The 72,089-nt window shown below is 42.1% G+C and overlaps 1 long non-coding RNA gene and 1 pseudogene across 1 annotated transcript; one reads left to right on the top strand and one right to left on the bottom strand.

Annotated features, from left to right (window-relative positions):
- Positions 1–29,627: 29,627 nt before the first annotated feature.
- Positions 29,628–60,055, top strand: LOC140710889 (uncharacterized). Its single transcript, XR_012092034.1, has 4 exons — positions 29,628–29,822; positions 45,940–46,750; positions 46,972–47,067; positions 59,176–60,055. It is a non-coding gene; the product is annotated as an uncharacterized lncRNA (long non-coding RNA).
- Positions 40,433–41,768, bottom strand: LOC103231902 (spermine synthase pseudogene; annotated as a pseudogene).
- Positions 60,056–72,089: the final 12,034 nt, after the last annotated feature.

Below are 72,089 nucleotides of genomic sequence, written 5' to 3'. Positions count from 1 at the left end.
AAGGAGGAGACTTGGCTGGTAGTGGGGAGACGAATTTGGTTGTTGAGATATTAAGTTAGACATTGCCTGCATGGCATCTAAGTGGAAAATGTCTGTGTGCTGTTTTCCATGAATCGGGATGTAGAGGTATAGCTGTAAATATAAATCCGAGGCTACTGGGTATGTAAATCGTACTTAAAGTCACAAGACTGGATACTGTCACCTAGGGAGTGCATAGAGGGAGCAAAGAGAAGAGGCCTGAGAACTCACCTCTGTGACACTCCCTCTTTTCCAGGTGGCAGAGATGAGGAGCAACCAGCAAATGGGATTGTGAGAGTGGCGTGTGAGGTAGGAGAAAGAAGAGAATCGAATCTAGGAAGGTAAGTGATTAGTATGTTTTAAGAAGAGAGGGATCAATTCTATCAATTGCTGACAGGTCGGAATTACCATTGGATTTCACACCATGAAGGTCATTGGTGACTGTCAAAAACCGATTGAATAGTGAAAGGGACAGAATCTTCATTGGAGTGGGGCAGAGAGAAAGTAGAAGGATAATAATTGGAGACAGCAAGGATAGTCAGCATTTCTTTTTACCCTTACAGCCTATTTTATCTAATATTAATATAACTATATCAGCCTTTTTTGGGTCAGTATTTATTTGGTATATCTGTTTACTTTTCTTTCTTTCTTTCTTTGTTTCTTTCTCTCTTTCTCTCTTTCTTTTTGACAGGTTCTTGCTCTGTTGCCCAGGCTGGAGTGCAGTGGCATGATCTCAGCTCACTGCAACCTCTGTCTCCTGGGTTCAAGCGATTCTCCCACCTCAGCCTCCTCAGTAGTTGGGACTACAGGCATGCACCACCAGGCCTGGCTAATTTTTTGTATTTTTGGTAGAGACAGGTTTCGCCATGTTGGTCAGACTGGTTTTGAACTCCCGGCCTCAAGCGATCCTCTCACCTTGGCCTACCAAAGTGCTGGGATTACAGGCGTGGGCCACTGTGCCTGGCCTGGTATGTCTTTTTCAATTTTTTTTTTATTGTGGTAAAATATACATAACATAAAATTTACAATTTTAACCATGTTTACTTTTCCATTCTTTTATTTTTAACCTCCTGGAACCTTCAGTTTTTGTTGTGCCTTTTGTAAACAGGTGAAAAGTCAGGACAGGATTTAAAATGCTGTAGTCCTTTGTACTATGGGTAAAAATATTCACAAATATTTATGTAGTTTTGGATGCTTAAAAGCTCAAATAGGCTTTACAAGAATAGATATAGAACAAACAAATTAGAGCAGGGAGAAAATGGAATGAGAGAACATTAAAAACAAAAAATTTTGGCAGAGAAAAAGGCTAGAAAGGAAGAAAAAAACAAATAAAAATAGAAAAAGTAGGACAAATAGAAAACATTCAATAAGATGGGAGAAATAAATTCAAATATGTTAATAATCATAATAAATGCAATGGATTAATCTCATCACCTAAAAGATAAATCTTTTCACTGAATTAAAAAACGCAAGTTACAGTTTGTTTTCAGGAGGCATCTAAAGGATAAGGTCAGAAAGGTTGAAAGTCAAAGGATGGTGTAGTTATACTAATAGCAGACAAAATAGATCTTAAGGCCAAAAATACTAAAAATAAGGAGAATAACTACATAATGATAAATTCATTTCACTAAGAAGTTTTAATGCAGAAATCATATGCACTTAATATATAGTGATCTCAAAACATACAAGACAAAAGTTGATAGAACTTCTAGAATTAAAAATGAGAAATCTATCATGATACCACAGAGCACTTATACTTTCTGGGATGTAGGAGGACAACTCAGATTTTATGTTGCTAGTGAGTACCTTCAGGTATCACTACACCACTTACAGATATCATTTTCCAATCAAGGACAAAATAGTTGGGGCCAAAAAATCTGGGTTATAAACTTGGTATAAACTCTACCACAGACTTTATACAAATTCAGGCATTGTAACCTAAACTCTCTAAGCCGTAGTTTTCTAATCAGTAAAATGGCAATACAAATCCCTACCCCTTTGAGATGTGGTGGGGAATAAATCATACAGTACATGTGGTAGAAAGATCCCCTCCCCCATTGTTTCCGTAGCTGACTCTGTCTGGACCAGATGACAAGGTTCAGGGTGATTTCCCTTTGAAAGTGTCATTCCCTTCTAGGTGCCCAGAAGGTCACTGTTCTTCTATGGGGGATTTATGAGTGTTTTGGGCCATTGAAAATAGGGTTTTCACATGAAGTTTTTACAATATGTGCAGCAGAATGACATATTTGTTTTAGCAGAATTTTAATACTGTGTTCACTTGTGGCCAACTATGTAGGATGAGATGCTCCAAATGTCTCCTCATTGTCACCTCCATGACCTATGCCCCATAAACCCTGGGAAAAACGATATAAACATGCCCTCATTGGGACCTCAGCCCTCACACCTAGGTTCTCAGCCCCTTTGCCATTTCTTCTTCCTCCTTTCCTTTTCTTCTTTTTTCTCCCTTTCCTTCCTTTTCCTTCCTTCCTTCCTTCCTTCCTTCCTTCCTTCCTTCCTTCCTTCCTTCCTTCCTTCCTTTCTTTCTTTTTCTTTCTTTCTTTTCTTTCTTTCTCTCTTTCTTTTCTTTTCTTCTTTCTTTTTTCTTCTCCTTCTTCCTTCTTCTTCCTTCCTCCTCCTTCTCTTCTTCTTTATTTTCCTCCTCTTCATCCTCCTCCTCCTTCCTCCTTCTTTCTTTCCTTTTCTTTCTTCTTTTTCTCTTCTTCGTTTATTCTCCTTTTACCTTCTTCTTCCTTCTCCCACCCACCTTCTCCCTCCTCCTCCTTCTTTCCTCTTCTTCCTCTTCCTTTTTTTTTTTTTTTTTTTTTTTTTTTGTAGAGACTAGGTCTTGCTATTGCTGCTCAGGCTGGTCACGAAGCCATTTCTAAACATTTTCTATCCTCATCAACTGAACAAGAATCTGGGCCTAACATTTCTCCCTGCCCAACCCAACCATAATGTATCACCTACCTAAAAGCCATTCTTTTTCTTTTTCTTTTTTTTTTCTTTTTTTCTAATTTGGTCTTGAGGTCTCTCTCCTGAGAGTGGCCATAAACTCTAACCCCATCCTGCTGGGGCTCCAGGGAATGTGGTTGTGGGTGTTTACAATGTGCCTTCCAGAGAATTCTTTATTCTGGTGGGCGGCTTAGTGCCTGTGTCTGACCCATGACCAGATGTCCCTCTCCCAGAAAACCTGTTTATTCTGGCAGACGCCCCTGTGGCTCTTGTCTGACCTGGGTACAGCTTATTCCTACCAAGATAGTCACTCTCTAGGAGAGCCCTGACCAGGAGAGAAGTTAGGTTTGGGTGTGTGGGGCAAGTGAGACGCAGAGAAGGCAACTCAACAGAACACAGGAAGTCATGGAGGCAGCGCATTCCTTATAGACGGAAGAGGGCAGCACGCCTTGCAGGGCCAACGGGACGCAGAGAGCTGTCCACAACACAGATGCTCAGCCAGCGAGTGGGGACAGAGAGGGTTACTGGGGGGGACGGACCTGTGGGATGAAGCCTTTTTGGGGGTCTAGGGTATTACCCAAGCAGCTTTCTCATGGAGAGTTCTAATTGGTGGGTTTAGAGCAAGCTGTTGCAAGTTCCATGGAGTCACTCTGTGACTGGGAGGTGGTCACTGTGGCATATCTGCTCAGTCCACGCGGGGTGTAGGAATCAGAGGGGCGAGTCAAGTGGGTTGTGTCTAGCTGTCCTTTGGGGAGGTGGTCACCAGCAGGTGATTGTATAAGCAGATATCTGGGTCAACCACATTGAGGAACAGGTGGAGAACTGAAGACTGTGTCAAGGGTGACTAAGCACTACTTCTTTCTTGTATGAGAAAGTCCAACTTATATTTAGACTGGATGTCATGAAATTCTAGGAATTCACTACAGACTTGCTCTGTGGGGTGTAGAAATCCCTTCACTTTGGCACTTGGTTTGGGGAAGCCTGTTCTGGAAAGTCCCCAGCCCGCCCTCCTGAGGCTGGTAAAATAAACTGTTAAACAATGTGGTTGGTTGGTTTGTGTGTTTTGCTAGCTCTGCTGTGTTAGCCACGAGGACCACAGCCAGCTTCACAACCATACCCCTTTCCAAGTTGCATTTTTCTTTCTCTTTCATTGACTTTGGGGCTTCTCATTTTCCCTTGACCATCTGTAATAAAAGAAAGAAGTTGGGAATGGGGTCGTAATGTGTCTGGTAAATCTTATAATTAATTCATAATTGGGAAAATCAGGAAACAATCCAAATATCTCTCAACTTGTGAATGGATCAGCACATTGTGATTCATCCATACAATGGACTTATTTATTACACAGCCATAACAAGAAACGAAATTACTGACTAATATAATGTGGATGGACTTCAAAAGCATTATGCTGAGTGAAAGAAGCCACACACAAAATACTCCATTTTGTGTGGTTATGTGACTCCATATGCATAGCTCTGTACTGTGTGATTATCCAAAACCCTAGAACAGCAAATCTAGTGTCTAGGGACAGAAAGAAGGTCATTGGTTATCTGTGGTGGGAGACAGTAGATAGACTGAGAAGGGGCATGAGGGAGCCTTCTGGAAGAGTATTCTATATGCGGATTTGAATGGGTTGTCAAAAACCAGGCAGTACACTTACAATGTTTGAGCACACTGTATGCTTTACTGTGTATTTTATCCCCCAATAAGAGAAAAGTTAAAATAAAAAATGTACATATATACCATGGAATACTACGCAGCCATATAAAGGAACGAGATCATGTCTTTTGCAGGGACATGGATGGAGCTGGAAACCATTATCCTCAGCAAACTAATGCAGGAACAGAAAACCAAACACTGCATGTTCTCACTTGTAAGTGGGGGCTGGACGGTACACATGGACATGGGGGGGGGGGGAACAACACACACTGGGGCCTGCTGGGGGTGGGGGTTGGGGGAGGGAGAGCATCAGGATAAATAGCTAATGCATGTGGGGCTTACTACCTAGGTGATGGGTTGATAGGTGCAGCAAACCACCATGGTACACGTTTACCTATGTAAAAAACCTGCATATGCTGCACATGTACCCCAGAACTTAAAATAAAATTACATTAAAAAAAGAAAATATTGGACTCCACTTAAGACAGGCTGAATCAGAAACTATAGGGGTTGAACTCAGCAATCTGTGTTTTACTAAACCCATCAGGTTATTCTGATACACACTAAAGTCTGAGAATCGTGGCACTATAAAACAAAAACCAAGAAACGTAGAACACAGGATTTACCTCAGAAAAATACCAGCCCATGCTTTTGCAAAGAAACATAGCTGTGGTTTTCCTAAACTTACCAATGTTTTCACAGATTCTTTCTACTTTTCTAACCTTAGCACCTGCAGGGATCCTCCCTTGTGGCCCTCTCCCTGCTTGAAGCCCCACCCAAAAGGCTTGGGGACATAGCAGCAGCTGCCTTGGTACAGAGGATAGATAAATTTTGTTTAATGCCCTCTCTCCATACTACAATGCCTGGACCGAGGTTAGTGCCATAAATATGTGCCAAATGTATGAAGGTAGGTCTCCCTCAGCTTCCAAGAAGTCATTTCATCTCCTGGACTTTTTTTGAGGTGTGTGGCTCTTTATGACTTATTTGGTTTATGTGCAAGAAAAATCCTTTCTCAGGGAGGGAGGGCTGCAATAGGGTGGAGCAGTAGGGGCTGTTTGTTGCTCTCCTCCCTTGATTTCCATCTTTATCTGGTTCCCAGTGGACCTTTGCAAGAGTCAGTGTCCTTGTGCATTTCACATAGACAAGCATAGAAGTAACTATCTTGCTGGTACAAACTGATCTGAAATGCACATTCCCACAGTATTTCTGATTGTTTTCTTTATTGGAGTATAATTTATATGCAGCGAAATGCTTCCATCTTGGGTATATAGCACGTTGAGTTTTTACAAATGTATAGACCCATGTAAATAACCTTCATCTCTACCAAGATACTTCTGTTACCTCAGAAAGTTCCATCTTCCCAGTCAGTCCTCTTCACCAGTCCTAAAACTTCACGTAATGGAATCCATACAATATGTGCCATTTTCTTTCTGGTTTCTTTTATTCAATACACACACACACATCACACACATACACACACACATATAAATATGTGTGTGTGTGTATATGTGTATATATATGTATAAGTGTGTGTATATATATAATATATATATAAAATAAATTATATATATTAGAGGGACAGGGTCTCACTCTGTTATCCAGGCTGGAGTGCAGTGGTGCCATCATAGCTCACTGCAGCCTCAACCTCCTGGGCTGAAGTGATCCTCCCACCTCAGTCTCCCAAGTAGCTAGGACTACAGGTGCACCACCAAGCCCTGGTAATTTTTGTATTTTTATTTTTGTAGAGACAGGGTCTCGCTGTGTTGCTTAGGCTGGTCTCAAACTCCTGGGCTCAAGTGATCCTCCTGCCTCAGCCTTCCAAAGTGCTGGGATTACAGGTGTAGGCTACCACACCCGGCCTTATTGGGCATGTTGTTTTTGAGATTCCTCCATGCTGTTGCATGTATCAATTTTTTGTTCCTTTTTATTTTGAATACTATTCCATTGTATGGATGTTCCCCAGGTTCTTTATCCAGTCACCTGCCAATGGTTAGTTTGGGGTTATTATGAATAAAGTTGCTATGAACATTCTTGAGGGCCACTGAGTTGATTCCTGGAATGGAAGCCATAACTTGCTTCAGGAGTGGTCAGTGTTTCACCTCTCCATGGGTCAGTTTCAGACACTATATGGATTAGCAATTGGCAGTCTGAAAGATCAGTGGTTGAAGACCTGCTGGGAGCATGGCATTGGGGAACCTGCATTGGACATTATTCGGGGTTCTCATGGAAGGTTGCTAATGGCCCACTCTGGGACATAGCAATTGGTTGTTACTGTGGATAAATGTTAGGAGGAACCTGGGCCATGCCAGTGATTGGGGGACTTTAAAATGTCCACTACAGTCCCTGTAGTTCAGCCATGGGTGGCTTCTGCTGGTCAGTGATTGGCAGCCAGAGGAATCAGGGTCATGGTTCCAGGGATTTGGGACCTGAGGTTACCAAATATCAACAGTCCTAAGTTGGTCAGCTATTGGTGGACCTGATGCTCACCTGATGTTTGGTGTCCATCACCAAAAGAAGGGGATGGGGAAGGTAAGTTTGAGTTTTTCGTCTTTGTCAGAGAGAGCTGTGTAGGTTGCCCTGAATGTGCACTGAAACATGCAAAAGATCAGTTTGTGTGCACGAGATATCATCCCTCAGCTGGAACGCTTGCTTAGAAGACAGTGGAAAATAGAAATACCATTTATTGGGAGCCGACTCTGTATGGGGTTCCATATGGCGTTTCAGCTGCTACTATTATAAAATGGGCCAAATGATAATCATTGTTATCCAGCTGATAGAGTTGCTGTGATTAAATTAAATGAGGTACCTGGCGTCTGTCCCCAGAGCCTCAGGGCAGGAGCAGGTGAGTCAGAGGAAGCAGCAGATTCCAGACCTGCTGCCTTGGAGACAGATTAGGATCCTCCCACTGAGAGTGAGTGCCACATGGCTGATGCTGCCACGTCCAGAGCCCTGCGTGCTTCAGTGGACTGTGTGACTCAGCTGGTGGAGAAGAGAGAATGTGGAGGGTCTAGCCCCACGGCCTAGGGAAGAAGGAAAAGGCAGCTCCCTGCAGGGTGTCTGAGGGGGAGGTCCGGGTGGAAACAGCCACTGGCCACAACCCAAGAAGATGCTAAACCCCACCCCAACAGGGACCCTTCCTTTTCCATTGGTTCATTGGTTCATTACAGATATCAGATGATCCCCCCCAGAGCCCTCTTCCTGCTCCCCCACACAGTACTGTTAAATAAACTATATACTTAATTCAAATTTTACCAGTTTTTCCACTAATCTTTTTTCTGTTTCAGGAATTCCTCTCATGTTTTGTTTCTCAGTCCTTCCTTGTCTTTCGTGACCTTGACACTTTTGAAGAATACAATTGAGGTATTTTGTAGAATGTCGTCTCAATTTAGGTTTGTCTGATGTTTCCCATGATTACACTGAGGTTACACATTTTAGCAAGAATGCTGCAGAAGTGTTCTTAGGGCATCTTACTGGGAGGTACGTGATGTTGATGTTAACCTTGATCATTTGGTTAAAGTAATGTCTGCCAGTTTCTCCAGCGTAAAGTTCCTATTTTTCCTGTTGTATTTAATAAATATCTTGCAAGAGATATTTTGAGATTATGCAAATATCCTGTTTCTATTCAAACTTTTGCCTGCAAATTTTAGCATCCATTAGTAGATCATGCTTGCAACAATTATTACTGTGATACTTGCCCAGTAACAATTTTATGTTGTCTCGTTCTTTCTATATTTATTAATTGGAATTCCTCTATAAGAGAAAGCTATCCTGGCTGGGTGCCATGGCTCACGCCTATAATCTGACCACTTTGGGAGGCTGAGGCAGGTGGATCCCTTGAGCCCAGGAGTTCAAGAGCAACCTGGGCAACATGGCGAAACCCCATCTCTACAAAAAAAAAAAAAAAAAAAAAACATTAGCCAGCATGGTCATGCACACCTGTGGTTCCAGCTACTCAAGAGGCTGAGGGGGAGGATCTCTTGAGCCCAGGAGGTCAAGACTGCAGTGAGCTAACATCGTGCCACTGCATTCCAGCCTGGGTGCCAGGACAAGACCCTGTCTCAAAAAAAAAAAAAAAAAAAAAAAAGCTTCTCTTTCTCTCTGATTTATTTATTCAACTTTTAAATTTACATCAGTATAAATGTGTGGCTATTTTATTGTATAGATTATTCTTCATTATCTATTGTGTTACTCAAATTATTCCATCGGTGGTCATTGGGAGTTCTTAAGGTTGACTCCTGTGTCCTTTTAAAATATTTAAATAAACTTTTAATTTATAAGAGTTTTAGATTTATAGACAAGTTCCAAAGATAGTACAGAGAGTTTTCATATACCCCTCACCCAGTTTTCCCTATTGTTAACCTTGCATATTGCTATGGTACATTTATCACAAGTAAGGAACCATCATTGATACATTACTGTGAACTAAACTACACACATTTTTTGGATTCCACTAGTTTAAAAATAATGTCCTTTTTCTGTTCCAGGATCTCATCCAGGATGCCACATTACATTTAGTTGTCACATCTCTTTGGTCTCCACAGTCTCCTTTAGATTGTGACAATTGCATATACTTTTCTTGTTTTTGATGACCTTGAAAGTTTTGAGGAGTACTGGTCAGGTGTTTGATGGAATATTCTTCAGTTTAGATTTGTCTGCTATTTCCCTCATTACTGGACTGGGGCTTTGGATTTTGGGAAGAATACCACATAAGTGAAGTATCCTTCTCATCACTTCACATCAGGGGTACATGCCATCAACATGACTTAGCACTGACAATATTAACCTTGATCACCTGGCAGGCATTTGCCAGATTTCTCCACTGAAAGTTCCTTGTTCTCCCTTTTTTATACTTTGCTCTTTGGAAGCAAGTCACTAAGCACACACATATCTGGGGGAGGAGTGGGAGGTTACCACCTCCTGCAAGGGGGGTTATTTATTTACACAAGTTATTTGGAATTTTCCAAAGGATTTGTCTCCTCTCTCCTGTTTATTAATTTATTCAATCTTGTGTTTACAGCAGCATGGACTCACGGACATTTATTTTACTCTGTGGCTTATAAGCCAGTACTACCATTGTTTATTTTGTTCCTCAGATTCCAGCTTTGGCCATGGGGAACTCCTTCAGCATCCTTCGGACATGCCCTGTCCTTCTGTGAGCACGGTCTTAACTTTCTGGCCCCACAAGATATTTCAGGCTCATCTTGTAATTTCCCTGCTCCAGTCCTGGACTCAGCCACTTCTCCAAGAAGCTCTGATTCTTTTTCTTAGAGAATGGTATTGAGAAACCAAGATCTGGGGACTAAGTGTTCAACTTGTGTTCCACTGTTACTTTAATGTATCCCTGGAATCCAATCAAGAGATAGAAACCACATAGTAGTTTAAATACAGAATGTTTAATATAACTATTAACTATAACAGGAGATTGGAGAAATGGGGGATTGACTAATAAGAGGTAAGAAGAACCCTCACCCCTCTCAAAACGAAGGAGGAATAGCAGATTTAGGGAGTAGCCATTGTCCCCAGCGCCTAAGAAAGAAGCCACTCTCCATCTCTCCACCCCCTCTCAGAACCAGATCTCACTGGAAAGGGCACCACTGTGACCTACTGGATGGCAGAGAAGATTGCTGGGGTGCTTTGTTAGTGTGGCTCGATGGAAATCTGCCCTCCGTGATGCAGAAGGAAGCTGTCCATGGGCAGGAGTCGTGATTTGGAACTCACAGCAAAGCCACTCAAGGGCTGCTGGGAGAAGCTGTTCATAGGGATGTGATACATGCTGCTGGCCACCTAGAGATGCATTGCGTAAGCTGCAGATGCTGCAGGAGCCTGATGAGGGGAGCTCGTGAGAACCAGGAAGAGAAATCTCTTCCTCTTCCAAAGTCTTTCTAGTGCTCTCTGCTGATAATTGAAACATTTAGGTGAATTCCTCTGTTTCCCATGTTCTTCAGCGTCACTATGCTATTCGTTTTTAATACATGTTTGTTCATTTGTTAGTTTGTATGCCATTTAGAGTTTCCCCCACATCACAGTCTATTTCGAATTTGATTTTTTTTAGGGTATGTGAAACAGTATGGTTCCAAGAGACAAAGCTGCACAAAAGGTCTCTTCAAAGAAGTGCCACTTATCTCATCTCTACTATCCTGTCCCTTTCGCACCATCCACTTATAAGTAAGTAATCTCTTTAGTTTCTATTATAGTTTATCCACCTGTATTTCTTTTTCTCAAATGAGCAGGTACATGTATATCTTCTTATATTCCTTCTTTCTATGAAGGATAGCATATGGTAGATATTCTTTAGAGCTTTGCTTTTTCACTTAAAGATATGTCCTAGAAATTATTCTGTATTAATTCATGATGTTCCTCTTTTTAACAGTTACCTAGTACTCCATCGTATCTAACTTAGTTTGTTCAACTACTCTCCTATGTATAGACTTTTATATTTTGTAATTACAATACTGTAATGAATAACTTTGTGCATTGTATTTTGCTGTTGTTGGAGATGTATCTTCAGGGTATTGTTAAGTATTCTCCAATTCCCCTCCAGAAGGGCTGTACCAGTTTGCATTCCCAACAGAAATATACAAGAGTGACTGTTCCCCTACAGCTTCACCAACATAATATCTTGTCATACTTTTAATATTTACCAGTCCAAAAGATAAGAAATGAAATCTCAATGTTGTTTTAATGTGCATTTCTCTAATTATAAACGAGTTTGAACTTTAAAAATACGTTTGGTTGAATAATATTCCATTGTGTGTGTGTGTGTGTGTGTGTGTGTGTGTGTGTATATATATATCACATTTTTTGATCCATTTGTCCATTAATGGACAGGTAGGTTGTTTCCATATCATGGCTATCGTGAAAAATGCTATAATGAACATGGGAGTGCAGATATTTTCACTAGGTGGCGAAATATTATTCAGCCATATAAAAGGAGGAGGTCCTGTCATTTGTCACAACATAGATGGACATGCAGAACATTATGCTAAGTGAAATAAGTTACATACAGAAAGAAAAATATTGCATGATTTCACTTATGTGTGGAATCTAATGAACAAAACTTAAAATATCCAGATATAAAGAATAAAACAGTGGTTACCAGGTGTATTAGTCTGTTCTCACACTGCTGTGAAGAAATGCCTGACTCTGGATGATTTATAAAGGAAAGAGGTTTAATAGACTCACAGTTCCACATTGTTGGGGAGGCCTCAGGAAACTTACAATTGTGGCAGAAGGCAAAGAGATGCAGGCACATTCTTCAAGGGAGGCAGGACGGAGTGAGTGCAAGCAGGGGAAATGCCAGATGCTTATAAGACCATCAGGTCTCATGAGAACTCACTCACTATCATGAGAATAGCATGGGGGAAACCACCCCTATGATCCACTTACCTCCACCTGGTCCCACCCTTGACACATGGGGATTATGGGGATTACAACTGGAGATGAGATTTGGGTGGGGACATGAAGCCTAACCATACCACCAGGGATGGGGTTGAGTGGGGAGGAAATGGGGAGATGTAGCTCAAAGGACACAAAGTAGCAGATATGTGGGATGAACAAGTCTAGAGATCTAATGTACAACATGAGGACTACAGGCAATAAAATTGTGCTGTAATAGGGATTTTTGTTAAATAAGTAGATTTTAGTTGCTATTGTCACAAAAAAGTAACTGTGTGAGATGTTAGATATGTTAATTTGCTTCACTACAGTAACCATTTTACTATTTATATGTATCTCATAGCATCATGTTGTAAACCTCAAATATACACAATAAAATTTATTTTAACAATAAAAAGTATGTTTGGTGACCATCATATATCTTTTTTTGTGAATTGCCTGTTCATGTCTTCTTCCCACTTGTCTGTAAGGTTTTTAGGCCCTCGTCTCTCAATTTTTAACAGTCCTTTATATCAGGGTTTAGCAAATGAGGGACCATAGGCTAAATCTGGCCCATCACCAGTTTTTATTTATTTATTTATTTATTTTTTAAAAAATTTTTGAGACAAAGTTTCACTCTTGTCGCCCAGGCTGGAGTCCAGTGGCGTGATCTCGGCTCACTGCAACCTCTGCCTCCCGGGTTCAAGCAATTCTCCTGCCTTAGTCTCCCAAGTAGCTGGGACTCCAGGCGCATGCCACCACACCCAGCTAATTTTTTGTGTTTTTAGTAGAGATGGGGTTTCACTGTGTTAACCAGGATGGTCTCGATCTCCTGACCTCATGATCCGCCCGCCTCAGCCTCCCAAAGTGCTGGGATTACAGGCGTGAGCCACCACGCCTGGTCCACCCACCAGTTTTTATAAATAAAATTTTATTGTTGCACACACACACTCATTTGTTTGCATATTGTCTATACTGTTTTTACATTATAATGGCAGAGTTGATTGGGTATGACAGAGATAATATGATTCACAAAACCAGAAAAATTTACTATCAGGCCCTGTCTTAGTCTGTTTGGGCTGCTATAACAGAATACTCCAGACTGGGTAATGTATAAACAACAGAAATTTATTTTTCACAGTTCTAGAGGCCGGAAGTCTAAGATCAAGGTGAAGGCCCAGTCTCTGCTTCCAAGATGGTGACTTGTTGCTGCATCCCCCAGATGCAGTGGGGAAGGTAGAAGGGCAGAAAAGGGCCTAAGCTACTTCCCTCCAGCCCTTTTATAAGTCATGAATCCATTACTTTAATCACTTACCAAAAGACCCCACCTCTTAATACCACCACAATGGAGATTAAGTTTCAACACATACATTTTGGGGAACATTTAGACCATTACAGAAGGCCCTTTACAGGAAAAGTTTGTTGACCCCTGCTTTATATATTAGAGATTAGCCCTTGTCTATAGTATATATTTCAAGTATTTTCTCCCAGTCTGTCAGTTGTTTTTTGACTTTGTTTATATTTTTCCGTGCACATTAAACAATTTTTAATGTAGTCAAATGTATTCATCTTTGATTGCCTGTGGATTTTGAGTCATAGTTAGATACTTCCTCATGATGACTTGAAAGCCATGGTTTCATTCACTTGAAAGCCATGGTTTCATTCTGTTTGGGATATTGATTTAGAATTTCCTTCTGCTTAACGATTGTTGGGAGAACTTTCTGTAGTTATGTGTGAAATTTCATTTCCTGGTTGTCTGCAACAGCTCTCTGCAGACTGGATTTTTCTCTTGCCTTTTTTTTTTTTTGAGACAGAGTCTCGCTCTGTTGCCCAGGCTGGAGTGCAGTGGCGCAATCTCAGCTCACTGCAACTTCTGCCTCCCAGGTTCACACCATTCTTCTGCCTCAGCCTCCCAAGTAGCTAGGACTACAGGCGCCCACCACCACGCCTGGCTAATTTTATATATATATAAAATTATATATTATATATATAAACCCGGCCTTTTCTTGCCTCCTTTTATGGCATTGGGTATTTTACAATAGGCCTAATTTAATGGTATGAAAAAAGTAGGTATAAAGGACAATTTGGGACAATTGCAAAATTTCATTATGGAGTATGGATTTGGTAATAGTGTTGTATCAATGTTAAATTTCCTGCTTTTGATAATTTTACTGCGTTTGTCTTAAGAGAATATTCTTGTTATTAGGAGATACACACTCAAATATTTATGAATAAAAGGGAACAATGTTCCCTTTTTCATGGTTCAGAAAAATTATACGTATATAAGCAAATGGGGCAAAATGTAAATTATTGATAAGTTTGGTAAATAATATATTGTAAGTTTTGTATACTATAATTGTTGCTTTTCCATAAACTTGAAATTAATGTACAAATTATATCTCCCTAGACAGGTAGTGAGGTTGGAATTTAGTTTTTAGAGCAATGGACACTTCTGTGCTCCATGAAGCACATATAAATGTTGTATTAACACATAATAGGAAAAATGCAAGCTTCATGGGGAAAGAGGATGTGTACTTAATACAGATGTTTCTCCATTTATGATGGGGGTTAGATCCCTATAAACCCATCATAAGTTGAAAATATCACTAGTTGAAAATGCATTTAACCTACTGAACATTGTAGCTTAGCTTAACCTCCCTTACATGTGCTCAGAACACTTACATCAACCTGCAGTTGGGCAAAATCATCTAACATAAAGCCTATTTTATAATAAAGTGTTGAATAGCTCATGTAATTCATTGAATGCTGTACTAAAAGTGAAAAACAGAATGGTTGTATAGGTATTCAAAGTATGGTTTCTATTGAATGCATATCACTTTTGCACTATTGTAAAGTAAAAAAAAAAAAAAATCATAAATTGAACCATTGTAAGCTGGGGACCATCTGTACCGAATTTGGTAATGAACTAGATTTTTTTTTTTTTTTGAGACAGAATCTGGCTCTGTCACCCAGGTTGGAGTGCAGTGGCATGATCTCGGCTCACTGCAACCTCTGCCTCCTGGATTCAAGCAATTCTTCTGCCTCAGTCTCCCGAGTAGCTGGGACTACAGGCATGTGCCACCACGCCTGGCTAATTTTTGTATTTTTAGTAGAGATGGGGTTTTACCATGTTGGCCAGGCTGGTCTTGAACTTCTGACCTCAAGTGATCCCCCCGCCTCAACCTCCCAAAGTGTTGGGATTACAGGCGTGAGCCATTGCACCTGGTCAAAACAAGATTTTTAAAGATAATTTTTTCAGTAACTTGTGGCTTCAAGCTCGTATACACAATTGTTTTTACAGGTTGATGACTCTTCATTTCTACATTTATGTGTTGCTTATTGAATCTGAGACAGGAGACGTTAGATACATTTTTTTTTAACTGAGGAGTGTAATTTTTGCACAAAACGTTGTTACTATTTTTGCTTTAAACAATTATATTAAAAGGATTTAAGCATGATAAAGATGTCTTTTATGTTTACCCACTGCTATGGAATGAACTGTGTCCCCCTAAAAATCATGTTGAAGCCCTAACCTCAAGTATGTTGGTACTTGGAGATGGGGCCTTTGGGAGGTTATTAGGTCAAGAGGGTAGAGCTCTCATGTTGAAATTAACACCCTTATAAGAAGAGAGGTCCTCTTCCTCTCCTCCTCTCGTCCTTCTCCACCACAAATACAGCAAGAAGGCAGCCATCAGAGTCCTCACCAGACACTGAATCTGCTGGTGCCTTCATCTTGGACTTCCCAGCCTCCAGAAATTGGGAATTAAATGTTTGCTTTTTAATCCACCCAGTCTATGGTATTTTGTTATAGCAGCCCAAGTGAAGACACCTGCCTATTTAACATATCCATTTAACATTTTCCTTCTGCCTTCTGATTTCACTTAATATTTCTTGTAATGCTGGTCATCTTAATTTATGACAGATATTTTTATGGGGCATAGAATTCTAGGCTAAGAGTTTTAATACTTTCAAGATGTCCTTTGGCTTGCTTTATTTCTGATAAATAGCCTATTGTTTTTCTTATCTATGTTTCTCTGTAGATAGTGTATCTTTTTGCTTTGATTTCCTTAAATATTTCCTATTTTCAATCACTTGTTTCTACCCTTTAATTATGGTGGGCCTTGGTGTAGTTTTCTTTAGGGGCCTATCATCCTCTTGGAATGAATAGATCTCTACCTCTGTATCTTTTAAAGATATAATTGGCATATAATAAACTTCGCATATGTAAAGTACGTTTGATATATTTTTTCATATGTATATATCTGTGGAACCATGATAACAGTAAAAATAAGAGCATATCCATCAACCCAAAAAGTTTTCTCATATGCCTTTGAGATTCTTCCTATCTCCCCATATTTAGGCAACCACTGCCCTGCTTTCTGTCACCATGGATTAGTTTGCATTTTCTAGATGTGTGTATAAAGGGAGTTATGCAATATGTAGTCTTTTGAGTCTGACTTCTTTCACTTAACATAATTATTTTAAAATTCATCAAACTTGTGTACATCAAGAAGTCATTCCTTTATTGCTGGGTAGTATTCCATCTTATGGATATACCAGAATTTGTTTATCCATTTACCTGTTGACGGGCATTTGGGTTGTTTCCAGTTTTTGCGGTTCTAAATAAAACTATGAACATTTGCATACATGCTTTTGTATGCATACGTATTTCCTTTCCTCTTGGGTAAATACTTAGGAGTGGAATGGCTCAGGTGATGTGGTAGGAATATGTTAAACCTTTAAAGAAATTGCCAAACTGTTTTCCAAAGTTGTACTATTTTACATTCCCACCAGCAGTGTAGGAGATTTCCACCTCCTCTGCATCCTTGCCAAAACTCAGTGTGGTTGGTCTTTGTAATTTTAGCCATTCAAACAGGTATAGTGTTATCTCATTGTGGTTTTAATTTGCATTTTCCTAGTGACTAATGATAGTGAGCACCTTTTCATGTACTTATTTGCCATGTATATATTTTCTTTGGTGAAACGTGTGTTCAAATATTTTCTCTATATTTTAATTTGGCCTCATTTCCTATGAATTGGTGGCTCTATTCCCAGCTTATTTTACCATATATAGGTATAGCTACCTTACTCCCTCCACCAAAGTTAGGAGAACATTGTGACTTTAACCAAATAACTTTTCATGCCTCACTCTGACCTCCTTGAGACTACTCTACAGGACTCAGACTTAGAATTTTTTTGTAGATGGGTCATATCTAAGACTGAACGAGGATAATTTCAAGCTGGATATGCTGTAACCACTCCCTAAGATCCTATTAAATTCAATCCCCTTCCTGAAGTCAAGTCAGCAAAAGGAAGTGAACTTACAGGCTGGACTTCAGCCTGGAAGTGAGCAAGGTATAAAAGAGCTAACGCATACACAGATTGCAGGTATACGTGTGGTGTGGTTTATGATTGCCACATGATATGGCAACAACAGGATTTCCTAACTGCTGCTGGTACTCTCATTAAGCATAGTGAACAAATTTGAGCATTTCTAGATGTCTTTCTCCTCCCCATGGAATTCATTTCACCTGAATTCAGTTAGTTCACCAAATTAAAGATTACTTGGTAACTCCAGATTACTTCTACGAAATCTTCAGCAAATTGCAGTCACAAATAAGTAACAGATTCAGAAAAAAAGATTGGGAAAAAAGATTGGGAGAGAACTGGATGTGCTCTTTATGGAGACAGCAAGACAGTTGCTTGATTTCTCCAGAAATTATCCATTCTCTGGGATGGGCGTTGGTAAAAATTTGCACACTGTGGCCCATCATAGTCAAGAAAATGTAAAACTATTCTGGGACAACATTGGTGGGGACATTTTAATCGGGTAGTAGACGAGGTCTCCAATGAACATTCCACCTGCCAGACTTACAACCCTGGAAAAACTATAAAAATGGGACATAGGAACTACAGTCTTGAGGACTTTTTGAGCATTGACAAATGGACTTTATATAACTTCTACTGATAGAGGCAGGCAAGGTAAGGTCCCTGCCAAAAACCTCACCTTTGAGCTGAAAAGCCTGAAACCCATGGCCTAAAGTGAAAACTTCTATCCCTGTTACACTCTCTCCCAGTTGGTTCTTTTTGAATAATGCCTTTTTACCAATCAAATGTTACTTTTTCCAAGATTACCCGTGGCCCGCCCCACTCCCCCAGTCCTGTGCCTATAAAGACCCCAGACTCAGTTGGTAGAAGAGAGAGAGGCAACTTGACTTCAGAGAGAGGCAACCTGATGTCAGAGGAATGGCTGGACTTCAGAGAAGAACTGGCCAGAGACAGCCAGACTATGTCTGTCTCGTCCCCTTTTCAGCTCCCACTGAGAGCCACTTTCATCACTCAATACAATTCTCTGATTCACTGTCCTTCAATTTGTCCATGTGACCTCATTCTTCTTGGGCACTGGACAAGATCTTGGGACTCACTGAGTGCAGGTACCCAAAAAAGGCTGTCACAATGGTCCTTTGCTCTTGCTGGCAGAGGGCAGCCACCCCACATGATGAGGCAAAGGTACTACTGAGCTAATAACACACTGCTGTCCACGGATGATGGGGCTAAGACAGCATTATAATATGCCCTCTGGGGCTTCAAGGGTTGCAGGCACCCCCACCTGGGTGCTGCCACGGGGCCCACATGGAGCTTGCTCCTGCTGGTGCCCAAAGCATCTGGCCAGATCCCACACTCACTCACTAGCATTCTCCCTCTCATAAGGGGTTGAGTATGGTGGGCTGAGTAAATGGGGCACCCCCATCACAAGTTCAGTGAAGGGGTTGAGAGAATTCCTGCATCACTACATCATGTGGATCTGAATATACATTTACTGTTTTTTGCCTTTTCTTTGGTTGGCCAAAAGCTTCCCCTGGTTGAAAAGCAGTGGCTCTGTGGCTAAAAACAGTAGGTTTTGTCTTTCCTACTTGGGAATTCCCTACTTACTTCTCTTACTGGCCGAGGTACTAAATTTATGGATACCATAATTAAGGAACTTTGTAAGGTGTTGCCTATTAGCCAAAAATTACACTTTCCCTACCATCCTTAATCCTCAGAAAAAACTGAAAGAGGTACTTTAAAATTAAAATTTGGTAAACTCTCTGAAGACTTATAATTACCTTGGCCTAAGTTTCTCCAGTTGGCCCAATTGGCCATCTGGTGTTCTTCTGGCAAATGTAGATTGTTGTCTTATGAACTTGTTACAGGAGGACCAATTAAATTGGACGTTACATCCCTTATTTTAGACTCTACTTTGTTGCAAGCAGATATAGCTCAATACTATAAAGGACTAATGGGATATACTCAGATTTATCATCAACAGGTTCAAATTGCCTTTTCAAAGGAGCCACCTTCTGAGCCTCTGCATGACTTACAACTAGAAGACTTATTCTAATGGAAGAGACACGAATGAAAAACTGCTCTGGAGCTCCACTGGAAGGGACTCTACCAGGTCCTCCTTACCACAGCTAAGTTATAAGGAATAGATAATTGGGTCCATGTTTCCTAGATAAAGAGACATTGACTTTTGATGGACTGGACTTCCACTTCAACTGGAAACTGAGAGATCCCTGAAACACGTCTGAGGCAGAAAATGGCATGAAGGACTCATTTTTCCCCAAGAATATAGGAACAAGCAGATGACCTTGAATAGTGCACAGCTTCTGCTCAAGATGATGGAACAAAATATCTTTTTGATCTTTATTATTTTCCTTTTCTTCCTAGCCTTGTTTCTTATCCTTTACCTTTTAATTTCTGAATTTGTGCATCCCTGTAGAATTACAGTAGTTCTCCCTAACCCATGAGAGATGCATTTCAAGATCCCAAGTGGATGCCTGAAACCACAGATAGTACCAAACCCTGTATATACTATGTTCTTCCCTATACATACATATCTATGACAAAGTTTAATTTATACATTAGGCACAATAAGAGATTAATAGCAACAGTAATAAAGTAGAACAATTATAACAATATACTATAATAAAAGCTATGTGAATGTGGTCTCTCTCTGTCTCTCCCTAAATATCTTATTGTACTGTACTCATCTGTTTTCAGACCACAGTTGATTACGGGTAACTAAAACCATGAAAAATACAATTGCAGATAAAGGGAGACTATTGTATCTCTAAGTGCTGGGCATAAAAATGCCCTTTCCTTTTTTTTTTTTTTTTTTTTAAGAGAGATAGGGTCTTACTCTGTCACCCAGACTGGAGTGCAGTGGCACAATTATAGCTCACTGCAGCCTCGATTTCTCAGGCTCAAGCAATCCTTCTGCCTCAGCCTCCCAAGTAGCTGGGGCTATAGGCACAACATCATGCCCTGCTAATTTTTAACTCTTTTTGTAGAGATGGGTTCTCACTATGTTGCCCAGGCTGGTCTCGAACTCCTGGCCTCAAGCAATCCTCCTGCCTGGGCATCCCAAAGGGCTAGGGTTACAGACACGAGTCACTGCACCTTATTTCTCTGCCACATTTCATTTCTCTTCTCTCCTTAATGCCCAAAGTTCTTGGATTTTTTTTTTAAGATGTATGATTATGAAGCTAATGTCACCTGTGATTTTTGCTTTTGCTCACTTTTTTTTCTGTCAGTTCCATTGTACCTTCACAAATACTACTCGTTCCTGACTTGTTCTTGACCCTGAGAGAAATCTCCCCACCATTATTGCTGTTGTTTGGGGCATGCTCCTCAAACTGGGTCTCTGACAAATCTCCAAGATTAACAAATTATATCCTGAAGAGGTAGAACTTGTTTTTCTGGAAAGGCTGAAGCAGGTGGATGTTGTTGGTCTGGCCTCAACACTATCTTCACCCAGGCAAATCACAATGATAAAAGTATGAGTGTTTTTTAGACGCTGTAGAGACCCCAAGTGATTCATATTTTGTTTTGAGGTCTAAGGATTACTGATTTTTGCCAGCAAATTGGACAGGGTCATGCTGTCTTTCCCATCTCTTTCCTCTTTCTGACTGCACAATTGGACTGAGTTTGAACAGTTTATCACATTTTTAGTTCAGAAGTTAAATCCTAGTTCCCAAACCACAAGAACAATCCACCCTCTGAAAAAATGCCCATTCTTAGTAGGTAATGAAAGGGACTGTGTGAAGAAGCTGAAAGACTTGGAATCAATCGAAGTGAGATCTCCACACTCAGGGAAATGCTTTATGTTGCATCCATCCCTTAAGAGATTAGTCCTGTGGACTACTGAAGTTCTACACAATGCCTAGTTTTCCATGCTTTCATTTGTGAAGCTACCCAAGCCACTAACTATGTTACCAAAAATACTGACACACTCAAGAATTTCAGGAACTCCGGAAGGCTGGTGTTCATCATCCACTGGCATTATAGATCATCCTGGCACCTACGGGAGGTATACGTACCACTGTTGAGGATGATTGACATACACAGATTCCAAAAATCTTTCTGATGTCTTTTTGGTGAATCAACACATCTGTGAAGCCAACCAAGACATTTATCAGTTAAGCGACAGAGTTCTGATTCCTGGGACCTATGGGTTGTCATCAGGTAGCTAGGGATGGGACATGTTTCCCTGGATATTCTGAACAGGGGCATCATTCTGAGGATATACTTTTCTCCAAAGGCTCGGGAGCTTTTACTATTTTTCCTGATAGGAGTATCTCTAATCAAATGCATTCTATCATGTTTAATTAAGACCACCAGTACTGTCCCATCCAAGCAGATGATCCAAACTACAATTAAGGAACAAAAGATCAAAGAACAAACTGCTCCTCCACTGCTCATTGTGGGAGCCTTCTTTACTTAATTCTTGAATCTTATACATTCCTGTACTTTTGTTTTATCTCTCTATAGATTTGGCCAATGAAGAAAGGAGTTTATTTTGACCAAGAGGAAGAGTTATAAAAGAATGAAAACAAACCTCAGTTTTTCTTGTTTCAACCTTTGCCTCCTTTCCCTTATTTTCTTACTCTCCACTCCACGCCACTTTTTAAAAACTATCTCCTTCCCCCTTGAACCTTAAAAAACTGTGAGGATTTAAAAAACAACTCTCAAAGAACTGGTTCTGAAAGTTGCAGGCATGGGATTGCACCAATAATCCTGAGCAAAAGGCATGAAAAACCGGATCAATTTCTCAGTGGTTCCAACCAGAAGTTTTCAGCAGGTACAGATAAAAAAAATTGTAACTGGGACCAGACTGCAGTCATATACCTCTCTGTTCTTCTTGCCTAACATAAACTAATTCTGCTTCAGTACAGGAGGCTTCTTGTTCTTAAGTTTTTCACTGATGCACATCAGTTGAATAAAGTATTTAGACACTGTTTGAGTGACATTATATTTTTCCTCTTGATAGATAGGGGCATGTTGTGGTAATTAAGGGGTTAATTAATCAAAAGGATATAACAATCGTGAATGTTTAGGGACCTAATAACAAACAGAGCTTCAAAATATGTCAAAACCTGATAGAATTGCAAGGAGAAATACATAAATTTATGATGGCAGTCAAATATTTCAACACTCCTATCTTAGTAATCAATAGAATAAGTAGACAGAAAATAAGTACATACAGTCTGAGCTACTCAGAAGGCTGAGGTGGGAGGATCACTTGAGCCCAGGAGATGGAGTCTGCAGTGAGCCGAGATTGCGCCACTGAACTCCAGCCTGGGCGACAGAGACCCTGTCTCAAAATAAATAAATAAATAAATAAATAAATAACTTTAATTCTTTAAAAGCCTGATTTTTTTCTTTAGTTGACAGTATTTTTCAGTTCTAAAATTTTCATTTGGAAATTTTATGATTGCAGAGGCCTCATGAACTAATCACCTTCTAAAGGTCACACCTCTTGATACTGCTACTTTAGGGATTAAGTTCCAACCTACGAATATTGGGAGACACATTCAGACCATAGCAGGCCCTCTCCATTTTCTCCTGAACATGCATGCAGATTTGTTCATGTGCAGTCTTCCAGCCCACTTGGGATAAGTAGGATCTTATTAAGGCCTTTTTTGTCTGTCTCATTCCCTGGATCTCCCTGTTAAATTTATTACTGAACTGTTGATTTATTACTTACCCCAGTCAGTATCAAGACCTCAGAATGTCTCTGATATTGACCTTTCCTGGTTATTAGCCACTGAGATCACTGTTGTTTTATTGTTTGTTTGTTTTTGTTTTGAGACAGAGTCTTGCTCTGTCGCCCAGGCTGGAGTGCAATGGTGCGATCTCAGCTCACTGCAACCTCAGTCTCCTGGGTTCAAGCAATTCTCGTGCCTCAGCCTCCCGAGTAGCTGGGATTACAGGCATGCTCCTCCACACCTGGCTAGTTTTTGTATTTTTAGTAGAGACAGGGTTTTACCATGTTGGCCAGGCTGCTCTTGAACTCCAGACCTCAAGTGATCCATTCCACTGGCCTTCCAAAGCACTGGGATTACAGCCCAGCCTTTCTTCTTTCTTAATATAGGCATTTATTGCTATAGACTTCCCTGTTAGCATTGATTTTGCTGCATCCCATAGGCTTTGGTATGTTGTATGTACATTTTCATTTGTCTCAAGATACTTTTCAATTTCACTTTTGATTTCTTTTTTCTTTTTTTTTTTTTTTTTGAGTTGGAGTCTCACTCCGTTGCCCAGGCTGGAGTGCAATGACACGATATCAGCTCACTGCAACCTCCACCTCCCAGGTTCAAGTGATTCTCCTGCCTCAGCCTCCAAAGTAGCTGGAATTACAGGCATGCGACACCATGCCCGGCTAATTTTTGTATTTTTAGTAAAGACAGGGTTTTACCATGTTGACCAGGATGGTCTGTAACTCCTGACCTCAGGTGATCCACCCGCCTTGGCCTCCCAAAGTGCTGGGATTACAGGTGTGAGCCACCATGCCCGGCCCGCTTTTGATTTCTTTTTTGACCAATTGGTTATTCAGTAGGATGTAATTTAATACCTCATAGGTATGTTACCTAAGAAAAAGTCCAACATCATCCCTGCTTTCGATGCAGAGGGGAAATTCCTTTCTAGTGACTTTAAGAAGAACAACGGACGGTCCTTGAGTTCTTATAAGGAACGCGCTGTTTTCAGTTGACTCATCAAAAGGAGAACTAGCATGACATTGTTTTCTCTTTGCATACATCCATTCTCTGAGCTTTATTAACCAGACATTTGCATTGACAAGAACTAAAATAAGTTCAGGTTCTTTTGAATAATCTAGTTGTTGACATAACCAACAGTCAGATTGATTATAGTAGCCAGAATTTGGAAGACTGGTACAAAGGAATGCCAGATCTGTGCTCGATCTGTTGGAAAAGCAGTAAGGGTTAATAAGAGTCAGACACAGTTTGAAGAAAAGGTCCATAGTGGAGGATCAGATAGAGAACAGGATAGATTGAGACTGTCTCCAGTCAGCTTTTTAATAGTCAGGCCAGGTGTGGTGGTTCATGCCTGTAATCCCAGCTTTCGGGAGGTCGAGGTGGGAAGATCACTTGAGCTCAGGAGTTTGAGACCATCCTGGGCAACATAGTGAGATGTCATCTATACTAAAAATTATTATTTTTATAATAATAATTATACTAAAAATTAAAAACAAACAAACAAGCAAAAAACACTTAGCTGAGCGTGGTTGTGTGCACCTGTTGTCCCAGCTACTTGGGAGGCTGAGGCAGGAGGATTGCTTGCGCCTGGAAGGTTGAGGCTGCAGTGAGCTATGATTGTACCACTGCACTCTAGCCTGGGCAATGGAGCCAGACTCTATCTCAAAAAAAAAAAAAAAAAAAAAGGGCTGTCAACAGTAGAGGAAAGGCTTTTGTCAACAATGCTAGAAGAGGTTGTGGGATATAAATTTTTTCGTTTGTTTCCTAAAGAAGAGTAGCAGGGACACCTAAAAGGGGGAGAAAATAGGTGGAAGTAGAACTTCTTGATCCACGGTCTTTGGAAAAGCTGTCTACTTCAAAGAAGTACCGTCTGCTTCTGGGGCCTGGGAACTGGCCCTGGAAATCCTTACTTTAAGGTTGCCTGTAGAGGTAATTTTCCAATTGTCTTGGGAGTGCTGATCAGGATCTAGCTTTACATTAGAGATAAACCACTAGATTGGCATGACTTGTATGGACCTAGAGGGATTTTTCTTTATTTTGATGGCAGTCTAGGTAGCCAGTAGTACTTCATGTCAGCCTTCCTAGCCTTCCTAGCGAGGTGACAGTGTGCGCTTTCTTATAAAAACCTTGATGTACACATGATCTCCTGGTTGAAAAACATGGCAAGGCTTGTCAGTGGCAGAAGCCATGCCCTTTTTACCTGTTGATGATATGCTCCAAGTAGATTAGCTAATGCCTATATATAGCTAGACATAGTATCAAACTGTTCACTTAAATCTGCATAGTGTCCATTTAACCCAGGAATGGAAAGTTTAGAGGTGCCAACAGTCAACGAGTGGCTGAATATTATTTCAAAAGGGGTCAATCCAATCCAAGTCTTCTATTTAGAGTGTTCAGAATTTTTTTTTTTTTTGAGACAGTGTTTTGCTCTGTTGCCCAGGCTGGAGTGTAGTGGTGCGATCTCGGCTCACTGCATCCACCGCCTCCCAGGTTTAAGCAATTCTCTGCCTCAGCCTCCTGAGTAGCTGGGATTACAGGTGCCCACTGCCACGCCCGGCTAATTTTTATTTTTATTTTTATTTTTAGTAGAGACAGGGTTTCACCATCTTGGCCAGGCTGATCTTGAACTCCTGACCTCGTGATCTGCCCGCCTTGGCCTCCCAAAGTGCTAGGATTACAGGTGTGAGCCACTGTACCTGGCCGTATTCAGAATTTTTATAAGGGCCACGAGTAATACTTCTGTTTCTTGACAGATTTTTCCCAAGTCGATTTAGTGTCTAGATTTTTATGTTCCACTTGCCCTGAGGATTGGGGATGGTATGGGGCATGAAATTTTAATGAGTACTCCAGAGATTTTGCAAGCAAGAGGTTTATCTCTGATGTAAAATGAGTTTCTTTGTCTGACTCGATCCATAAAGGGATGCCAAAGTGAGGTATAATCTCAGTTATCAATTTCTTCACCAGTGTTGTGCCATTAGAATCTCTAATCCATCCATGAAACCTGCAGACTATAGCCAAAGAGCAGGAAAAGCCAAAGCTGGAAGTAAATCTATGAAATGTATCTGGAGTGCTGCAAGGAGAAGCGTGGGCCTTGGAAGACTGCCTGAGGGGTATTGGTTTCCCCCAAAAATGTGATGAGATTTACAAGTAATGCATTGGGAAATAATTTGAACAGAAATGTTGTAGATCCCAGGACAAAACCAATTATTCTTTAGTTCCTCAGCTATCCCCCATGTGCACATATGTCCCATCTAATAAGACATAAGTACAAGCCAAAAGGTTAAAAGAAAAGGGGCCACAGGAAGTCCATTTGGCCCAATATACCCAATCCATCTGATAATTGCTTGGCGCCCTTTTGTATCCATTTATCTTTTTCATATTTTGGGACATTTACCTGAAAATCAATAATATCAGTCAGGGATAAAGGCAAATTCATAAACTGGGTGGAAAAATGAAAAGGGGGTCAGTTTTTGGCTGTGTACTTAGAAGTCTTTTCTGCCCTATCATTCCCTAGAGATACAGTATCAGTCTCCTTAGTGTGGGCTGGACAATGAACAATAGCAATTTTAGTATGAAGGTGAACAGTCTGTGATAAGGCAGCAATTATATGTCCATTAGCAATAGGAGTACCAGCAGAGGTTCAGAATCCACGGGATTTCCAGATTGTGCCAACAGCATGGCAGACTCCAAAAGCATATCGGAGTCAGTGTAAATAGTGGCAGTTTTTCCTTTTGCCAATGTGCAAGCTCTAATAAGAGCTATAAGTTCAGCAGCCTGGGCTGACTTTATCGTCAGCAAAGAGTATGCCTCAAGCGTTTCATGTGGGGAAACTATGGCATAGCCAGTTGTTATGTTTCCCTTAAAATTAAATTTGCAAGAACCATTACAAAATAGCAGCAAGGCTAGGTTGTCTAAAGGAGAGTCTGAGCGATCCCCTCATGGCTTTGAACCCATTTCTATAGCTGCTAGGCATCAGGTGGAATGGAATGAGGCTCTTCATCATCAGGGAAGGGTCGGAGTATAGCAGGATTTAGTGTCACAAAGGTGTAAGATGATGGAGGGATTGGTTCACAGGGCTTGCTCCTAGGTGGTCTGTCCATGTGTAGAGAGGTGCTGCATCTTAAGAACTTGAAAGACAGCGGACACAGCATGGGAAACATTGAGGCAGATGGGGGAGCCTCATGTATGGGTGCTGACTTTAGTAATTAGGGCGGCATCTGCTGCTACTGCATGCAGGCATGGGGGCGTGCCTGCTGCCACAGTATTCCACTGGCATGAGAAATATGCTACAGGTTGTATCTGAGAGGCAAAGGGTTGCCCTAGAATACCTGCAGCAATCCCACTATTTTCATGACAATAGAGATGAAAAGGTTTATCAGAATTACATAAGCCAAGAGCAGGGGATAGGACAATGCTAATTTTGAGGCTTCAAAAGAAGTTAATGCCTCTGAAGGCCAGAGAATGGCCTCTGGAAGGAGGGCATATAGTGGGTTGGCAATAGCCTCAAAATTAGGACTCCATGGTGGTCAATAGTCAGCTGCCCCTAGAAATTTACATAGCTGCTTTTTCATTTTAGGGAGAGGAATGGATAAAACTGACTTGAGGCATTTCGGGGTGAACTTCTGAGTGCCCTGAGCTATTTCATGTCCTAAGTAAGTAACAGTTGTTTGCACTAACTGAAGTTTAGATCTAGAGGCTTTATGGCCTCAGTCAGCTAGTGCCTTTAGGAGAGTGAGGGAGTGTCTTTAAGGGTATCCTATTTAGTTTGGTTACAAAGCAAAAGGGCAAGGTCATCAATATATTGCACAAGAATGGAGTCTTGGGTGAAGGCTACAGAATCCAAGTAGGCTTTAAGGATTAGAGAGAATTTTGAGAGGGACTCACAATATCGCTGAAGCATGCGAGTCCATGTTAATTGCCTCTCTCTAAATGTAAATACAAAGAGAAACTGAGTCAGGGTGCAACGGAAAGGAAAAGAAAGCTGAGCAGAGGTCAACTACATCACCAGGAATTGAGATAGGGATAGTAGCTGCGCTGTGGATAACAGGGTGGCAGGGAATTACAAATCTTGTACAACTTACAAATCTTGTACAAATAGATTTGATTTCCATCGGAAGCAAATTTTCCTTCTTTCTTTACTGGTAAGGTTGGGGTGTTACAGGGTGAAGTGGTGAAAATAAGTACACCTTGTTGCAAAAGGGAGTCTATGATAGGTTCAATTCCTCTCTCTGCCTCTTGTGAGAAGGTGTACTGAGCTACTGCTGATGGGAAATGTTTGTTTCTTTTTCATGCAATGTGTACCGGTTCTGTACTCAGTAGTAGTCCAATCTCATTTGCACATTAAGCCCAGAGACAAGCTGGGACATCCTCTTTAGAGGAATTTAAATCAAGAGGGGTTTCCATGAGAGAGCATATTAACTTTAATACTAAGGTTAATAGAAAGTTTGAAGTTTGGTCTGAAGGCAGAGACATAAAAACGCCTTCCTTATCACATTGTATGGCAGCATTAAACCTACATAATAAATCCCTACCTAAAAGGTTTGCTAAGTGAGGAGTCAGAAACTAGAAAGGCATGGCAGGTGTTGAGAGGGCAAAGGATGTTGGGGTGTCCTGAGATATGGGCGATGAAATAGGTTGCCCAGAGATTCCAATAGCTTGAATAGAGGCAGAAGTAACAAGTAGAGATAATTCTTCTGAGTGAATAGTAGAGGAAGTCCTATCAGTGTCGATTAAATCCAGTTCTTAATCCTCTACTTTAAGTTCAATGGTGGGCTTTGAGGTGCAACCGAGGATCAGCTGACCTCATCAATCAATGTGGTATTGTCCCAAAGGAGGGGAATAATGAACCTTCTAAAGGTGTTGGATTCTAGGGAGAGTTTCTTTCTTTCTTTCTTTCTTTCTTTCTTTCTTTCTTTCTTTCTTTCTTTCTTTCTTTCTTTCTTTCTTTCTTTCTTTCTTTTTCTTTCTTTCTTTTTCTTTCTTTCTTTCTTTCTCTTTCTCTCTCTCTCTCTCTTTCTTTCTTTCTTTCTTTCTTTTTTCTTTCTTTCTTTCTTTCTGTACAGGACAGCGATTTTTCCAATGCCTCTGCTCTTTGCAATATCTGCAAATTTCAGAAGGCAAACTAGAAAAACCTTGTGGCTGACCAAAGATATGAAAGAACTTTGAATCATTCTTAGAGGCATGCCTTTGTTTCTGTAACAATTCAAGCTTCAAGATGACTTGATTCTAGTTCTTTTTACCCTTTATTTTCTTGCAAGTTATTTTCAAATAATTGAGTGCCTGCTTCTATTATAATGCTTACAGACTGGCCAGCCCAACCACTATACTATTTTGGATTTGCCTTTTTATATCAAGAAGATTTCCGACCAGAGCAGAAACTGGAATATGTCTATACTCTGGAGCTTCAGGATCTAATGCCATATGCCTTTGAAAACCTTGTATATGTCTCTTGACAAATGCCTTGGGGTGCTCTCCCTCGTTCTGAATACATAATTCAACATTATACAAATTTACCTTGGGAGGAGAGCCTCTGATATTGTCCCTGTCAGGCCCTGAATATCAGCGACTAGCTGGGTGATCTCCTCATTTGCAGGAGGGCCAGGAAGGGACTTCAGCCATCTGTTCCCTCTGTGGAGGGAGTCTTCCCCGGGAGGCCGTCTGGCCTGTCTAATAACTGCAGTATGATCATGAGAGGGAAATACACCCCTTAGCAGCCAGTCAAGGTCTCCATGTGTGGGGTTACAGATGGCCACTGATCTCTCCAACTATTTTCTGAACTTGGTAGGCCCTTCTGAAGGTGGGGGCAAAATAGCTTTATAATTTAAAATGTCTGTTGCTGTCCAGGAGACATGAATTCTTTGAGAAGGGAGTCCAGGATACATTTACAGAGGGCATTACATAGAGAGGTCTGGAGCTGATGGAGTCTGATTACAAAGCCCTGGGAAATAGGAGAGGTTTCAAGGCACAGAAAAACAAGCCTTGTTGAGTGTCCTTGGAGCCTGTGCCAGATTTATTTCATGGCAGTCAGTTCTTACATAAATGACCTCTAAGCTTCAGGTTTTAAGACCAGGCCTGATTAGGGCTTTTAAGATCAGGAGAGTTTTCGTAAATCATCCAGGGAAAGAGAGATAAAAGAAAGCAGCTGGATGTCTAAGGAGTTTTTCTGGGGTTTGGAGGAATGGAGGGAATTTGTTGAGGAGATAGAGGAGGAGGGAGAGGCTGAGGAGGGGGGTTCAAATCAGGGGCCCAGAGAGTGATTAGATACTCTGGTGGGTCAGCGACATGGAGTTGGGGATTAAGTAGGGTGTGAGTGGAGAAGGGGGATTTATAGTGGGAGCAGATTTCAACTTTTGTTCTAGGTCTGCTTTTGTTCTTCAATTTTGTTAAGGAAATTTTTTGGGCTAGTCATAATACTTTTCTGAGTTCTTTGTTCTGTCTGATCTTCCCATAAATACAATAAGCAAATAGTTTATAATAAGAGTTCTCTAAAATTGTTTTCAAATACATTTTGAATAAAATTTTTATTTCTAATTCAAAGGATCCATCTTCTGGTCATTGACAATTAGGATCTTCATTGGTGTATAGATTCCAATTGCGACTTAATTCAATAAGCCTTTTATGGAAAGACCATGAGGTAACTTTCCAGGCTTAGGAGAAATCTTTATCAGTGATGCAAGGAGTGTTCCTGGAGTGGGTGCAGAAGATGCAGCCCCCATGATTCAAAAATTTATTCTCAGAGGTAGATTAAGAAAGCAAAGACCTTGGCTGGTGCAGTGGCTCATGCCTATAATCCCAGCATTTTGGGAGGCCAAGGCCAGAGGATTGTTTGAGCCTAGGTTTGAGGACAGCCTGGGCAACTTAGTGAGATCCCCATCTCTATAAAATTTTTAAAAATTAGCTAGATGTGGTGGTACGCTTGTAGTCTCAGGTACTTGAGAGGCTGAGGTGGAGGAGGATCACTTGAGCCTGGGAAGTTGAGGCTGTAGTAAGCTGTGATCATGCCTCCACTCTCCAGCCTGGACTACAGAGTGAGACCTTGTCTCAAAGGAAGAAAATGACTGCAAAATAAATAAACTTTTAATAAGTTTTAAAAAAATAAAAAGAAAACAAAGAATTTTGTGGCTACAGGGGGTTAAGGGTCTCTGGGCTGATGGGATTGCACTTGGGATCGCAGTCAAGTAGGGATTTAGCTGGACCAAGTGGTTGCTAGCTGGGTATGCAGTGGGTCCTGCAGTTGGTGGGTCTAGTACCAGAGTCCTAGGTAGGTATGGATCCTGCATGGTGTCTGGGCCAACAGGATTGCTTCCAGGACCTTGGTCAGTGGGACTGGTGTTGGGACAAGGATCCACTTCAAGGTCTGCAGTTGGGTACACAGACAGCAGCCCTGTTACCAGGTGTGTGGATGCACGTGACTCCCACCAGTTCCCTGGGCTGTCTCCTGCTGGGTTACTGGGTAGGTCACTAGACAGGCAGGATTGGCTCTGGAATGTGGCTGAGAGAGGCTAGAACCAAGTCACAGGGCTGCTTCAGGGTCCACAACTGGGACTGACATCTGCAGTTCTGCCTCTGGAAATATACATAGGTGTGCCTCCTGCTGGGTTCCTGTATGGGCATGACTACTCCCAGAACATGGCTGACAGGTCTTTTTCAGGGATAGTTTCTGTTAGTTTATTTTTTCCTTTGTAAGGGCCATACTTTCCTGTTTCTTTGTATGCCTTCTGATTTCTTGTTGAAAACTGGACATTCAAATGTAATAATGTGATAACTCTGTATATCAGATACTCCCCTTTCCCCAAGGCTTTCTGTTATTTATTTACTTGTTTATTTAATTGTTGTAGGCTGTCTCTGTGCTGAGGATCAGCCTAAGGTGTAAACTCAGTCTTCTCAAGTCTTTACTAAGCCTGAGTCCCTTCCCCTGGGCATGCGTGGTGACTTTCTAATTTCTCCCATATGTATGGTTGCTTTTGAGTGTACTATGGCTGGCTCCCAAAAGGGGGAAAAAGAGAAAAATGAGTGAGAAAGGCACTGACCCTTTAAATCTCCTGGAAATCACATCAGTGGGGGTGGGTGGATGGGAGGTGAGTTTTTTTTTTTTTTGAGACAGAGTCTCGCTCTATCACCCAGGCTGGAGTGCAGTGGCATGATCTTGGCTCACTGCAACCTCCAGAAGGTGAGGTTTTCAACAGTAGTGGGAGATGTAACAACAATGGCTGCTAATTCATTTTCTGCAATTCTGTGATCAGAAGCAGTGATTAGCAATCCAAGCACAGATCCCTAATATTGGAAGATAGAGTTCTTTTTGCCTACTCTGCTCCTGCAGGTTGTGTGCAAGTGGCTCCAGGAACACGTGCACAGCTGTTTGCCATAGAGCTGAAAAGTCAGGGGTGGGGAGCTACTACTGTGCTAAGAGCTTAAATTGACTGAAATTAACTGCAACTCACCATTTAGGCTTCCCCTGGAAATTGCAAGCCCTAGACAGACTCCAGAGTTCCAAAATAGTTATGTCAGACAGATTTTGTCAGTGTAACTGTTATTTCTGTGGGGAGGTGGATTCCTGGTGCTTCCTACTCCACCACCTTCCCAGAATCCTCCTCTAGTCGACATTTTTGTTTTTCACAGAGTTTCACTGTTGCCCAAGATGGAGTGCAGTGGTTCAATTATAGCTCATTGCAGCCTGCAACTCCTGGGCTCAAGTGATCCTCCCACCTCAGCTTCCTGAGTAGCTGGGACTACAGGCAAATGCCACCACACCTGGCTAATTTTTTATTTTTTTGTAGAGACAGGGTCTCACTTTGTTGCCCAGGTTGGTGTCAAGTGATCCTCCTGCCTTGGCCTTGAAAAGCACTGAGATTACAAGTGGGAATCACCATGCCTGGCCTTAGTCAACTAATTTTTTTATGAAGTACAAAGCCATTTCAATGGAGAAAGTATTGTCTTTTTAATAAAGGATGCTGGATGTTCTCACTTGTAAGTGGGAGCTGAACAATGAGGACACATGGACATGGGGAGGGAAACAACCTACACTGGGGCCTGTGGTGGGGGGTGTGGGGAGAGGGAGAGCATCAGGAAAAATAGCTAATGCATGCTGGGCTTAATACCTAGGTGTGGGTTGATAGGTGCAGCAAACTACCATGGCACACGTTTACCTATGTAATAAACCTGCACAGCCTGCACATGTATCCCGGAACTTAAAATAAAATTAAAAAAAAATAAATGATGCTTGAACAATGGACTATCCATATACAAAACAAAACAAAAAAACAAGGCAAACTTCAACTTAACCTAACACTTTACATGAAAATCAATCCAAACAGATCATAGACCTATTGGTAAAATATAAAATTATAAAACTTCTAGAAGAAAACATAGGAGGAAATCTTTGTGACCCTAGGTTAGGCGAAGAGTTTTAGACATGATACCCAAAGCATGATCCATAACAGAAAATACTGATACATTGGACATTACAAAAGTCAATTACAAACACAGTCTGCAGAAAAAGGTTAAATTCAGAGTATCTGCTCCTGGAATGGTTCATGTTCTTGTTCCATCCAATCTGGATGGCCAATCTAGTGTTTGCCTCTAAGGACGTGCCAGTCTGCCAACAAGGCACTTAACATCTAGTGTATCTGGGCAGTCAGAAGAGACCAAAGCTGTAAGTCAGTAATCACTAGCAACTGTTGTAGGAGCACTGTGCTAGGAGGAGAGAAACCTGTAAAATACACAACAACACTGAGCAGAATGGCAGAAATGCTGTGAGGAAGGAGGAGCAAAGGGTCTGAAAAAGGCTTCCCAGTGGGGCAGGCATCTGAGGTGATTCTTGAAAGATAAGCTGAATGTTGATAGGCAAAAATAGACAAACACAAACAGATGCGAGAGGTTCAGGCAACACTCCCCTACCCATTATAATTCCAAGAAAATAAAAGGAATACCCATCACTGTTACAATTATGCTCACAAGTGCATTCAGAAGAGGGGAAGTTCACCCAGTTGGAAAGGAAATAGACAGTTTTCCAGATGGCGATGCCAAAGCTTAGTCTTGCAGGGTGAGCATGAATTAGCAAAAGAAAAGGAAAGGCAAGCCTCAGTAAAGACCCTGAACTTGGAAGCCCATGCTGGATCAACAAGATAGAGAGAATACTCCCTGATTGTTCGACGTTTAGAGAGCCTGGGAACAGGACTTATTTGGTACAGGCAAGTAAGCCCCTGTCATAGAGAACTTGGAAAGATATGCTATAGAGTGGAGCCCTGATCCTGAACATCTTGGAGATCCAGGAAAGATTCCTAAGGAGGATGGTGACATTTTTTTCTTTCTTTCTTTCAACAGGGTCTTTCTCTGTTGCCTGGGCTGGAATGCAGTAGCATGATCATGGCTCACTGCCGCCTCAGTCTCTCAGGCTCAAGCCATTCTCCTGCCTCAGACTCCCGAGTAGCTGGGACCACAGGTGTGCACCACCCTGCCCACTAATATTTTGTATTTTTTGTAGAGACAGGAACTCACTATGTTGCCCAGGCTGGTCTCAAACTCCTGGGCTCAAGCAATCCACCCATCTCAGCCTCCCACAGTGCTGGGATTAAAGGTGTGAGCCACTGCGCCTGACTGATGGTGATATATTTATCAATCCATTGCCCTTTGGGAAGACGACCTTGGAGGCAAACTGGATTAGCCATCCACATCTCAGAGACAGGAGTTCATCATGATGTAAAATATGAGAAATCTGAACTAGGGCTATGGAATTGGGAGTGAAAGAAAAACAGCAGTAAAGAGACAGGAGACATTAGAGAAGTAGGTTTGAAGTCGGAAGTGAAGAGGATCAAAAAGCTATTGATGATGCATCTAAGAGGGACACAACAATGGCTGCTGCTTCATTTTCTGCAACTTCGTGATAAGAAGCAGTGATCAGTGATAGTAGCACAGATCCCTGATATAGGAACAATTCAAAGGAAAATAATTCAAAGGAAAGTTAAAATACATCTTAGCTGGGATACTGCAAGTACTATTTATCAACTTTCACAGCCACAGAGTGGTAACACTTTCTTTAGAGTGACACAGTAGGAGCACCGTCATCTTGGACAAACACTACCATTTTAAGTTCCAGCTGCCTTTCCAGCTTCATGCATTCCAAGGAAATAATTTCTCTTCTAACAACAAACAGCCAGAAAGAGCAGACAGTAAAACACAGATAAGACAGCTTGGGCACAGACGGAGGAGCGGGGGAAGTCTCTTGAGTAACTGCCAAACTTCACCCTTATACAATGGGCCCCAGTAAAGCAGTGGGCCTTAATAAGCACATTCCTTTCCCTTCAGGTGCACTAAGATAAGGAAGCTAAAAGCAGACCGGGGCAGGGGGGCGGGGGCCGAGGGTGGGTGGGTGGTTTATGCCTGTGGCTGCAGGAAGATGTACGGGAACAGACACAAAATTCTCCCTCCCAGATAAGCACAACAAAGAGACACAGACAATCCAAGCCTCTGTTAAACTCTCCCACCCTGAATCCTTAAAAACACTTCATCTAACAACAACAAAAAGAGAAAATTTCAGGCCAGTATCCCTGATGAACGTCAATGCGAAAATCCTCAACAAAATACTGGCAATCTGAATCCAGCAGCACATCAAAATGCTTATCCACCACGATCAAGTCAGCTTCATCCCTGGGATGCAAATCTGGTTCAACATACGCAAATCAATAAACGTAATCCATCACATAAACTGAACCAATGACAGGAACCACATGATTATCTCAATGATGCAGAAAAGGCCTTTAATGATAGAATTCAACACCTCTTCATGCCAAAAACTCTCAATAAACTAGGTATTGATGGAATATATCTCAAAATAATAAGAGCCATTTATGACAAACCCATAGCCAATATCATACTGAATGGGCAAAAGCTGGAAGCATTCCCTTTGAAAACTGGCACAAGACAAGAATGCCCTCTCTCTCTGCTCCTATTCGACATAGTATTGGACGTTCTGGCCAGGGCAATCAGGCAAGAGAAAGAAATAAAGGGTATTCAAATAGGATGAAAGGAAGCCAGATTGTCTCTGTTTGCAGATGACATGATTGTATATTTAGAAAACCCCATCATCTTAGCTTAAAAACTCCTTAAGCTGATAAGCAACTTCAGCAAAGTCTCAGGATACAAAATCAATGTGCAAAAATCACAAGCGTTCTTATACACCAACAATAGACAAGCAGAGAGCCAAACCATGAGTGAGCCCCATTCACAATTGCCACAAAGAGAATAAAATACCTAGGAATACAGCTAACAAGGGACACAAAGGACCTCTTCAAGGAGAACTACAAGCCACTGCTCAAGGAAATAAGAGAGGACAGAAACAAATGGAAAAAAAATTCCATGCTCATAGATAGGAAGAATCAATATCATGAAAATGGCCATATTGCCCAAAGGAATTTATAGATCCAATGCTATTCCTATCAAGCTACCATTGACTTTCTTCACAGAACTAGAAAAAACTAGTTTAAATTTCATATGGAACCAAAAAAGAGCCCATATAGCCAAGACAATCCTAAGCAAAAAGAGCAAAGCTGGAGGCATCATGCTCACTGACTTCAAACTATACTACAAGGTTACAGTAACCAAAACAGCATGGTACTGGCATCGAAACAGATATATACACAAATGGAACAAAACAGAGGCCTCAGAAATAACACCACACATCTACAACCATCTGATCTTTGACAAACCTGACAAACACAAGCAATGGGGAAAGGATTCCCCATTTAATAAATGCTGCTGGAAAAACTGGCTAGCCATATGCAGAAAACAGAAACTGGACTCCTTCCTTACATGTTATACAAAAATTAACTCAAGGAGGATTAAAGACTTAAATGTAAGACCTAAAACCATAAAAACCCTAGAAGAAAACCTAGGCAATGTCCATTTAGGACATAGGCAAGGGCAAAGACTTCATGACCAAAACACCAAAAGCAATTGCAAAAAATGCTAAAATTGACAAATGGGATCTAATTAAACTAAAGAGCTTCTGCACAGCAAAGGAAGCTATCATCAGAGTGAACAGGCAACTTACAGAATGGGGGAAAATTTTTGCAATCTATCCATCTGACAAAGGTCTAATATCCAGAATCTACAAGGAACTTAAACAAATTTACAAGAAAAAAACAACCATGAAAAAGTGGGCGAAGGATATGAACAGACACTTCTCAAAAGAATACATTTATATGGCCAACAAACATGAAAAAAAGCTCATCACCACTGGTCATTAGAGAAACGCAAATCAAAACCACAATGAGATACCATCTCACACCAGTTAGAATGGCGATCATTAAAAAGTCAGGAAACAACAGATACTGGCGAGGATGTGGAGAAATAGGAATGTTTTTACGTGTTGGTGGGAGTGTAAATTAGTTCAACCATTGTGGAAGACAGTTTAGTGATTCCTCAAGGATCTAGAACCAGAAATACCACTTGACCCAGCAATCCCATTACTGGGTATATACCCAAAGGATTATAAATCATTCTACTATAAAGACACATGCACACCTATGTTTATTGCAGCACTATATACAACAGCAAAGACTTAGAACCAACCCAAATGCCCATCAATGATAGACTAGATAAAGAAAATGTGACACATATACACCATGGAATACTGTGCAGCCATAAAAGAGAATGAGTTCATGTCCTTTGCAGGGACATGGATGAAGCTGGAACCATCATTCTCAGCAAACTAACACAAGAACAGAAAACCAAACACTGCATGTTCTCACTCATAAGTGGGAGTAGAACAACGAGAACACATGGACACAGGGAGGGGAACATCACACACCGGAGCCTATTGGGGGGTGGGAGGTAAGGGGAGGGAGAGCATTAGGACAAATACCTAATGCATGTGGGGCTTAAAACCTAGATGACGGGTTGATAGGTGCAGTAAACCACCATGACACAAGTATACCTATGTAACAAACCTGTACATTCTGCACATGTACTCCAGAACTTAAAGTAAAATTTTAAAAAAGCAATTCTTTTCTATTTGTTTTTTGTAAAGGCCATGATGAACCTTTCTTTGTAAGCATGTAGACTTTTATCATAAGCATTGAAAGAAAATTGTCCTATGTATGGCCTTGTAGTCTTAGTTCCTGAACAAAAATAAAGCAAAATGAAAAAATAAAAAATAAAAAAATAAAAAAACTCTTAGTCTGTAAGAGAGAGTGCCTCTGTCCTAACTAGGCCAGAAGCCCCTCTCAGGTTTATTCTCCAAAGTAAACCTATCTTTAACTGCTGAGCCAATTTTCATGTTTCTTGTTTCTTTCTTTAATTCTTACATAGAGCTTACAGTATACTTCTGAGTTCAGCTTGGATTTCTCACTTCATGCTCCAATCCCTAAACTGAGTTTGATACAAGCTGTGAAGATTTAGATTTAGCTGGGGACACTGTCATTAGACACTAGGCTTGAATGAGGGAAAATAGCTTCTTAACAAAGATCTTAACATTTTTTGATTGTTGACTTTGTCCATGGTTAGTTAAATGTAACTTTAGTGTAAATTATAGCATTTATTTGCTTTTATCTCTAAGAAATAATATGGAGCCACATAGATTACAGTAATTTGCCATTTTGCAAAAACACCAGAGGGTCAGAGTCCCTGATATATTTCTTTAATCACCAATTGCTACTGGACACCTCCCATGTGCCAGGCAGTAAACTGGGCACTAGGCATCTAACAGTGATGAAGACTGACATTGTCCCTGCTCTCATTTCTAATGGGGAAGACAGACACAAAACAGTTGTGAGAGGTTCAGGCAACACCCATATTTTCTTCTTAATTTCAAGATTAAAATAAAATGAAGAGCCCTCACTACATTATAATTATGTCCATAAGTTTATTCAGAAGACAGGCCTGCCACTCAGATGGAAAAGAAGCAAAGAGAGCTTCCCAGACAGAGATGCCAAGACAGAGGCTTGAAGGGTCAGTGGGAATTAGTGGAGCAGTATGGTTATAATCTTCCACAATGATAATTTTTTTTTGTTATTTTACTGTTTGTTCTAATATATTTTCTTTGTGTTTATTTTACACCATTTTCTTAAGTGTATATAAGGTTAGAATGTTTATATTCATTGTGAATTGAATCATCATGGAAGGGCCCTCTCAATTCCAATGAATACTTTTTTGTCTTAGTTTTTTCAGTTTGCTAGTAATATCACTGACCTTGCTTTATTTTGATTAGCATGGGCCTGGCAAATTTTCTTCCATCCCTTTATTTCAAACTTTTCTATATTTTTATGATTTGCTAGGTTTGGCATAAACAGTGTATGACTGGATTTGTCCATTTTTATACAGAATGACAACCATTAACTAGAGCATTTACTCCATTAACAACTTTTTTGGGGTCTCTTTTGTAATTTGAATTGAAGCAATTGCTATTCATTTTTTTAAACTCTCTTATAAGCACCAAATTTTATTTATTTATTTATTTTTATTTTTTATTTTTTTGAGATGAAGTCTCCCTCTGCCACCCAGGCTGGAGTGCAATGGTGTGATCTCGACTCACTGCAACCTCTGCCTTCTGGGTTCAAGTGATTCTCCTGCCTTAGCTTCCCACCCCCAGTAGCTGGGATTACAGGCGCCCACCACCATTCCCGGGTAAGTTTTTTTGGTTTTTTTTTTTTTTTTTTTGTATTTTTAGTAGAGACGGGGTTTCACCATGTTGGTCAGGCTGCTCTCAAACTCCTGACCTCAGGTGATCCACCCACCTTGGCCTCCCAAAGTGCTGGGATTACAGGTGGTGAGCTCACCACCCAGGGGTGAGCTGGGGCTCTTATTATTAGTTTAAAAAAAGTTTTTAAATTTTTTAATTTTATCTTATTTTAAGTTCCAGGATACACATGAAGTATGTACAGGTTTGTTACATAGGTAAACGTGTGCCATGGTGGTTTGCTGCACCTATCAACCTAGGTATTAAGCCTCACGAGCATTAACTATTTATCGTGATGATAAGCACCAAATTTTAATATCTAAGTCAATTTTGGGGGAAGGAAACATCATCAAGAACTTACTTCTGAAACAAAACAACGATGTTCATTCCTTCAAACATCCAAATTGAAGGTGTGCCAAAATGAAAACAAAAAAAGTCCACAGAGAAATAAAAAGGAACACAAATCACATTCCAGGGGGTTAGCGCATTTAGCAGTCTTAGCTGTGCTGTCTAACCATCCTTCAACTGACTTTCAAAAAAACAACACCCTAAACTCATCAAAATATACATTTTCCGTTTGCTGTTTTAAAATTAAAAATAATAATTTAACAAAGAAAACTTTAAGGAAGTCACAATCAATTGCGTGACTCATTTTGACATCACGTACAGCATATGGAGGTCAGGAAAGTTATTTGCAGCATACATGGTTAGAGGATATTCATCTTTGAGGTTTAGGTTTCTTCCAAATGGTGTAAAATACCCACAATTCCAAGTATGAAGAGACACAGACGATTTCCTTTGAGAATTCCAAAGGACAATACAAGCACCCCAGCTGTTCTTCATAGAGAGACAGGGCTTCCGTCAGATTGACAGAGTTCCCCTTGTGTAAAATATTTCACATCCTGTTTCAATGCTTTCATTGAGAGGTCAGGAATCAGTCTGAGAAACTCCCATGTGGAATCTTCTGGAGACATGGAGATTGGAACAGCTATCACATCATTAATCACATAATCAAATTATCTCCCTTCTTTGGCATACCTTTTCAGTACTGGAATGCAGTACTGAACCTCATATAGCAGTCTCCTTTAAGATTATCTAAGACATCACCACAAGTCCGTATATATTTCTTACATCCATCAACCACCATTTCATCAATCTCTATCATAGTGACCATCTTTAGTTTTAGTTCGACTATTTCACACAATATGCCTCCATCTCAGCCTCCTAGAATGAGTACATCTTTGCCAGTGTAATCTTTGCCACTGCCCACGATGGCCCAGGTATATGTCAAATCACTCTCTGCCAAATTGACATTCCCACTAAGGATGAGAATATTTCCAAATTGCTTTGAGTGTAGAATTTTAATGTTCTGATAAGGTGAATCTTCATCATATACCACTTCATCTACGTTGTATTCAACCAGGAGTCCATCTGCTGTGGGCCAATATCTGTCGATGGTTCCTCCTGGAACTATAGGTGGTAATCGCCTCATCCACCAAGTACTGTCTTGACTCAATTCTTTCATTCTTTTTTCTCCTTTGTTCAAAAGACTGTTGATCTCTTCTTTGCCTTGTGCGTCATCATCGTAACTCTGAAGGTCCAGTAACTCCAATCCCTGTGAATAAATTCTCAAATTGGTAAGGCTGCCGGTTTTGTTTGTATAGGTTGCTAAATAGCGGTGTGGTCCTGCTAGGTGTCCACCGGCTCTGCCATCCCCTGCTCCTGGAAAATGGACTGGAGCCCTTTTAGAATGGTCTCACCATCAGCTTTGGTGTTGAGCATGAAGTCGAGTGTGCTGTGCCATGCTGCTGCCATAGTGAGGTGAGACCCTGAGCCATGCCTGGGGGAGGCGGCCGCGGGAGACTGGGGTGCTGCGTGGCGTATCAGGCTTCTACCCTTTTAAAAACTTTTTTTTAAAAGTTACTGATCATGTAATAAAGGATGAACTTCAAATATGAATTTATTCCTAACTTCTTACATTTCGCTTTCTATTTTCCTGCACTTTTTAAAAATCTTTTCCTAGTTTCCTGACTTTAAAAAATGATGTGATTTTTGTTTGCTTTTCTCATTGCCTACCTTATAATTAAAATAATAGCAGATAGTCTGTAATCCCTTGGGAGGGATTGGCTACTTGGGAGGTTGCGGTGAAAGAATCGCTTGAGCCCAGGAGTTCAAGGCTGCAGTGAGCTATGATCACACCACTGCACTCCAGCCTGGATGACAGAGTGAGACTCCATCTCTAAAAACAGTAATAATAGGTAGTAAAATAGTAATAATATGAAATTATTCAAAATAATTGAAAATAAGAGGAGCAATTTTCTTGTTATATATGCTATTGCAATGATCAATCATCTACAAAATGTAATGCATGAGTCCACGAGGACACAAAGAGGGGAACAACAGACATTGGGGTCTACCTGACGGTGGAGGGTGGGAGGAGGGTGAGGATTGAAAAACTCCCTGTAGGGTACTATATTCACTACCTGGGTGATGAAATCTTTTGTACTCCAAACCCCAGCAACTCCCAATTTACCCATATAACAAACCTGCACATGGACCCTGAGCCTAAAACAAAGGTTGGAAGAAAAAAAAAAAAAAAAGCCAAAACAAAATGTGGGAACTGTGCACACATGGCTGTATTGTTTCTCTGTAACTATGCTCTTGAACTTGGGTGGTATAGCACCTCTGTCCAGGTGTTTAGCAAGCCCGAACTGGACACATTTAGAAAGGGGCGGGACAAGGGTGCTTCCCGAAGCTTCTCTTTCGCAGCTTTTTGGCTGCACCTCACACGCGGCTCCGTGGTTCAGCATCTACTAGATGCTGAGGTATTTTGCAAGAGCTTTGATGAGAGACTGTGAATTTTGTGATTGGAGGGTGGATGTAGGGTCATCGAAGGGAATTTGGGAGTTGATAATGGAGATTTTTGGAGTCACAATAGGAACTTGTTGTAAGTTGAGTTGAATGCTCCCAGTCAGATCCTCCAATGGGTAATTTATTTCCATTTTTCTTCTTTTCTCATATTAAGATGAGAAAAGAACTTTAGGATGGCTTAAAGTTCCATCTAAGACAACAAGTTGAGAATTATTGTTTTCATAATAGTTAAGTGTTTTCTAATTTCTTTTTACCAAGAGTTATTTAGATGTGTGTTTCCAATTAACAAAAGCTAAGCCTTTTATTGATTTCTGATGCACCTTATCTGTGTGCTGTGTGGTGCTTATTAATTGGAATGTGTTTAGAGTCCCTTTAAGACTAAGTCCAAGGCCTATTTTTATTAATATTGTATCTCTAGCTTGGAGATAGTATGAGTTCTCCAACTGATACTGTTTTGTTCAAGATGTGTATTGGTCCTGTGTGTGTTCTTGCTCCCTTAATTGCCGAGAGCAGTAACTTGTTTGCATGTGTGCATATATATGATGCACATAGAAATGTGTACATATGTATATATATATTTTGAGATGGAATCTCGCTCTGTCGCCCAGGCTGGAGTGCGGTGGTGGGATCTCACCTGGAGTGCAGTGGCACGATGTTGGCTCACTGCAGCCTCTACCTTCCGGGCTCAAGCGATTCTCCTGCCTTGGCTTCCTGAGTAGCTAGGACCCCAGGCGCACGCCATCACACCCGGCTAATATTTAAAAAAATTTTTTTTCTAGAGATGAAGTCTCGCGATGTTGCCTCAGGCTGGTCTCGATCTCCTGGGTCGCAAACGTGTATTTGTGTATTTGTGCATTTTATGTGGCGATATTGGGCACAGGTAGGAGTACTTTTCAGAATAAAGATTGTGAAATTTCGCTAGGTGGGTGGGTCAGGGCCCGTAGGGCCCGATGTGGCCTGTGCAAGTGGGGAGGAGGGGCAGGGCTTGGCGTCTTAGCCTGTTTCAGCGGGCTGTGAGGTGAAGCTGCGTCCTCTCTGTCCCGGAATGCCAAGGGGCTTGTGGTGCTGCGAGAGTCTTGGCAGGGGGCGGAGCCTGGCAAGGGGCGGGGCTGGGTATGACCGGACGCCATGTGTGAGGTCCACAGGGCACGAAGGGTAAGGTGAGTCTGAGCGTCCCTCAACCCGTCCGCCCATCCATCCACCGTTTGATCCTCCCTCAATCCATCCGCCCATGCATCCACCATTTGATCACCCATTCACTCTTGCCCCAGGAGCGCAGAAGTGGGTAGGCGGAACCTGGGGAGACTAGCTGAGTAGTCCAGGCAGTGAGGCAGACTGAACTTGCCTGAGGGGCAGGGCCAAGTGTGTTTGGGCAGGCAGAGGTGGACTTGTCTGGGTCCATCGTGTTGGGTAAGCAGGGTAGCCTTTGTGTCTTGGAGGGAGGGGTGGATCAGGCTGAGCAGAGCAAATCTGAAGGGGTGGCACCCAGATTTTCTGGGCGGATAGGTAGGCCCTTATGCATGGAGGTGGGCAAGTTGGGGGCAGATGTGTCCAGGTGGACCAGCCAGGTGTGTCTGGATAAGGTGGGCAGGCAGGACCAGGTGGTATCAGTCATTCCTAGGCAGGCAGGGCCTAGTGCATCTAGCAGGTGTGGTTGCCCTAGGGTAGGTTGGCCTGAGGGTGAGGCCAGGAGTGTTGGGGCAGGGCTGTCTGTCCCTACCCACTTATGGCTGATCAACAGCCCTCTGTCCACGAGCATGGGAATCCTACTAGTAATCTCTGGTCCCCGGTGAGTCTAGGATACAGGGTGGACAGGGAGTTGGGCTGATGCTGAGGGTCTGCCCCTCAGATCTTGCCTGTAACACCCCCAGAGACCTTGCTGTGGTCCCACTGGCCACTTGACAACTGCTTCAAACGCAGAAGTGCAGGCTAGCGGAGAAGTACCAGACAGCAGTGTTGCCACTGGCAGTAAGGGAGGCACCTGGGCAACAGCCACACCCCAGCTGTTGTCTGAAGAGGACCTGTCTTGGCACTGTGACCTGTACCAGGACACTTGCAGAGGGGATTTTTGGCAATCAAAGCCTGCCAAGTGTGAGGGAGGACCCTGGGGTAAAAGGATGGGGCAGTGAGGGCAGTGAGGTTCAGCAGTGAGGTGACAGGAGGCAGGGAGTATCCAAAGACCACTTTGAGAAACCAGTTGTGTGGAGTGTGTCAGTATTTCCTGATCTGCAGCCCTGGGTGAGTGACATCAAGAAGCTCCAGCTCATGGATCCCACAGGCAGAAGCAGGCAGTGAATGTGAAGCACAAGAAGAGTTTGAAGAAAAAGGTAGAGCAGAAGGTGACGAATTGAATGGGGAGCATGAAGGCAGGTCGGGGGTGGAATGCAGGGCAGGCGTGCAGGAGTTGGGGGTTGACATCGACCCTCCTGACCCTGCCATGAGGACTCTTGTCCTGAAGAAGGAGAAGCAGCAGACGCAGAAAAGGAAGCACAGGGCTGGGCGCCGTGGCTAACGCCTGTAGTCCCAGCACTTTGGGAGGCCGAGGCAGGCGGATCCCAAGGTCAGGAGATCGAGACCATCCTGGCTAACATGGTGAAACCCCGTCTCTACTAAAAATACAAAAAATTAGCCAGGCGAGGTGGTGGGCACCTGTAGTCCCAGCTACTCGGGAGGCTGAGACAGGAGAATGGCGTGAACCCGGGAGGCGGAGCTTGCAGTGAGCCGAGATCCCACCACTGCACTCCAGCCTGGGCAACAGAGTGAGACTCCGTCTCAAAAAAAAAAAAAAAAAAGGAAAGAAAGAAAAGGAAGCACACAGGCAAGTGGAAGCATCCAGAGCATGTCAAGGACCCAGCCTCACCACGGCAGTACCTGGGACCCGGCTGTGTGTGTCCCACTTGGCCGGGCTCCAAGTACTGTTCAGATGACTGTAGCATGAGGCTGGCAGGTGAGTGAGTGCACCTCGAGGTTAAGGGACAAAGGCGAAGTAAGGTGTGATCCATGCCATCTGTAATTCCACTCAGCCACCCACCCATCCACCGTCATAGTCACCCACTCACTGAACCGTCCATCCACATTACATCCACCAGGATGCTCATCCACCCTTATAGCCACTCACCCACCTGCTCATCCATCCTTGTAGCCACTAACCCACCTGCCCATCCACCCTTATAGACACTCACCCACCTGCCCCTCCACCCATCCACCCACCTATCCACTGTTCAACCACCCATTCACTAACATGCCCTCATCCACCACTCGGTACCCTATAGAGTCACCATTCAGTAGCTCATCTTTCTCATTCCTCTGATGTCCCCATCTACCCATTTCATTTCTTGCTTTCTCTTCTTCCAGCTACATCAATAACATCCTTCCCCAGTGCATCCAGCAGTGACAAAGGAGCCCCTGCATTGCCAATGAGCATGGCAAGAAAATGCTCGAGCACATCCACCATGAGCAGCAGGACACCTATACTCGCCTGAAGGACACGGAGTGCCATTTCCATGAACTTGAGGCCATCATTCTGCATGGCAAACAGTAGGCTGTGTGCACGGATTACTAGGCGAGAGGGCATTGGTGAGGTAGAGCTTAAAGGTACCTGGCCTCTTGTCCTGTCCCTCCCCATCCTGTACTGCTTCCCTGGCCCCTCCATTGTCCTGTGCAGAACAACAAAGGTGAAAAGGGCAGCAAAGACCTGCAGATCTTTTGTGTCTCCTGCGGGCAACCCATCTCTAAGCGTGTTGCCTTGTGCCACATGGAACGCAGCTTTGCCAAGGTTGGAACATTGACTGGGAGTCAGATGGGACAAGGGTGTTTTTGGTTGGGTGGGGTGGCACATGGGTAGGGTCCATGTGGTGGGGGCAGGTTTGGCGCCTGGATATTTGTTATACGAGGAATGCAACACACATCCATGGCTTCCCCTGTGTGTGCTCTTCCCCCACGCCCAGTATGAGAGCCAAGGTCAGGGCATTAACCAGTGGTGAGGGGGACACTGGCTGTGCAGACAGGAGCATAGGGTCTGCAGGGGACAACAGACCTGGTGTTTGGAGCTTTATTGTAGGAGGACATGCAGCATATGTCCACAGTTCCTCCCATTTGTGTTCTTTCTTTCCCAGTATGAGTGCCAATTGTCCATTGGGTCCCTGTACCCTACTTGCATTGAAGGGTGAGTGTGGGGGCTAGTAAGGGTCGAAGGCATTATGTGGACAGGGTCAGAAGCAAGGTTGAGCAAGGTCAGGGGCAGGATGTGGGTGGGCCCAGAGGCAGAGGCGGGTGTAGTTAGAGGCATGATATGGGCGGGGTCTGGGACTAGGTGCAGGTAGGGTTCTGGGGTGGGACCTCCCTCCTCCTGACTCTCAGCACCTCACTTTTCCACCCCTCTCCAAGACCACATGGTTCTTCTGTGATGCCTACAGTCTGAACAGTAAGAGGTACTGTAAGCGCCTCAAGGTGCTGTGTTCTGAGCACTCTTGGGACTCCAAGGTGAGACCCTTCCTTACCTCATCACCTTTCATTCCTCCAATCCTCCCTGCCTGACTGCCCTCCGCATCTCCTCAGCAACCCCTGTGTGTCCCCCTTCCCTTCCTGACCACCCCACGTTCCATGCTCCTTGCTGCCTCTCACCCTCTCTTCTTCCTTTTCTCTCTAACTGGCTGTCTGTATTCATGCCCTCCTTGCCCGACCACCTTCCGGATGGTGCTGCCCCTCCTCACTGCAGAAGCACCCCCCAATTCTGATCCTCTTCTTGCTCGACCATCCTCCCTTCCTGCCCCACCGCCTGCCTGGCCAACCCGCTGTACCCTCCTCCTTGTGTGGCACCCTCAACTTCTCTTCCTCACTTTCTGACTTTCCTCCATTCCGATCATTTTCCCTGCCTCGCTGACCCCTGATTCTATTTTCTGCCTGTCACCTACATCCTTTCTTCCTCCCTGTTTGACCGCTCCCCATTCTCTCCCTCCACCCTCCTCTCCTTCATCTCAGCCCTCACCTTCCCTCTGCATCAACAAACCCCACTCATCTACTTCTCCTCCTTGGACCACCCTCAACCCTTCCCTCCTCCTGCCGGACTGCTTTCCAGCCCTCCAGCTCTCCAGCTCTCCCTGGCCCACCTGCCCTCCAGCATCCCTCCTTCTGTTGTCCTCTCTTCTCTGAATTCCTCTCTTCCCCCTGCCTGATCACTCCCTATCCCTCTCCTCTCTGTCCTCCGTCCCCCTATTGTTGCCCTGTGCCTGATCATTCCTCAGGGCTACCGTCCTTCATAGCTCGTCCTCCTTTATTCTTCACCATAGGTGCCAAAGGATGAGGTGGGCGGTTGTCCACTAGTGCATAATGTCTTTGAGTTCACGGGTAATTTCTGTTGCCTCCCCAAATGCCTGTGCAACTGCTACTACAGCTGGGAGAAGCTGAGGCATGCCGAGGTGGACCTGGAGCGCGTGCAGGCGGTAGGTGCCATGCCGAGGGGGCTGGGGGATGGGGTAGGATCCTGGACTCCCTCTCGAGCATTCAGGTCCCACAGTTGCACAAGCTGGAACAGCTGTTTGAGCAGGAGCAGAAGGTGCACACGTTTTTGATGAACTGGGTGGGGCTGCTGGCTCTGATGCTGCACAAGACGATCCAGCATGACCCTTTCACCAGTGACTTGTGCTCCAGGGTGGACATCTAAGCCTTGCTGGACCTAGGTCCCATATACCACACTCTGCGTAAAGGTGACACCTCACAAATCCCTCCTCCCACACCTGCTGCTCCATCCACCTTTTTCTTAGGGCATCTTGGAGTTTCTCTCTGTGCTTCTCTGTCCACCACTTGGTCTCCTGTCTCTCTGTCTCCCCTTCCTTGGTGGTGGTCGGGGGGATTGTCTAAAAATTCCCCATTCCCATCCATTCCTCCATCCCTGTGCCTTTCTTCCCTGAATCTGGGTGAGGCCAAGGGATCTGCCCTGCTGTTACATCCACTGTCTAGAGTTTTCTTCATCAACTTGGGAAGAACAAGGATTTTGATAGCTCATGATGTTCCCTAAACCTGTCTCTCTGGCTGCAAACCCAATTCCAAACCTCCAATAGTTTGTGGGTGACAGGCCCCACCTGTCATAGCCATCATGCCCCTACCCGCACCCATCTTGTCCCATTCTTGACCTTCCCACGAGGCCCTTGCCCTGTCAGCCTTGTCCCATCTCAGTCTAACCCCAGTCTGTCCTGCCTTTCACTTCCGGGCCCCCTCTTCCCACCACCCTGCTCTGACTGTGCCCTGTCCTTTCCAGCCTGTCCTGTCACACCTATTTCACACCTGTAGGTTTGCCAGAAGGTGGCTTCTGCCACATCTGCCTTTGCCAGCCCCCATCCAGGCCTTCTGTGCCATTGGAGGTGCATCCAGTAGTGTTGCTTGTGGGTGCTGGTATGTCTCCAATGACAGACCTGAACAACATTTCCTAATTTTTTTCCTATGCTCACTGATACCTTATGATCTTTTTTTTTTTTTTTTTTTTTTTTTTTTTTTTTTTTTTTGAGATGGAGTTTCTTGCCCTGTCACCCAGGCTGGAGTGCAGTGGCCCGATCTCAGCTCACTGCAACCTCTGCCTCCAGGGTTCAAGTGATTCTCCTGCCTCAGCCTCCTGAGTAGCTGGGATTACAGGTGCACACCACCATGCCCTGGCATTTTTTTGTATTTTTAGTAGAGATGGGGTTTTACTATGTTGGCCAGGCTGATCTCGAACTCCTGACCTCAGTTGATCCGCCTGCCTTGGCCTCCCAAAGTGCTGGGATTACAGGCGTGAGCCGCCACACCCAGCCCTTATGATTTTTTAAAATCTGTTTTTATAATTACTCTCCTCCCAGGAACTCATATAGTTCTAAATGTTTAAGTGTGTTTCTTTAGACTTGATACCTCATATTCCAGTACAACTACTTTACATTACTACTTGTCTGGTACAGTATCTCCTTTCTCATTACTAATATTGTGTTTCTTTCTTTTTTTTCAATTTGATCAGATTTCCCAGAGCAGCTTTTTATTTATTTATACTTCCTAGTTTTATATTTATTTTATCTATATAAACTTCTATTTGTATTACTTGTCACTTCTTGACTCTTTGTTTTGTGTTTTTATTTTTAGGTTTTTTATTTAATTTTGCTGTTCTTCTAATTTCCTAAGTCATGTTCCCAACTCGATTATTTTGGGGCTTCCAGTCTTTTTTTTTTTTTTTTAAATAGTAAAGTATTTGAGACTATACACTTTCCTCTACATGTGGCTATGTTTCAAACACTCTGGTATGGAAGGTGAAATCACAGAATTGACTTCTCATTTTGATCCTAGGTATTGAAGAAAGCTGCTTAGGTTCTTACTGGTTAAGGTAGCTTAGTTGTCTTTTTTTATTTTTATCTAATTATGTTTTTTATTATCATCAGAGAATGTAGCCTGTAGAATATGAATTTGTAAATGTTATTCAATATTTTCTCTGTGGCCTGAGTACATGACACAATTTTGTAAAACTTTCATGGATACAAGAGAAGAAACTATATTCTCTGTTAAATATTAGGACTTGGTGGGGACTTTTCAATCTAGTTGGATGATTTATTTTTTCTTTCTGTCTACTTCAGCTGTTATACTATAAAAAGGTAGAATAAATCTATTGTAACATTTTAAAACAAATTTCTCCTGTGGTTCTGTGTTTTTTGGGGGGAGATGAATCCTAAAGTATATATCTTAGACCATTTCACACAGTGACATTACGTTTTTTTTTTTTTTTTTCTTTTGAGATGGAGTCCCGCTCTGTCACTCAGGCTGGAGTGCAGTGACCCGATCTTGGCTCACTGCAACCTCTGCCTCCCAGGTTCAAGCAATTCTCCTGCCTCAGCCTCCTGAGTAGCTGGGATTACAGGCATGCGCCACCACGCCCGGCTAGTTTTTGTATTTTTAGTAGAGATGTGGTTTCTCCAAATTGACCAGGCTGGTCTCGAACTCCTGACCTCTAGTGATCTGCCCGCCTCGGCCTTCCAAAGTGCTGGGATTACAGGTGTGAGTCACTGTGCCTGGTCAATTTCTGTTCATTTTTGTCCCTCCTGTTTTCCTCATTAGTTTGGAAAGTTTTATTTTTATTAATTGTCCCATTATATACTTTTCCCATTTCCAACAGACATGATTTAAATTTCCTTTACTATTTTATCCGAATATAACTGGACCTTATTTTATAGAAAAAGATGAATAGTATTGCTTTCTTATTTTTCTAGAAAAATTTAAGCTGTGTATATAAAGACTATATTTTTCTTATAGGTTGAGTTCATCCTGCTTTAAGAAATCTCACCTAACATTTTTATTCAAACTCCCCAGTGACTTCATCTATTATAATTTAACTTTAACTGTATGAGTGTGTGCTCAGGGGTGTGTATTTTACCTCAACATTAATTGTGGACCATTGTTTTGCTCTCTTATTTTGAGATCTCTCTTATGATTTCATATTCATTTATTTAGAATATATCCCTGAGTGTTTTCTGTAAGCAGAATAAATTGGTGAAACACTATTCAAATTATTTCATGTCTGAAACTGTCATTCTTTTGCCCTGACCAAGGAATGGTTTCTTGGGATGGGGTACAGGATTGGAATTCTTCTCTCTCCATGGCCTATGGTAGGGGTGTCCAATCTTTTGGCTTCCCTGGGTCACACTGGAAGAAGAAGAATTGTCTTGGGCCACACATAAAATATAATCATACTAACAATAGCTGATGAGCTAAAAAAAAAAAAAAAATAGCAAAAAAAAAAAATCTCAAAATACTTTAAGAAAGTTTACGAATTTTTGTTGGGCTGCATTCAAAGCTGTCCTGGGCTACATGTGGCCCATGAGCTGCAGGTTGGACAAGCTTGGGTTATGGGAAGTAACTTCTACGATAACCCTCAGTGATCCCTACCTCCTGGAATTCATCACCTTCTCTCCATTTGAGTAACTTGCTTCTAACCAATACAACACCTTAACACTGAGAGGATACCACCTTTGCAGTTAGATTACAAGAGATCATAGCTTTTGTCTTGGTGACAGGCTCTTTCCCTTGTTGGTTTTGGCAAAGCAACATGCCATGTTGGGAAGGCCCATGTAGCAAGAGACTAAGGATAGCCTCCAACTATCAGAAACTGAGGCTTTCCGTACATTCCAACATCCCAAAAGGGATAGAATCCTGTGAACAACCACATAAGTGAGCTTGGAAGTAAGTCTTTCCCCAGTTCAGCCTTCAGATGAGGCCACAACTCCTGGCTGACACCTTGATTGTAGCCCTATAGAGAGACTCTGAAACAGAGGACCCAGCTAAGCCATACCCAGATTCCTAACCTACAGAAACCATGAGAGTGTGTGTTTTTAAGGCCATCAAGTTTTTATAATGGTAATTTATAATACAGCAATAGATAACTAATACATGGTCTGTAGATGTTAAATGACATCTGAATTCAATTTTTTGTCAATGAGCTGTCTACTGCTGGTCTTATTCCTCTCCCTTGTATAAAACTTGTTTCTGCATGGAAGTGCTTAAGAATTTCTCCTCGTCTTTGGACTGTAAGACTGTAACCTTTATCTGCAAAACAGAGAGAGAGAGTTTTAAAAAGGCTGTAACCAAATTTGGTCATTGCAAGGGTTCCTGTGGTGATTAATTATTTTTAGCAGCTTTGTGGGGGAGGATCAGTGATTTAGTGATCACCTTTTACTGTACATCAGAATCTTCTGTGGAGTTGAGATGGAAGAGAGGGGGATGTGAAGGGTTCATCCCCATGGCCTAGGGGAGAGGGGGAGGCAGCTCCCTGCAGGGTGTCTTGGGGGAGATCCGGTGCGGGCAGCCACCAGCCTTAGCCAGGGAGACGCTATCCCCCACCCCAGCAGGGATCCTTCCCTCTCCATTGATTCTTTACAGATGTCAGCTGATTCTCACCAGCACTCCTTTTCCCCCGTCCTCTGGGGATGTGCTGATTTCTCCTCTATCCTGATTTAGGTACAGAAAAACCCTTTTTTCCCTTGGAACTTAGAGACTGGCGGGGTAGTAGGGCCACCACAGTCTCCGGGGTCCTTCTGGCTCTCCCTCCTCCCTTCAAAGATTAATAAAATGGTCCCAGAAGGCAAGTGACTCACCTAGGCCTCTCAGGTTGGCAGTGAGAGCACTAGACTGGAGCCAGGTCTCCTGACTGTGTCTTCAACCCTCGCCCACCACAGCTGAGATCAATTTTCCCACTCAAAGTTCCCGCTGAGATTCTGTAAACCAGGGAGGACGATGAGCGAGCCAGGCCCCGGCCGACAGCTCCCTTCTTTCAGACCTGCCTATGGATCCTGTCGGCTCTGGCAGGGTTCATTGTCTCAGGGGCTCAGGGTCATGCAGTCAGTAAGCCCGAATATATTCTGAAACTCTGTTGTTTTAGTTTTGTTTATTATATAATTATATTCCTAATATTAAGTTATGCATTATGAATAAATACAAAGAAGAAAGTAAAAATGACCTCTAACTCTGATGTCTCCTAAATATAAATTCTATCAACGATTTGATTTATTTGCTTCCATATATTTTTTTCTGGGTATGTGCTTTGGTGCTTATGTTTGCAAGTGATCAGTATATTCGTATGTGCACTTTTAGTTTAAATGAAAACTGGAATCATGATGTTGGGTTACCTTGTTTTTTTACGTTGTATTTTAACTTAAATATTTTTCCATGGCAGCATATACTTTTCTAAACAATTTTAACAGCTGCAAATAGTGTATCTTTGAACATATCATAATTTATATAACCAATATGCTGTTAATAAATATTTATGAAAGTTGGTTTTGGTTTTAACTGTTATGAACATCACCGTGGTAAAATTCCTACATTTAAATCTTTGTGCGCATACATGATTATTTTCTACATATATAGTTTTAGAAATTGTACCCTTGGGTTAGGGTGTAAGGACAGGTGATAATAATAAATGGGCTGGGCGCTGTGGCTCACGCCTGTAATCTCAGCACTTTGGGAGGCAGAGGTGGGTGGACCAGTTGAGGCCAGGGGTTGTAGACCAGCCTGGTCAACATGGTGAAATCGTGTCTCTACTAAAAATACAAAAATTAGCTGGGCGTGGAAGCACACACCTATAATCCCAGCTACTTGAGAGGCTGACGCTGGAGAATCTCTGGAACCCGGGAGGCAGAGGTTGCAGTGAGCCCAGATCACGCCACTGCACTCCAGCCTGGGCGACACAGCAAGACTCTTGTCTCAATAAAAAAAATAAAAATTAGCCAGGCATGGTGGCACGCGCCTATAATCCCAGTTACTTCGGAGGCTGAGACACTAGAATCACTGGCACCAGGGAGGCAGAGGTTGCAGTGAGCTGAGATCGTGCCACTGCACTCCAGCCTGGGCGACAGAACTGTGAGGAAAAGAAAGAGAGATCAGACTGTTACTGTGTCTATGCAGAAAGAAGTAGACATAAGAGATTCCATTTTGTTCTGTACTAAGAAAAATTCTTCTGCCTTGAGATGCTGTTAATCTGTAACCCTACCCCGCAACCCTGTGCTTGCAGAGACTTGTGCTGTGTTTACTCAAGGCTTAATGGATTTAGGGCTATGCAGGATATGCTTCGTTAAGCAACTGCTTGAAGGCAGTATGCTTGTTAAAAGTCATCACCACTCTCTAATCTCAAGTACCCAGGGACACAATACACTGCAGAAGGCCGCAGGGACCTCTGCCTAGGAAAGCCAGGTATTGTCCAAGGTTTCTCCCCATGTGGTAGTCTGAGATATGGCCTCGTGGGAGGGGAAAGACCTGACCGTCCCCCAACCCGACACAGTAAAGGGTCTGTGCTGAGGAGGACTAGTAAAAGAGGAAGGCCTCTTTGCAGTTGAGATAAGAGGAAGGCATCTGTCTCCTGCTTGTCCCTGGGCAATGGAATGTCTTGGTGTAAAACCCGATTGTATGTTCTATTTACTGAGATACAGGAAAACCGCCTTAGGGCTGGAGGTGAGACATGCTGGTGGCAGTACTGCTATTTAATGCACCAAGATGTTTATGTATGTGCACATCACCTTTTCTTAACCTTGTTTATGACACAGAGACATTCGTTCACATGTTTTCCTGCTGACCCTCTCCCCACTATTACCCTATTGTCCTACCACAGCCCTCTCTCCCAGATGGTAAAAATAATGATCAATAAATACTTAGGGAACTCAGAGACCGGTGCTGGCACCGGTCCTCCGTATCCTGAGTGCCGGTCCCCTGGGCCACTTTTCTTTCTCTATACTTTGTCTCTGTGTCTCTTTCTTTTCTCAAGTCTCTCATTCCACCTGGCGAGAAACACCCACAGGTGTGGAGGGGCTGGCCCCCTTCACAGAACAAGACTCTGTCTCAAAAATAAATAAATAAAAATACAAAAATTAGCCAGGCATAGTGGCGCACACCTGTAATCCCAGCTACTCCAGAGGCTGAGGCATGAGAATCGCTGGAATCCAGGAGGTGGAGGTTGCAGTAAGCTGTGCCACTGCACTCCAGCCTGGGCGACACAACGAAACTGTGTCTCAAATAATAATAATAATAATAATAATAATAATAAATGAATTGGGAGGGGACAATTGCATACTTAGTTCCAATGAGAAATCTGCCTTTCTCCAAGTGCCACATGATCAAATCAGTCACACATATGCAGCTTGTGATCACAAAGGCATGGAGTTCTCTGGCTCTCCATGGGGTGCAGCCTCTCGTCCAGCTGAAGTGTGGAGATTTCCAGGCTGCTTAATCTGAGCAGTACAACCTGGACTTCACAGACCTATGTCCCTTCCCAAGAAAGTCAGGAAATAACCACGTTTCTCATGAGTCATCATTAATTCATGTATTTGTTTGTTGCACCTGTTGCAGTTGAGCAGCTTTTGTGGGCTTTTAAGAATCCCCGTAGTAAAATGTACAAGTATAGCTCCATAAAAATTAGATCAGAGAAAATATAGAAAGAATGGACGAAGTCAGGACCAGAATTGATTTGGGCTGTAGGCATTTGGGCCCTAGGGTTCTGCAGAGTAACTAAAATGAAGCTACAAGTTTCCTTCTGAGCTTCCTATCAGACATAGCTGGAAAGAAAATGCAATTATTTGTAGGATTTACCTTGGCCACAGGGAGAAAAATGACTACAAGGGTAAAGAAGAATTTTTCCAGGGTAAAGATTTCCTGATAATTGAATGTAAACCATCTCCCACCCCCTTTGTTTTTGAGACAGGGTCCTGCTCTGTTGTCCAGGCTGGAGTACAGTGGCTTGATCTCAGCTCACTGCAAACTCCGCCTCCCGGGCTCAAGCGATTCTCCAGCCTCAGCCTCCTGAGTAGCTGGGATTACAGGCACGTGCCACCATGCCTGGCTAATTTTTGTATTATTTATTTATTTATTAGAGACAGAGTCTTGCTCTGTCACCCAGGCTGGAGTGCAATGGCGCCATCTCAGCTCACTGCAAACTCCACCTCCTGGGCTCAAGGGATTCTCCAGCCTCAGCCTCCCAAGTAGCTGGGATTACAGGCATGCACCAGCACACCCAGCTAATTTTTTGTTTGTTTGTTTTTTTTTTTTTTTTTGTAGAGACAGGGTTTCACCATGTTGGCCAGGCTGGTCTCGAACTTCTAACCTCAAGTGGTCCACTGGCCTTGGCCTCCCAAAGTGCTGGGATTACAGGCATGAGCTGTGCTCAGCTCCAAAACCCCTTTTTGATCTCATTATGGATTATAGGTGAGGTGACCTTACACTTTATCATCCAAATTCAGAAACTTTGGAAAGTGAAAGGGGCATCATTAATAATTATGCTATAACAGCAGGTGTAAACTGGACAGGTGGTCAACCTAATGATAAATGTGCAATAGAGCTTGCCATGGCCATCTTCTGGAGCAGTGGTTTTTCCAGTGTGTTTCCTGGACCACCAGCAACAGCATCTGAGATATTGTTAGAGATGCAAATTCTTGGACCCTAAGCCAGACCTACTGAATATCTAACTTTGGGTGTGAGGCTCAGCAGTGTGCGTGCTGACAAGCCCTCTGGGTGATTCCGATACACGCTCAATGTTGAGAACCACTGATTTAGAGCTGTCTTCCAAATAAGTCAAAGGCACAAGGCCAGTGCAGAACTCAGCCCATTGGGTTCTTCACGTGCACACCTCTCTAATTATCTTGTTTTATCTAGGTACAAACTATCCGACATTTTTATATTCCTCTGGGGCCTTTTGACACGTCTTACACCTTAAATAGTTCAAAATTAAAGGAATATTGGATCATAGAATATGTGTTTTCAGTCTGGACTTAAAACTGTGTGATGGCCCTGCTCGTGGTCGGTTCCTCAAAAAAAAAAAAAAAGAAAGAAAGAAAGAAAGAAAAAGATAAAAAAGTCTCTATTTTTAACATGTTATCCTGAAGTACAAAATACAATGGTAACATGGAATTTATTCTTTCAAGATACAAAAGTTAGTTTATATTTCTTTCCTGTATATAGAATCCCTTAGTGGTGATTCATTAGTTTAAGTTAAAAATCCATGCTTTTAGGCCGGGCGCGGTGGCTCAAGCCTGTAATCCCAGCACTTTGGGAGGCCGAGACGGGTGGATCACGAGGTCAGGAGATCGAGACCATCCTGGCTAACATGGTGAAACCCCGTCTCTACTAAAAGATACAAAAAAAACCAGCCGGGCGAGGTGGAGGGCGCCTGTAGTCCCAGCTACTCAGGAGGCTGAGGCAGGAGAATGGCGTGAACCTGGGAGGTGGAGCTTGCAGTGAGCTGAGATCTGGCCACTGCACTCCAGCCTGGGCGACAGAGCCAGACTCTGTCTCAAAAAAAAAAAAAAAAAAAAAAAAAAAAAAAAAAAATCCATGCTTTTCCCATGATTGTAGTCCAGCATTTGTCCTTAGTTTTTATTTATTTATTTATTTATTATTATTATTATTATTTGTCCTCACTCTGTCACCCAGGCTGGAGTGCAGTGGCACGATCTGGGCTCACTGCAACCTCCACCTCCTGGGTTTCTAACCTCCTGATTCTCATGCCTCAGCCTCCCGAGTAACTGGGATTACAGGTGTGTGCTACCACGTGAGGCTTATTTTTGTATTTTTGGTGGAGATGGGGTTTCGCCATGTTGGCCAGGCTGTTCTCTATCTCCTGACCTCACGTGATCCGACTGCCTTGGCCTCCCAAAGTGCTGGGATTACAGGCCTGAGCCACCGCCCACAGCCTGTCCTTAGATTTTTAAACTTATTTTGCTTCCCTAACATGAGACATAGACTTCTGTCCTTTTGCATAGAGCTATTTGCACTTCCATGATGTCAGATAACTGTTTTTTTGTGTTTTTTTTACCTCCACGCTTTTGCACTTTGCCTCACATGTCTCACTTTCCGTGTTAAGCTTCCCCAACACTGGCGGGCAAACCTACCTACTTCCCCATGGAGAATTTATCTTTCCCTCTTTTGTGCTCTCCATGCTTCCTACATGTATTTAAGCCTTGGAATTTTTTTTAAAAATCATCCTAGTAAACTGCTTTTTTTTTTTTTTTTTTTTTTTGAGACACTCTGTCGCCCAGGTTGGAGTGCAGTGGCATGATCTCAGCTCACTGCAACCTCTGCCTCCCAGGTTCCAGCTATTCTCCAGCCTCAGCCTCTCAAGTAGTTGGGATTACAGGTGCCCGCCACCATGCCTGGCTAATTTTTGTATTTTTGTATTTTTAGTAGAGATGGGGTTTTGCCATGTTGGCCAGGCTGGTCTCGAACTCCTGGCCTCAAGTGATCTGCCTGTCTTGGCCTCCCAAAGAGCTGGGATTACAGGTGTGAGCCACCATTGACTTCCATTTAGGAAGTCAATCTCACGTTTTCTGGGAGAGCTTGATGCCTTTGAAATGCCCTGAAGGTGTATTAGCAGAGCCAATAGGGTATACAGACATATATAAGAGGGAATTTATTATGGGAATTTGCTCACACCATTATGGAAGCCAAGAAGTCCCCTCCATCTTCTTTCTGCAAGCTAGAGAACTAGAAAAGCTGAAGCTGATCATGTAATTCAGTTTGAGTCTGAAGGCCTGAGAACCAGGGGAGTTGATGGTATAACTACCAGTCCCAGGCTAAAGGCTTGAAAAATGGGGTAGGGGGTGAGGGGATGGTGTTGGTGTAAGCCCTGGTGTCTGACGGCCCAAGAACCAATAGCCTCAATGTCTGAGGGCAGGAAAAGATGGATGTTCGCAGCTTGAGCAGAGAGGGTGAATCTGCCCTTCCTCCACGTTTTTGTTCTTTTCAGTCCCTCAGTGGATTAGATGATGCCTGCCCACATTGGTGAGGACAAATCTTTACACAGTCTGCTGATTCAAATGTTAATGTTTTCTGGAAACACCCTCACAGTCACACCTAGCAATAATGTTTTACCAGCTATCTGGGCATCTTAGTCCAGTTGAGCTGATACAAAATTAACCATCACAGGAGGTAACTCATCTTGAAAGTTCTAAACTCCCTTAACACACTTCTTCTCTAAAAGAAGGTTTATAACTTCAATTTTTCTCTATCTTGAATTGGAATGTCTACGACTGTTATATGTCTGCCCAACCACTGTATGTTCAGTGTTTTGGGGGAAGATAACCCTTGTCTCTTCTGTTTTCACAGGTCCACATACAGAAAGAGAAGAATTGTGCCTCAGAAGCTGTACTTAATGGATGACACCCAGGAGCCTCATCTGCACCTGGACCTAATATGGTGATAAAATTTTAGGCTTGGAGCTGATACTGTAATGAGGTGAGCCTTTTGGGACCTTGGAATAGGGCAAATGTATTTTGCACATGAGAGGGATTTAAAGCATTGGTGGTAAGAGGGAAGACTCTGGTGGACACACAGGAAGGTATTCCATAGTGAGTCACACAATCTTGTATAATTTCTTCTCCTTGGGTGCAGGTAGAATCTCTGTGACTTGTTTCTAGCAAATAGAATATGGCAAAGGTGATGGGATATCACTCCCTCGATCAGATTATATTACATTCAAAGATGATATGATGTAACTCCCATGATTTCATTACAGTATCTAACACTTTGCTTTAGTAGACTGGCACAAGAGATTCTCCTTACTGGCAATGAGTAAGCATCTATATTGAGGAAACCCACATGGCAAGAAACTGCAGGCAGCCTCTAGAAACCATGGGCGGCCTCTTCGATTTGAAGGTAGCCTTCAGCTGATAACCAGTAAGAAGCCAGGGCCCTAAGTCATGTAGCTGCAAGAAAATAAAATCTGCCAATGATGTGAATGATCTTGGAAGTGGAGTCTTCCCAGTCAAGTTTCCAGATGAAAATATAGCCTGGCTGACACCTTGTGAGATCTTGAACAGAGGATTTAGTTAAGCTATGTGTGAACTTTTGACACATAGAAACTATGAAATAATAAAAGTGTGTTGTCTTAAGCTACTAAGTGCATGGGAATTTGTTATGCAGCAATGGAAAACTAATAGGATATCTCATGCTCTATTTCATTGTTTCACATTTTCCTCAATGTCTATCATATAAAGCTCCATTTTGTATCTGGGCTTCTGATTATTTTGTGTACTGCATATGTGGACAATATGCATATTTTCATTTTTCATTCAGTTGCTTCTGTTCCATGAAATAGTTCTTAACTACTCTAGTGTACTTTTTCACTCATTTGATTCCCTAGTCTGCAAATTCTTCAAACTAGAGAGTTTTAAACCATATGGTATTTGGCGCTTTTGTCTTTCTTTTATTTTAAGTAAATCCTTGATAATAAGGGATTATATTTTACTTTTCATTACTCCAGCGCTAAGGACATAGAACCTATTTAGAATATTGAAGGTATTAAATATATGGAGGTAGTCAGAGGAGAATATTTTGTTTTATTTTTAAAATGTCTGGTGAGAGAAACTCAAAGGAACATAAATTATAACTGAAAAGAGAAAACCATGGCTTTAAAGCCAAAATTATTAGGCTTTCTACAATAATCCCCTCCAATATAATGGAAATCTAGTAAAAACAATTGTTTAAAAACAAGTGGCAGAGTGTATTTGCTTTTGGAGTGCAAAAAAAAAAAAAAATGTTCCCTGAATTCAGATATGGAAGATTGAGAGTAATTTTCAGCACAGCGGACACTTAATTTATTCTTGAGCCCATATAAATTTTGTATTTGTGGAAATAGGTATGAAAATTAAGCTTTCTGGAGAAGAACATGAAGTTAAGATTGGAATTGCAAATAAACTGGATTTTAAAGGCAATTTCATGAGTAATTTGTGGAATGCAAAATCACCTACACAGTCATTTTAAAGACCTGATGACTCTTGATCTCTTCATTTATGTATGTTACTGAGTCTGTAGGACAAGGGACTTACAGATGAGTTTTTCAACCTAAGAGTAAATTCTTTGCAATGGACATTGTGGCAATAATCTCAATGATGAAAGGTGCAACACAGGTTAAATGGAAAATTGAAAGTGGAAAAAATACCAAATCAATTTTTAGGAATCCAATGCTTATGCTCTCTAGAATAATTAAAAACCATAATATGTAGGAGGAAAAATATAAAGGTGAAAGAAGAGAGGCTTTTACACAGGACAGAGCTAACATCTAGTATATTAGGCTCATCAAAAAAGGGAAAATAAACTGCACTTAATCAGATTATGCTCAATATCTAAAATTCATGGTGGAATATGAAAATGCCATAATTTACTCATTCTATAAATATTTTGTTGAAACTTACTACGTCACACATTCTATCAGAACGTCACTGTTTCCCATTTTGGGCAAGGATGATATATTAATTATGGTAATTCTAAGCTGCTATACCAAAGAGACTCCAAGATAAACACTTAAATAATGTAGAATTGTGTTGCTCTTTTATGTACTTCTTTTAATAAAACTTGCTTCTTGTGTTCTTTCAGGGACCCAAATTTCTTCCAAGATATCAGCCCTCCATTCTTTTTTCCCTTTATAGCATGTTTTTACTTATCACATAAATTCACCATTTTCAAGTATACACTTCACTATGTGTGCAACTATTACCACTATCTAATTCCAGAAAATATCCATCATCTCAAAGGGAAACCCCAAACCTATTAGAAGTTAGTCTCACATGTACACGTATGTTTATTGCAGCACTGTTCACAATAGCAAAGACTTGGAACCAACCCAGATGCCCATCAATGATAGACTGGATAAAGAAAATGTGGCACATATACACCATGGAATACTATGCAGCCATAAAAAAGGATGAGTTCATGTCCTTTGCAGGGACATGGATAAAGCTGGAAACCATCATTCTCAGCAAACTAACACAGGAACAGAAAACCAAACATCGCATGTTCTCACTCATAAGTGAGAATTGAACAATGAGAACACATGGACACAGGGAGGGGAACATCACACACTGGGGTCTATTGGGGGTTGGGGTGCTAGGGGAGGGATAGCATCAGGAGAAATACCTAATGTAGATGACGGGTTGATGGGTGCAGCAAACCAACATGGCACGTGTATACCTATATAACAAACCTGCACATTCTGCATATGTATCCCAGAACTTAAAGTATAATAAAAAAAGAAATATTAAAGAAATAAAAATTTAAAATATATATATATATATATATACTTAACTGATATTGAAATACCCTTGAATTCCTGAAATACAATGCTCTTTGCCATACTGTATTACTCTTTTTTGTTGTTGCAATTATTAATAACAGTGCTGGGTTTTTATTTAGAATATTCATTCATATGTATAAGTAAGATTGGTCAATAGTTTTTGTTTTTTTGTTTTGAGATGGAGTCTTGCTCTGTCGCCCAGGCTGGAGTACAGTGGTGTGATCTTGGCTCACTGCAACTCCGCCTCCTGGGTTCAAGCTGGGATTACAGGCATGCACCACCACGCTGGGTAAATTTTTTTTTTTTTTTTTTTGAAACGGAGTCTCACCCTGTCACCCAGGCTGGAGTGCAGTGGCGCGATCTCAGCTTACTGCAAGCTCTGCCTCCCGGGTTCATGCCATTCTCCTGCCTCAGCCTCCCGAGTAACTGGGACTACAGGCGCCTGCCACCATGCCCAGCTAGTTTTTTGTATTTTTAGTAGAGACGGGGTTTCACCGTGTTAGCCAGGATGGTCTCGATCTCCTGACCTCGGGATCTGCCCTCCTCGGCCTCCCAAAATGCTGGGATTACAGGCATGAGCCACCGCGCCTGGCCTGGGTTAATTTTTGTATTTTTAGTAGAGATGGGATTTCGCCATGTTGTCCAGGCTGGTCTCGAACTTCTGACCTCAAGTGATCTACCCACCTTGGCCTCCCAAAGTGCTGGGATTACAGGTGTGAGCTACTGTGCCTGGCCTATAGTTTTGTTTTGTCTTGTGTTTATCAGGTTTTCATATTAATGCTGCACTGGCTATATGAAATGAATTGGTGAGTTTTTTGTTTTTTTAATTTGGGGTACTTTAAATAACTTTGGAATTATCCTTCTTGCAACCCTAGTGCTTTTTAAATTATGGATTTAAAAAATCACTTTACACTCTCTTCTTTGTAACTGGTCTATTCACATTCTAAATTTCTTCTTGGGTTAGTTTTGGTCATTTATGTTTTTCCAGAAAATTATCCATTTTCTCTAGATTTTCCAACGTGTTGCTATATCATTGCATGCAGCATTTCAAAAGTGAATCTTTCTACCTTCATCTTATTTTACTTCTTGGTAGCATTCTACAGAGTTGAAGATTATACTTGTGAGTTTTGAGTTTCTTGATTTGTTGAATGGATGTGATGAATTTATATCTTTAGTGTGACCATGCAGAGAAATGTATGATGGATAGTAATGGAAAATTACAGGAAATCTGAAAATTTAATAAATTGCTTGTTGACAAAAAAAAAAAGAAGTCTTAATTTTTCCCTGCCTCTACCCCTTGACAACCAGTAATCTACTTTCTGTCTCTATGGATTTGCCCTCTGGACATTTCGTAAACATGGAATCATGCACTATGTAGCCTTTTGTGCCTGGATTCTTTCACTTAACATAATGTTTTCAAGGTTCTTTTTTGTGGCTGAATAATATTCCATTTTATGAATATACCACATTTTGTTTGTCCATTCGTCAGCTGATGGATAGCTTAGTTTTTCTAGTTTAATGCTAGGCATTTAAAAATTTTAGTTTTTAATTTATAAAGAAAAGAGATTTATTTTTGCCCATGTTTTCTGCAGGCTGTACAGGAAGCATGGTGCCGGCATCTGCTCCTGGTGAGGGCCTCCCTCACTGTTCCACTCATGGCAGAAAGTGAATGAAAGCAAGTCTGTGCAGAGATCACACAGTGGGAGAGAAAGTGAGTGAGAGGGGAGGAAGTGTCAGACTCTTTTAAACGACCAGCTCTGGTGGCAACTAACAGAGTGAGAATTCACTTATTGCTGCCAGGACAGCACCAAGCCATTCATGAGAGATCCATCCTCATGACCCGAACACCTCCCACTAGGCCCCACCTTTAACACTGGGGATCAAACTTCAACATGAGATTTGGATGGGTCAAATATCCAAACTATTAGCATTCTGCCCCATCGCCCCACAAACCTCACGTTCTTCTCATGTTGCAAAATGTGATCATCCCTTCCCAACAGTTCCCAAGAATCTTAACTCGTTCTATCATCAACTCAAAAGCTCAAAGTCCAAAATCTCATCTGAGACTTAAGGCAAGTTAATTACAGTTGTGAGCCTGTGAAATGAAAGGCCAGGTGCGGTGGCTCACGCCTGTAATTCCAGCACTTTGGGAGGACGAGGCAGGAGGATTACTTGAGGTCAGGAGTTCGAGACCAGCCTAGCCAACATGGTGAAACCCCATCTCTACTAAAAATACAAAAATTAGCCAGGCGTGGTGGTGCACGCCTGTAATCCCAGCTACTCGAGAGGCTGAGGCAGGAGAATCGCTTGAACCCACGAGGCAGAGGTTGCAGTGAGCCAAGATTGGGCCACTGTACTCCAGCCTGGGTGACACAGCAAGGCTGAATCTCAAAAAAAATAATAATAATAAAATAAAAATAAAAAACAAGTTATTTACTTCCAATATACAATGCTGGTACGGGCACTGGGTAAACATTCCCATTCCAAAAGGGAGAAATGGGTAACAGGCTCCATGTAAGTTCAAAACCCAGCAAAGCAAGCACTAAGTCTTTCTTTAAAAAGTCTTTACAAAATTAGAGACAGGGTTTTTCTCTGTTACCCAGGCTGGTGTGCAGTGGATTAACTGCTGCTGAGTGCAACCTCGAACTCCTGGGCTAGAGTGATCCTCCTGCGTCAGCTTCCCAAAATGCTGGGATTACAGGCATGAGCCACCATGCCCAGAGAGCGTTAAATAACAGTACCTAGTAGATTATAAGTCCCGGATAAATACACGGCAAATAGTAGTTGCCACATAAATATTTATAATAAAAATGATCACCATGATCATCATCATTGTCATATGACTCATATTTCCCTGTGTTCCAATTGGGTGAACAATATATACTTTCTCCTCCATCGTCTAACTATTCTTTCAGTTATAATTACTCTCTCTTTTACATTTCAGAAGGGGAATTTGGGCTTGAAGTCGCACAGCAGTAAATTCTGAAAAAACTTGACTTCACAGTGAGATGCTTCCTGTTAGAAAAATTATGATGACCAGATGGAGAAATATCAGGAACATCCAAACAAACCTTGAAGTCATATTTCTTTCATCAAAAAGAAAACATTAAAACAAGAGAGATTATGATTATTACAATGTTGTAAAAGTACTTCAAGTGGTTCCAAACATCGTCCTTTGACAAAGGAGATCCTATTAATTTGATTCACTTGTAAAGAATTGGAAACAAAATGTAGACTCACATAGTGATAATAGAAGCAGTACCACAAATAACCTTGACAAGATTAACTATTGACTGTTTCATGCATAGTTCATTCTGTAATAAACATGAAAATATTTGTGCAGGAGAGTAATTTTAAAATGCAATCCATGGAAACGAAATCCATGTAGAGTGTGTATTCACAAAACTCATAGAGTGCTCTACGGTGCTACAAAGCACTCTGTGAGTGTGGTGAATACACAAAGGCTCTATCCAGAAGGCAACACTCAAGGTCCAACAGAGAATTCACACTGGACAGAAACCTGACAAGTGCAGTGGCTGTAGAAAAGCCTTCACTGGGATTTCACATTTCAGGAAACACCAGACGATTTATACTGAAGAGAGACAAATGTGAATACGATAGTCAAGTGCAGTGGTGTGCGCCTATAATCCTAGCTACTTGGGAAGCTGAGGCAAGAGGATCACTTGAGTCAGGAGTTCAAGACTACAGTGTGCCATGATATGATCATGCCTGTGAACAGCCACTGCACTCCAGCCTGGGCCACATAGTGAGACCCCATATCCTAAAAAAAGAATATTGTGAATGTGGTACAACATTCAATCAGAAATCAATACTAAAATGCATCAAAAAACTCACAAGGAGAGAAACTTTATGTATGTAATGAATGTGGCAAGGCCTTCAACTGGAAGTCAAACTTCATTTTACCCATCAGATGATTCATGCTGGAGAGAACCTTAGGATGCAATCTTGTGGGAAATTCTTAACTTCCAAGCCACAACTCTTATGGCAGTCAGCAAGTTCACATTGAAGCCAAACTATGTTTATGAACTGAATGTAGATGTGCTTTCACCAAAAAAATTAAGCCTTCTCACACACCAGAAGACTCATACTGGAGAGAAACTCTGTACTGACTGGGAGAGGACCTTTAGACAGAGGCCAGAGTTGATTACATATCAGAAAATTCATTCTGCAGAAAAGCCTTATTAATGTAGCGTCTGTAGGAAATCTTTTGCTAGGAAATCATGCCTCCAACTGCGTCAGCAAATTCATACAGGAGAGGAACCCTATATATGTTCTGAATATGGGAAGGCCTTCACCAACAGTTCCACAATGGAGAAATGCTACAAAACTTGCATTTAAGATAAACCCTACAAGTGTAGTGACTGTGCTAAGGCTCCATTGAGAAATCTGTTCTCATTATGTGTGGAACTATTTATACTTTCGAGAAAACCTGTTTGTTTTTGAAAAACAATAAAGCTTTCTCAGGAATCAGATCTGATTGATTTATGTGGAAAAGCCTTAAGTGAGAAGTTGTTCCTTACTGTACATGTGGAAAATAATTCCCAAGGGAACATTTACGAATGCATTGCAGAAAGGGGGGAATTCCTTTTAAAAATATTTTTTGGCCGGGCGCGGTGGCTCACACTTGTAATCCCAGCACTTTGGGAGGCCGAGACGGGCGGATCACGAGGTCAGGAGATCGAGACCATCCTGGCTAACACGGTGAAACCCCGTCTCTACCAAAAATACATTTTAAAAAATGAGCCAGGTGTGGTGGCGGGCGCCTATAGTCCCAGCTACACGGGAGGCTGAGGCAGGAGAATGGTGTGAACCCGGGAAGCGGAGCTTGCAGTGAGTGGAGATCGCGCCACTGCACTCCAGCCTGGGTGACAAAGCAAGACTCCGTCTCAAAAAAAAAAAAAAAAAAATTTATTTTATTTTTTGGTAGAGAAGGGGTCTCCCTACGTTGCCCAGGCTGGTCTTGAACTTCCGGGCTCAAGCAATCCTTCTGCCTCGGCCTCCCAAGCACTGGGATTATAGGTATGAGCCACCATGCCTGGCCAGGAAATTTCTTATTTGCACCAGCCTTATTGATTATCACAATCTTCATGTTGACAATTTAATGCTTTAGGAAAGCTTTCCTGTAAAATTTTTCAAAAAAGATTTTTAGTAGAAAAGTTTGTGGGAAATTACGTAAATAATAATGCTATATACCGTGGAAAGTTATGCATTTTAAAGTGTGAAAAAAAATGAACGATAGAATCACAGTATAGCTCTGAGGGAAACATGCTCTTAAACCCATAAAGATTATGTTGCAAAGTAAAAGGAGTAACAGGAAGTATAAATGTATTGTTATTTTTAAAATCTAAAGTAACTGTGCATTTCACATTCTCTACTCTAACAACATATTCTAAAATAAAAATCATGACACTAATTTATTCATCTATAGAGATATCACTCTGTGTGTGTGTATTCACGCACACAATAGTGTATGTATAGTTTTTAGTAAATGCATGAACATGATCTAATCATGGATACTGGCTTATGTAATATGTCTTTTATCCTCCTTGTTTACTTTTCCACCCCCTCTTTCCCATTTCATTGCATCTTCACCCACATCAGCAATCCCCTAGATATATCCATCTAGTGTGATCTGTTTTATTTTTGTCCCTGTGCTTATAATTATATACACACACACACAAATTATCTCTACATACTTATACTTGTATAGGAATTCATTTCTTCTCTGTTTTAGAAAAGTAGCATTGTTATTCCCACATCCCTGCATCTTCGTTTTTTGCTTCACACCTCTTTAATGGTATTGAATTTTCCCCACCATTACTCATGTGTCAGTTAGTTACTGGGTAATCAACACAAGAGCTCATAGGCATGTATTTGTAAGTGTTCATTCCCACAGATTTACAGTTCAGATGGGGTTCTGTTCATCCAAGCTAGGCTTGGTTGGGTGGCTCTATTTAAGGTTGTGGTAGCTGTGGCATCTCTACTCTTCAACTTTCTCAGTCTGGGGCTAAAGCTCTAGGGGCAGAGGTTCCCCATGGGAATATTCTTCTCACAGCTATGGCAGAAACATAAGGGGACACGGGAAAACTATGGGGTGACTAATGAGGGTCTGTGGTACGGGTTATGGAGGGATTCTGTGTGGTCAGTGATGAGGAAATCTGTGGAGTTAATAATTGAGGATCTATGTAGTGGGATTCTGTACCTCTTAAAGCCTACACCTAGAGCTGACACACTCACTCTCACATGCCCTTGACCAAAGTAAGTCACATGTGCAAGTCCAAGTTGAAGAGGCAGGGAAGTATACTCTGCTCATGTGAGGGCAAGGTAAGGATGTAGATGCAGGAAGGGCTGAAAGGTTGGGGCCAATGACTTCATCTATCACAAAACAATGTGTTTTTTTTTCTTTTAACAATTTCTCTACTTTTTTTTTTTTTCCACTCAGAAGAATGTTGTCAATAAATATCATAGACAGAAGGAGTAGAACATAAGTAGGTGTATCAGCTCAGGAGTCAGACTTTCTAAAATCCATATGGTAAAAACACACATGCTAGTAAAGGAGGAGAAATGAGAGAGGCTAGCCCTGCCCAACTTTAGATTCTACTACAACCCCCCTATAATTAAAGTAGTGGGATACGGACACAGGAATGGACAGATAGACCAGTAGAATCGAAATAAAAATTCCAGATATAGACCCAAGTATATCTAGAAATTATAGTACTGTGTATGAGAAAAGAGTTCAAGACACTGGGGCAGGCCAGGCACGGTGGCTCACACCTGTAATCCCAGCACTTTGGGACGCTGAGGAGGGCGGATCACCTGAGGCCAGGAGTTTGAGACCAGCCTGGCCAACGTAGCAAAACCCCTTCTCTATTTTTTTAAATTTAATTTAAAAAAAAAGACACTGGGGCAAAGATGTAATTTTAAATAACTGGATAGCCATTTAGAAAAAAGGATTAAATTGGATCTATACCTCACACCATACATGAGAATTGTAAGAGCCCAATAATAGATCCCAGGTAGATCCTAACCTTTGTCTTAAACTAAAACTGAAAAGTGTGTGGTCGGGGAAGGAGTGGGACTTAGAAGATAAAACAGCCTCTGATTTCTTTCAGCTGGGAACTGGCCTTCTCCTGACAGCTAGGCTTTGATGTTCTGCTGTTGAACATAAACAATTTCCCGGTACAACAGATAAAAACAGGACCACCCTGTCAGCATGGTGGACCACAGACAAAACAAAAAAGAACTCCAGATGTGCTAACTCTAAGTCTCTCGTTTCTCTACAACTTAGGAAGTATCTGGCACAATGTTACCTTTTGCTCAGCAAGTCACTGATTTAGATCAGGGGCTCCCTGCTGTGGAGCAGTCTGAATAAAGCATTTCTTATGCTTTTCAGCTCAGTCTCAGATTTGAAAGTTTTTAGCTAGAATAAGCTGTAAATGGATGAGAGATCTAAATGTAAAAATAATGAAATCACACAGGTACTAGAAGATAATATACGTGAATTCCTTTCTAACAGTTGTGCAGAAAGGCCTTCTAAATGACCCAAGTCCAGATACCTCATAGATTCAATGTGAGACAAAAACTGAATTAGTACACATAAAGTACTTGGAAGTGGAGTTAGTAAGTGCTCCATGAATAGTACACCTCATCCTTCATGCCAGAATTTTTGTTTTGTTTGTTTGTTTTTTGAGACAGGGTCTTACTCTGTCACCCAGGCTGGAGTCCAGTGACATGATCATGATTTACTGTGGTCTCGACCTCCAGGGCTCAAGCAATCTTCTTGCCTCAGTCTCCTGAGGAGCTGGGACCACAGGTGCGTACCGGCACACCCAGCTAATTTATTTTTATTTTTATTTTTTGTAGAAATGGGGGCTCACTATGTTGCCCAGGCTGATATCAAACTCCTGGGCTCAAGTGATCCTCCTGCGTTGGCCTCATAAAGTGTGAGAATTACAGGTGTGAGCCACCATGCCTCGCCTGTTTTGTTTGTTTTCTTGTGTTGTCATTTTTGCGTGCTGATTCATTTCCAGTATCTGCAAGAGCAGAATCCAAAGAAAAATAGAGACTAAGAAAACATCAGTTGTCCATATTAGATATTAATGATAATTGCTTCTATTTTCCTGTGGAGGTTGGGGTGCGTTCTGATGGCTATTAAGAGAGGCTTTTAGAACCCTGCCTCCACTTGCCACCAATACAGTTGGAGTGGGCTGTGCTGTCGTAGTATCTTCTCCTCCTTTTCCCCAGTATTCTCATCCCAGAACAGCATGTAGCATCCTGACAATTCCCCCAGTGTTATCTCCTAGGCTCTCATTCCTGGCTCTTTCCCATCCTCTTCTTAGCAAATGGTCCTTTGACACCATGCTATGCACTGAGGGGCACCTCTGCTTCTCTAAATATTGCAGCAAGCTCTAGGCACCAGCTCCAAAGACACTTCCCTCCAGAAAACCTGTCCAGAGGAGGACCCGACCCTTGCTGCCTGCTGCTCTGGTATAAGTTCACAACTGTGCTCTGTGAAGCAGGAGGGGCCTTTGTCTTCTATATGGAATGGACACCTTCCCCAGATAATGATGCCCACAGTGAAGGGCCAAGTGGGCACAGCCATATTCCCTTCCCCACAGCACTGCAGACACCTTTTCATTTCTATTGCAGTAGTGAAAGCTGTCAAAACAATACTAAGTGATGGTGATTGTGGAGCCTATCTTGTTGGTTTCTTCGGTGGAGATGTCTTCAGTATTTTTCAATTCAGTGTTATGTTTCTTGATGACTTTTAGTAAATGATCTCTATTGTATTTAAGGTTTTAATATTCCTGTTTTTGTTTGAATTTTGATTGAGAATGACTGCCAGTTTGTGCCCAATGTCTACTGTATATCCATTGATATAATCATGTGTCCCCCTAGGGATCATGTATACTTGCTGTGGTACTATAGCGTCCTTTCTCCTCGGGACCAACCTCCTCTTCAATTAATGTGCTCTGGGTCTCAAAGTGGCTCAGGTCTGGAAACTCGCCTCTGTTGCATTGCAGTCCTATCATCCTCAAAGCAATCAGTTAGCAAAAGTCTGTAACAGCTTTTCCTATTGCTAGCCCTGGCCTAGAAAGGAGAGACACCGCTGAACTTAGTGATGTCGGTGTCCCTCTCACCTGAAAATTCTTAACGGCCTTTGTAAATAGGACTTCTCATGGAGAGGAATTATCCAGTTTCTGGTAGTGTATCCAGCAGATCCACTTCCCTGAGACTTTGCATCCCTTCTTCCACTAACTGCCACGGCAAATCTGGCATTTCAACATCACTTAGCACAGACTATTGCTTTCCCCATATTGCTAGGAACCATCTCAGTGGTGAATTACATCATTTCCTGAAGTCCTTGCCAAGATGTTAAATCCCGTGTTTCTCTTTTACCCATTCTTGTGTTCTTCCCATCCACCACCTCTTGATCCAATGTCCTCAGAATCCCTCTTGGTCAAGCACCCTCAAAATTTTGCCCCATATGTACTCCTCCAGCTTTCGTTGGTACATGCAGCCCAGGCCTTGCATCGCCTTTGCAGTATAGTCTCTTTCCTACCTTTTCATGCCCAGCACATATCTGGCTGGGTTATGTTGTAGCTTCACCTTATTTATAGGTATAGTGGAAAAGAGGGGAAGTGAGGGTAGATCCTGATGGGGGCACAGTGGAGGGGCTGCACTGTAGTTCAGCATAGGGGTGTGATAGTCCTTAACAGGGAGGGATGAGCCACTTCTGCAGGCTTACAGTGTTCAGAGATATGGTAGCCAGCATCCAAGACGGACCCTAAAAACCCTTGCCTTCTGGTATTCATGCCCTAGTATAGTCCATTCTCACACTGGTTAAGGACTTGGTCCTGTATGACCAATTCAGTACACTGGAAGCGATGCATGTGACTTGAGTCTACATCATAGAAACCACTGCAGC

This window comes from Chlorocebus sabaeus, chromosome X (assembly GCF_047675955.1).
Source record: "Chlorocebus sabaeus isolate Y175 chromosome X, mChlSab1.0.hap1, whole genome shotgun sequence".
NCBI classification, from domain to species: Eukaryota; Metazoa; Chordata; class Mammalia; order Primates; family Cercopithecidae; genus Chlorocebus; species Chlorocebus sabaeus.
Note: the sequence above shows the minus strand (reverse complement) of the source record. Positions and strands in the feature narration are given on the sequence as shown.